This window comes from Bufo bufo, chromosome 2 (genome assembly GCF_905171765.1).
Source record: "Bufo bufo chromosome 2, aBufBuf1.1, whole genome shotgun sequence".
Taxonomy (NCBI): domain Eukaryota; kingdom Metazoa; phylum Chordata; class Amphibia; order Anura; family Bufonidae; genus Bufo; species Bufo bufo.
This window is the reverse complement of record NC_053390.1, coordinates 838,675,626-838,739,603: the sequence shown is the minus strand read 5'-3', so window position 1 is coordinate 838,739,603 and position 63,978 is coordinate 838,675,626. Positions and strand designations below refer to the sequence as shown.

The following is a 63,978-nucleotide window of genomic DNA, read 5'->3' as shown; positions in this document are numbered from 1 at the left end:
GCTTCTGTCATGGATCTGCAAAACGCTTCCATTAAAATAATACAACTGCCTGCATCATGAATGGATCCGGTTGTATTATGTCTTCTATAGCCACGATGGATCCGTCCTGACACACGATGTAAGTCAATGGGGACGGATCCACTTTCTCTGACACAATAGAAAACAGAGTTTAAGACTGATCCGTCATGGCTATAGTAGACATAATACAGCGTTTTTCTGTCCACAATGGGGATGCAACCAAACGGAACGGGGTGCATTTTGGAGCGTTCAGTTTTGTCCCCAATGACAATGAATGGGGACAAAACGGAAGCGTTTTCTTCCACTATTGATATCCTATGACGGATCTGAATAACGGAATTGAAAACGCGAATGTGAAAGTAGCCTTATCTGGACGATCATCTAATGGAATCCCAGAACCGCAGCTTTCAGTCCCAAATCAGATTCGTGCTACGACGTTACTGAATTTAAGATGGATAATAAACTGGAAAAAATCAGATCTGTCTATATCCCGAAAGAAAACATTCTTGGGAATGATTCTCGATTCAGAAATTCTTCCTCAGGAGAAGGTGGAAAACCCATTCAGAAGCCGGAGAAGGGTTAATAAGAAGATCCTCGGGCATAGGACATCCTGCATCCCGGCGCTTCTGTCATCGCAATTCATGCGATTCTCATCTTGTTTGTGTGGTGCCAAATCAATTAGAAGTATAAGTATGCGTACTCCATACTGCTTTCATAATGAGAAGTATAAGTATGCGTACTCCATACTGCTTTCATAATGAGAAGTATAAGTATGTGTACTCCATACTGCTCCCATAATAAGAAGTATAAGTATGTGTACTCCATACTGCTTCCATAATAAGAAGTATAAGTATGCGTACTCCATACTGCTTTCATAATGAGAAGTATAAGTATGCGTACTCCATACTGCTCCCATAATGAGAAGTATAAGTATGCGTACTCCATACTGCTCCCATAATGAGAAGTATAAGTATGCGTACTCCATACTGCTCCCATAATGAGAAGTATAAGTATGCGTACTCCATACTGCTTTCATAATGAGAAGTATAAGTATGCGTACTCCATACTGCTCCCATAATGAGAAGTATAAGTATGTGTACTCCATACTGCTCCCATAATAAGAAGTATAAGTATGCGTACTCCATACTGCTCCCATAATGAGAAGTATAAGTATGCGTACTCCATACTGCTTTCATAATGAGAAGTATAAGTATGCGTACTCCATACTGCTCCCATAATGAGAAGTATAAGTATGTGTACTCCATACTGCTCCCATAATGAGAAGTATAAGTATGCGTACTCCATACTGCTCCCATAATGAGAAGTATAAGTATGCGTACTCCATACTGCTCCCATAATGAGAAGTATAAGTATGCGTACTCCATACTGCTCCCATAATGAGAAGTATAAGTATGCGTACTCCATACTGCTCCCATAATGAGAAGTATAAGTATGTGTACTCCATACTGCTCCCATAATGAGAAGTATAAGTATGTGTACTCCATACTGCTTTCATAATGAGAAGTATAAGTATGCGTACTCCATACTGCTCCCATAATGAGAAGTATAAGTATGCGTACTCCATACTGCTCCCATAATGAGAAGTATAAGTATGCGTACTCCATACTGCTCCCATAATGAGAAGTATAAGTATGCGTACTCCATACTGCTCCCATAATGAGAAGTATAAGTATGTGTACTCCATACTGCTCCCATAATGAGAAGTATAAGTATGTGTACTCCATACTGCTTTCATAATGAGAAGTATAAGTATGCGTACTCCATACTGCTCCCATAATGAGAAGTATAAGTATGCGTACTCCATACTGCTCCCATAATGAGAAGTATAAGTATGCGTACTCCATACTGCTCCCATAATGAGAAGTATAAGTATGTGTACTCCATACTGCTCCCATAATGAGAAGTATAAGTATGTGTACTCCATACTGCTCCCATAATGAGAAGTATAAGTATGCGTACTCCATACTGCTCCCATAATGAGAAGTATAAGTATGTGTACTCCATACTGCTCCCATAATGAGAAGTATAAGTATGTGTACTCCATACTGCTCCCATAATGAGAAGTATAAGTATGTGTACTCCATACTGCTTTCATAATGAGAAGTATAAGTATGCATACTCCATACTGCTCCCATAATGAGAAGTATAAGTATGCGTACTCCATACTGCTCCCATAATGAGAAGTATAAGTATGTGTACTCCATACTGCTCCCATAATGAGAAGTATAAGTATGTGTACTCCATACTGCTTTCATAATGAGAAGTATAAGTATGCGTACTCCATACTGCTCCCATAATGAGAAGTATAAGTATGTGTACTCCATACTGCTCCCATAATGAGAAGTATAAGTATGCGTACTCCATACTGCTCCCATAATGAGAAGTATAAGTATGCGTACTCCATACTGCTCCCATAATGAGAAGTATAAGTATGCGTACTCCATACTGCTCCCATAATGAGAAGTATAAGTATGTGTACTCCATACTGCTCCCATAATGAGAAGTATAAGTATGCGTACTCCATACTGCTTTCATAATGAGAAGTATAAGTATGCGTACTCCATACTGCTCCCATAATGAGAAGTATAAGTATGCGTACTCCATACTGCTCCCATAATGAGAAGTATAAGTATGCGTACTCCATACTGCTCCCATAATGAGAAGTATAAGTATGCGTACTCCATACTGCTCCCATAATGAGAAGTATAAGTATGCGTACTCCATACTGCTCCCATAATGAGAAGTATAAGTATGTGTACTCCATACTGCTCCCATAATAAGAAGTATAAGTATGCGTACTCCATACTGCTTTCATAATGAGAAGTATAAGTATGCGTACTCCATACTGCTCCCATAATGAGAAGTATAAGTATGCGTACTCCATACTGCTCCCATAATGAGAAGTATAAGTATGCGTACTCCATACTGCTCCCATAATGAGAAGTATAAGTATGCGTACTCCATACTGCTCCCATAATGAGAAGTATAAGTATGTGTACTCCATACTGCTCCCATAATGAGAAGTATAAGTATGTGTACTCCATACTGCTTTCATAATGAGAAGTATAAGTATGTGTACTCCATACTGCTTTCATAATGAGAAGTATAAGTATGCGTACTCTATACTGCTTTCATAATGAGACCAGACATACAGTTGGTTTCATGAAAGCGTCTTCTCATCCCCCTGAGCCATGGTAGAAGAGAGAGCTTTATTCACATTACATTGACTTAAATAGCAGACATGACATCACAAAAGGGGTGTTCCTTAAGAAGAGACTATTGGCTCCTTAACCTGATAGGAGTGGCTTCAGCAACTTCAACTCTGAGTTCATAGGTAGATTCGAAAACTGCAACCTAATCCCCCCCCTCCCCTATTGACCACAATGCACATGTGGCTCATACATCTGGTTTGCAGCCATCTAGTGGACAAAAATGTGTACTACAGGACGTTCACATTATATATAGAGAGATAAATCCTATCTCTCATCGTTCCTGGACACTTCAGGATCTGGTTCTGAAGGTATGGAACAGACATACTTTGAGAAAAATGATCTAGATGCAATCTCTAAAGGTGAAGAGGTCTCTCAGTTGGTGGCAAATCAGAAGCCACCTTTGATCAGGCATAGAGTGGATTCAGGAGCCCTCTCATCTAATGACAACAGGTGCAAGGTTGGGGAGCTCATGTAGACCAAGTATCATTTCAGGGCTTTTGGAAGGATCTAATGAAGAGAGCATCGAGAATTGGGAGCAGTCTGGGAAGCAATAAAAGCCTCATAAAAGATAATATTCAAGACCCATTTGAAATTCTAATCGGACAACATGACAGAGGTCCTGCTCTCTCCACCCAGAGGATATCCCAACATATGTGGGTGCGTTTTCCATCAGATGGACCTCAGATCTATTTTTTGCTTACCCTCTTCTGGTGAACATTCTGCTCAAAGTGCTTCACAAAATAGAGAGAAAGCCAAAGGAATCCTAGGTGCCCCGTTCTGGCCCAGAAGAGCATGGTTCTCCTCTCCAGCTTTCGCATATTTCCAATCTAGTAATGCAGGGTAGGGTTTCACATCAAAATTTAAAAAACTTTATATCTAGGAGCCTGGATATAGAAGGTGTCGGCCTTCTGTGCACCAAGAACTTCCCCCCACGTTCTTGTAACTATCCTTAGGAGTGGATTTCCTACTATAGAGCCTCGACTCACTTTGAAGAGAGACTTTCTTTTTCTTTGCTTAGCATTCCCACAATTCTAGAATTTTTTCAGGAAGGACTGGACTTTGGGCTAAAACCCAGTATCATCAGAGTCCAATTGGCGGCCTTAAAGGGGTTGTCCCATGAAAAATATTCTAAAGTTTTCAAACCAGTACCTGGATCTGAATACTTTTAGAATTGCATGTAATTGAAAACTTTGTATGGCCACTGACGTATTCAATAAAATGGATCTGTACAGCGCCACCTGCTGTTTGTACTTTTTCTGAGAAGGCCGCACATGCTCAGTTTCATCCTTAAACTGCCTCCTGAGCTGTGATAGGTAGAGCATGGGCACGGCCCCTGAGCTGCAGCAGAAAGGACATGCCTCCTTAGCTGCAGCAGAAAGGACACGCCCCCTGAGCTGCCAGCTTGATATAAATCTAGCAGAGCAATGAATGAGGAGATCTCTGGATCCATGTGAGGTCCAGGGCTGGTTCTAGCTGTGTTAGAAAGAGACTGTCATGTCCTATGTGATGTCTGATGTTAATTTTTTACAATAATCATGGGAGAACCCCTTTAACCCTATGATTATAAGTTATCAGATAAAAAATTTATTTCAAGATTTCTTTTGGCGGCAGGCCGCTTTCATCCTAATATCCGCAACCAAGTGCGTGTGCGATGCTTTTTCACGGATGGTTGCTAAGAGATGTTGTTTGTAAAGATTCAGTTTTTTATCACACGCGTGAAAAACGCATCAAAACGCATTGCAGCGGCGCGGAAAAAACCTGGACCACTGAACGCAATCGCAGACAAAGCTGACGGAACTTGCTTGCACAATGGTGCGAGTTTCACCGAACGGATCCGTCGCGCTCGTGTGAACGGGGCCTTACTGCCCACAGAGGGGTATGTGAGCTCCAGGCTCTAGACACCGCTTTCCGTCTTTTGAAGATAGAATTATTTGTAGACTAGAACCCACTTTCGTATCCTCGGACCGTAGGTCCCAAGATATCATTATTCCCTCTTTCTGAGATGAGCCTTGGATGTCAGAAGAGCAGGTCTCATTTATCTACTAAGAACAGAATATCGGAGAAAGGATAAAAATATTTTCCTTCAGTTTTCGGGCCCTAATAAGGGTAAAAGAAGCAACGGGTTCCATGTCCAAAAGGTTATCAGAGACCATTGAAGAAGCCTACAGCGCTCAGGGTAGACGTCTCCTACAGGTATAAGGCTGACTCCACCTGGAGCATATCTTCAGCATCATTAGAAGACCTTTGTAGAGCTGCCCCCTGGAAATCCACTCACACGTGGCTCATCCCACCTCACAAAGTCAATGGTTTTTCCACCAAAGATCTGGCTTTTGGACATAAAGTCCTCCAGGCGGGCCCCCCCCCCTAATTGGAGACGACTAGGGGAAATGGTAATTACACTCACCGGTAATTGTATTTCCAGGAAGTCTCCACGATGGCCCCCCCCCCGTAAGTCCCTCCTAAAAAACTAAATTATATTTATATACAGTGCAGACCAAAAGTTTGGACACACCTTCTCATTCAAAGAGTTTTCTTCATTTTCATGACTATGAAGGCATCAAAACTATGAATTAACACATGTGGAATTATATACATAACAAACAAGTGTGAAACAACTGAAAATATGTCCTATTCTAGGTTCTTCAAAGTAGCCACCTTTTGCTTTGATTACTGCTTTGCACACTCTTGGCCTTCTCTTGATGAGCTTCAAGAGGTAGTCCCCTGAAATGGTTTTCACTTCACAGGTGTGCCCTGTCAGGTTTAATAAGTGGGATTTCTTGCCTTATAAATGGGGTTGGGACCATCAGTTGCGTTGAGGAGAAGTCAGGTGGATACACAGCTGATAGTCCTACTGAATAGACTGTTAGAATTTGTATTATGGCAAGAAAAAAGCAGCTAAGTAAAGAAAAACGAGTGGCCATCATTACTTTAAGAAATGAAGGTCGGTCAGTCAGCCGAAAAATTGGGAAAACTTTGAAAGTAAGGGCTATTTGACCATGAAGGAGAGTGATGGGGTGCTGCGCCAGATGACCTGGCCTCCACAGTCACCGGACCTGAACCCAATCGAGATGGTTTGGGGTGAGCTGGACCGCAGAGTGAAGGCAAAAGGGCCAACAAGTGCTAAGCATCTCTGGGAACTCCTTCAAGACTGTTGGAAGACCATTTCAGGGGACTACCTCTTGAAGCTCATCAAGAGAATGCCAAGAGTGTGCAAAGCAGTAATCAAAGCAAAAGGTGGCTACTTTGAAGAACCTAGAATATGACATATTTTCGGTTGTTTCACACTTGTTTGTTATGTATATAATTCCACATGTGTTAATTCATAGTTTTGATGCCTTCATAGTCATGAAAATAAAGAAAACTCTTTGAATGAGAAGGTGTGTCCAAACTTTTGGTCTGTACTGTATATCGTAGAGACTTCCAGGAAATTAAATTACCGGTAAACGTAATTAACGTTTTTACAGAAGGTTGTGGCTCCTGTTGGCCTCGGGCAGTGGGATGTACCAGACGGGCCCCTGGGGGTACTGGTTCTCACCAGTCAGGCAGTGGGATGTGCCAGATGGGCCCCTGGTTCTCACCAGTCGGATGTGCCAGATGAGCCCCTGTGGGCGCTGGTTTTGACCAGTCAGGCAGTGGGATGTGCCAGACGGGCCCCTGGGGGCACTGGTTTTCACCAGTCGGCCAGTTGGATGTACCAGACGGGCCCCTGGGGGGCGCTGGTTCTCACCAGTCAGGCAGTGGGATGTACCAGACGGGCCCCTGGGGGTGCTGGTTCTCACCAGTCAGGCAGTGGGATGTGCCAGATGGGCCCCTGGTTCTCACTAGTCGGATGTGCCAGATGAGCCCCTGGGGGCGCTGGTTCTGACCAGTCAGGCAGTAGAATGTGCCAGACGGGCCCCTGGGGGCACTGGTTTTCACCAGTCGGCCAGTTGGATGTACTAGACCGGCCCCTGGGGGTGCTGGTTTTCACCAGTTGGCCAGTTGGATGTGCCAGATGGGCCCCTGGGGGTGCTGGTTCTGACCAGTCAGGCAGTGGGATGGCCAGACAGGCCCCTGGGGGTGCTCACCAGTCGGGCAGTAGGATATGCAAGGTGGGCCCCGGTTTTCACCAGTCGGGCAGTGGGATGTGTCAGACAGGCCCCTGAGGGTACTGGTTTTCACCAGTTAGGCAGTGGGATGTGTCAGACGGACCCCTGAGGGCGCTGGTTTTCACCAGTCAGGCAGTGGGATGTGTCAGACGGGCCCTTGAGGGTACTAGTTTTCACCAGTTAGGCAGTGGGATGTGTCAGACGGACCCCTGGGGGTGCTGGTTCTCACCAGTCAGGCAGTGGGATGTGTCAGACGGGCCCTTGAGGGTACTAGTTCTCACCAGTCAGGCAGTGGGATGTGTCAGACGGACCCCTGAGGGTACTGGTTCTCACCAGTCAGGCAGTGGGATGTACCAGACGGACCCCTGAGGGTACTGGTTCTCACCAGTCAGGCAGTGGGATGTGTCAGACGGACCCCTGGGGGTGCTGGTTCTCACCAGTCAGGCAGTGGGATGTGTCAGACGGGCCCTTGAGGGTACTAGTTCTCACCAGTCAGGCAGTGGGATGTGTCAGACGGACCCCTGAGGGTACTGGTTCTCACCAGTCAGGCAGTGGGATGTGTCAGACGGACCCCTGAGGGTACTGGTTCTCACCAGTCAGGCAGTGGGATGTGTCAGACAGGCCCCTGGGGGCGCTGGTTCTACCAGTCAGGCAGTGGGATGTGTCAGACGGACCCCTGGGGGCGCTGGTTCTACCAGTCAGGCAGTGGGATGTGTCAGACGGACCCCTGGGGGTGCTGGTTCTCACCAGTCAGGCAGTGGGATGTGTCAGACGGACCCCTGGGGGTGCTGGTTCTCACCAGTCAGGCAGTGGGATGTGTCAGACGGACCCCTGGGGGTGCTGGTTCTCACCAGTCAGGCAGTGGGATGTGTCAGACGGACCCCTGAGGGTGCTGGTTCTCACCAGTCAGGCAGTGGGATGTGTCAGACGGACCCCTGAGGGTGCTGGTTCTCACCAGTCAGGCAGTGGGATGTGTCAGACGGACCCCTGGGGGTGCTGGTTCTCACCAGTCAGGCAGTGGGATGTGTCAGACGGACCCCTGAGGGTGCTGGTTCTCACCAGTCAGGCAGTGGGATGTGTCAGACGGACCCCTGGGGGTGCTGGTTCTCACCAGTCAGGCAGTGGGATGTGTCAGACGGACCCCTGAGGGTGCTGGTTCTCACCAGTCAGGCAGTGGGATGTGTCAGACGGACCCCTGAGGGTGCTGGTTCTCACCAGTCAGGCAGTGGGATGTGTCAGACGGACCCCTGAGGGTGCTGGTTCTCACCAGTCAGGCAGTGGGATGTGCCAGATGAGAACTAGTGCCCCTTAGTTGGGCAGGTAACTGGTGTCACTGCTGCAGAGGCCCTCCATGTGAGGAACTTAACCTAAAAATAAGCCAATCAGGACACCCTGGCTGTCATGTCCTCTGTTGGTTTCCTCCATTTCCTTTAAGTTGCTCATCATGAGGGTTACTGGGGCTTCCTCTGCAGCGGTGGTGGTGGTGCGGGGCCCGGGAGCCAGGCAGGTATATTCCCTGTGAGGGGCCCAGCACATGGGAGCGGGGGCTGTTTATGACATTGGACAAGCCCTTTAATATTACAGATGAGGATTACGTATCTTCCGTTCTCCACGATTACGTTTGGGATGAGCTGAAAGCTGTTATATTGCTCCGTTCTTCGAGGAGATCAGTGACGTTCCTATGATGTGGATTTCGGTGATCTTCCTCGTTTAGATGAGTTTCTTGGGCGCCTATAATGTCCAGCTTCAGTCATTTCTATTCCTCCCAATATAAAACTAGTGATAATAAGATATTAACCGTGAATTTACTGAGTATAAAATACCAGATACCAAAATGTCGCAGAATATACGGGGTAATTCAGCCAAGTGCCCGGACAACCTCCTGGATGCTCCTACTCTATCCAAGGGGGGATGGGATATAGAAATCGCTCCATTACTGCTCCGAATACCTGCAAGAAAAAGGTTAACTCGCACAAACCCACATAGTACCAGAATGAGATGATCAGTAACGTCCATCCCTTCAGCGGAGAGCTTGTATCTTCATCCACTGCTAGGAGCGCCCATTCATGGGTCTCTAGCCGAGGTTAGGACATCGGCTTCTCTGGGTGCCCCCGTTTCTATATTAGTGTCTCTCGGGCTCAGGTAGCAGATGATAATTCCCTTTGTCTCATTAAGGTGGCAGCGGACCATCACATTTTGGAAACGCTCAGGGCAGAAGTTGCTGTAAAAGAAATGCAGTCTGGGGAGGACATCTCGAGGGGCTGTGGTTGGGTATAAGCAGGTCTCTGCTCCGCTTATGAGATAAGTGCCGCGAAGAACATATATCCGCATTGAGGGACCCCCTGAACCTCAAGTCATTACATCTGGAGCAGTCATCTGATTCTGCTGAGCTCAGTGCTGATCCTCCTCCACTTCATTGTGAGCATCCAAAGCGCTGCAGTGAATTCCTCCATTGTACTTTCAATGTGGGAGGTTCCATCTCCAATTGTACAATATCCTTTTGCTGCGAAGGTGTTGGCGGTATCTTTGTGGATTGATTGCTTTATGCCCAGTGTGGATTCTGTGACTGGTGGACCCTGAGATCCCTGTGTGTGTTCAAGGCAAACTGCTGGTTGAATGCTTCGTGAAGGACAGCTGAGACGTGCCGGCTGAGGAGGTGGCTTCTATCTCCGCACTGCCCTGCTGTGAGATGTGGTCGCCATCTTGGTTCCTGCAGGGCACTGGTACCAAGGCTTCCATGTTGTTCGGCGGTGTTTCTTGCACTGTGGGGGCATAATTCAAGGCAGGTGGTGGATTCGGGATAAGCTTAGAGCCGCATTATTATCCAGCAGGGATCGGCGCTAACTCACCGATCGTCCTCTCACTTCCACATCCGGCCACCCCCCCACTCAATTAGAAGTTTGTAGTCTAAATTTTAGCTTTGCTCCTAGGACTTTCATTGGGGTGTACTCATTTGTGCAACATGGTCTTGAATGGATTTGTTAAATAAAATTACTTTTTTGTGTGCAAATTAACAAATCTTGTTTGCAATCAATGGCCCACGTTTGTGGGAGTATTTTGTAGTATGGTGCCCATAGAAAATGTGGATTCTGAAAGGACAAATCTGTTGGGGTGTACTCTGCTGAGCACTGTACATATAACACGCTACATGTGACACACAGGAGGCTCCACACACGGCACAACTTTATTGTAAGGAGAGTAACACACTAGATAAATCTGCATTACAACCAGTGCACAGGGGCTCTTCCTAAATTATATTCTATTACTGATTGGCCCATGGCGGTACCTCGAGTTCTGTGCATCCTGTCCACAGAGAGGTACCTTCATAGCAGGGCATTCTGCAGAACCAGTGCCCATAGAGGTACCTTCATAGCAGTGCATTCTGCAGATCCAGTGCCCATAGAGGTACCTTCATAGCAGTGCATTCTGCAGATCCAGTGCCCATAGAGGTACCTTCAGTACAGTCTGCAGATCCAGTGCCCATAGAGGTACCTTCATAGCAGTGCATTCTGCAGATCCAGTGCCCATAGAGGTACCTTCATAGCAGTGCATTCTGCAGATCCAGTGCCCATGGCGGTACCTTCAGTACAGTCTGCAGATCCAGTGCCCCTAGAGGTACCTTCAGTACAGTCTGCAGATCCAGTGCCCCTAGAGGTACCTTCAGTGCATTCTGCAGATCCAGTGCCCATAGAGGTACCTTCAGTACAGTCTGCAGATCTAGTGCCCATAGAGGTACCTTCATAGCAGGGCATTCTGCAGATCCAGTGCCCATAGAGGTACCTTCAGTACAGTCTGCAGATCCAGTGCCCATAGAGGTACCTTCATAGCAGTGCATTCTGCAGATCCAGTGCCCATGGCGGTACCTTCAGTACAGTCTGCAGATCCAGTGCCCATAGAGGTACCTTCAGTACATTCTGCAGATCCAGTGCCCATGGCGGTACCTTCAGTGCATTCTACAGATCCAGTGCCCATAGAGGTACCTTCATAGCAGTGCATTCTGCAGATCCAGTGCCCATAGAGGTACCTTCATAGCAGTGCATTCTGCAGATCCAGTGCCCATAGAGGTACCTTCAGTACAGTCTGCAGATCCAGTGCCCATAGAGGTACCTTCATAGCAGTGCATTCTGCAGATCCAGTGCCCATGGCGGTACCTTCAGTACAGTCTGCAGATCCAGTGCCCATAGAGGTACCTTCAGTACATTCTGCAGATCCAGTGCCCATGGCGGTACCTTCAGTGCATTCTACAGATCCAGTGCCCATAGAGGTACCTTCAGTGCATTCTGCAGATCCAGTGCCCATGGCGGTACCTTCAGTACAGTCTGCAGATCCAGTGCCCATAGAGGTACCTTCAGTGCATTCTGCAGATCCAGTGCCCATAGAGGTACCTTCATAGCAGTGTATTCTGCAGATCCAGTGCCCATAGAGGTACCTTCAGTGCATTCTGCAGATCCAGTGCCCATAGAGGTACCTTCATAGCAGTGCATTCTGCAGATCCAGTGCCCATAGAGGTACCTTCAGTGCATTCTACAGATCCAGTGCCCATGGCGGTACCTTCAGTGCATTCTGCAGATCCAGTGCCCCTAGAGGTACCTTCAGTGCATTCTACAGATCCAGTGCCCATAGAGGTACCTTCAGTGCATTCTACAGATCCAGTGCCCATAGAGGTACCTTCAGTGCATTCTACAGATCCAGTGCCCATAGAGGTACCTTCAGTGCATTCTACAGATCCAGTGCCCCTAGAGGTACCTTCATTTTGCACATCTCATGGCATTACCGTCAGTGTATTCTGTATATCCCATACCCCCAGTGCAGTACAGCCTGAAGATCCAGTGCCCATGGCGGTACCGTCAGTGTATTCTGTATATCCCATACCCCCAGTGCAGTAGTCTGCAGATCCAGTGCCCATGGCGGTACCGTCAGTGTATTCTGTATATCCCATACCCCCAGTGCAGTAGTCTGCAGATCCAGTGCCCATGACCTTTCCTTGAATATACTGCAGGCATCCCATACACACACTGGTACCTTCAGTGTGCTGCCCATAACCCGTGCCCATAGCGGTCCCCACATATTAGCTCTGGGGACAGGCGCATAGTAAAATCCAGTAAACATCAGTGATCTAGCTCTGTACAATGGTGAAGCACACACGTAAAGTAGGACGTAACACAACCACAGCGCAGCAAGGAGGTGCAGGAGGCTGCAGCCATTCCTCTCTGAGGATCATGAAGAAGCAGGGGTCGCTTTAGGAGTTGAGGTTGGCGATCACGGCCTGCGTGTAGTCCAGCGATGTCGCATATCCTCCCATGTCTGTTGTCCGCACCTGCAAGCAATAAATGTCAGGGCAATTCCACAGAGACACGGACAGGGGCATGTTCTATCACATAAACACTGGAAAATGGCTGCATGTTATGCTTCATATTGGCCACTAGATGTCAGCACAAGAGTCTGCACTAGTGAAACTTCATCAGCAGCAGGACGACGACGACAGCTCTACTGTCCTGTCTGAGCCAAGACAGGCAGCGTCACAAGACATGATGGGCAACCATCACAAGACAAGACGGGCAGCAATCACAAGACATGACATGCAGCCATCACAAGACAAGGCGGGCAGCCTTCACAAGACATGACGGGCAGCAATCACAAGACATGACATGCAGCCTTCACAAGACATGACGGGCAGCCTTCACAAGACATGACGGGCAGCCTTCACAAGACATGACGGGCAGCCTTCACAAGACATGACGGGCAGCCGTCACAAGACATGACGGGCAGCCGTCACAAGACATGACGGGCAGCCTTCACAAGACATGACGGGCAGCCGTCACAAGACATGACGGGCAGCAATCACAAGACATGACGGGCAGCCTTCACAAGACATGACGGGCAGCCTTCACAAGACATGACGGGCAGCCTTCACAAGACATGATGGGCAGCCTTCACAAGACATGACGGGCAGCCTTCACAAGACATGACGGGCAGCCTTCACAAGACATGACGGGCAGCCTTCACAAGACATGAGGGGCAGCAATCACAAGACATGACATGCAGCCTTCACAAGACATGACGGGCAGCCTTCACAAGACAAGACGGGCAGCCTTCACAAGACATGACGGGCAGCCGTCACAAGACAAGACGGGCAGCCATCACAAGACAAGACATGCAGCCATCACAAGACAAGACGGGCAGCCTTCACAAGACATGACGGGCAGCCTTCACAAGACAAGACGGGCAGCCTTCACAAGACATGACGGGCAGCCGTCACAAGACAAGACGGGCAGCCATCACAAGACAAGACATGCAGCCATCACAAGACAAGACGGGCAGCCTTCACAAGACATGACGGGCAGCCGTCACAAGACAAGACGGGCAGCCATCACAAGACAAGACATGCAGCCATCACAAGACAAGACGGGCAGCCTTCACAAGACATGACGGGCAGCCTTCACAAGACATGACATGATGGGCAGCCTTCACAAGACATGATGGGCAGCCTTCACAAGACATGACGGGCAGCCGTCACAAGACAAGACGGGCAGCCTTCACAAGACATGACATGCAGCCATCACAAAACAAGACGGGCAGCCTTCACAAGACATGACGGGCAGCCTTCACAAGACATGACATGATGGGCAGCCTTCACAAGACATGATGGGCAGCCGTCACAAGACATGACGGGCAGCCTTCACAAGACATGACGGGCAGCCTTCACAAGACATGACGGGCAGCCTTCACAAGACATGACGGGCAGCAATCACAAGACATGACATGCAGCCTTCACAAGACATGACGGGCAGCCTTCACAAGACATGACGGGCAGCCTTCACAAGACATGACGGGCAGCCGTCACAAGACATGACGGGCAGCCGTCACAAGACATGATGGGCAGCCTTCACAAGACATGACGGGCAGCCTTCACAAGACATGACGGGCAGCCTTCACAAGACATGACGGGCAGCCTTCACAAGACATGACGGGCAGCCTTCACAAGACATGACGGGCAGCAATCACAAGACATGACATGCAGCCTTCACAAGACATGACGGGCAGCCTTCACAAGACATGACGGGCAGCCTTCACAAGACATGACGGGCAGCCGTCACAAGACATGACGGGCAGCCGTCACAAGACATGATGGGCAGCCTTCACAAGACATGACATGCAGCCATCACAAGACACAAGACGGGCAGCCATCACAAGACAAGACGGGCAGCCTTCACAATGTGAGAAGAGCAACCATCACAAAACACGACAGGCAGCCTTCACGAGAAGACGAGCACCTTTCACATACAAGATGAGCAGCCTTCACATTAGAGCGGCCATAGACATAGGCGAGTGGAGAAAATCACAAAAGATTTCTTCCATTGCAAGTTTATACCCAGAACCTACAACTCTGCCCTTCATCGTCCAGTCACGTCGGTGTCACCTCCTGATCTCCTCACCACCTAACAATCCAGAATGTCCTCCACAGCTCTCACTCCTGGCCATACACAATAGATAAGAGGCTGACCACGGTCAATCATCAGGTGCACGATCACCTCGTACACATCTGACTCCACCTTGTCCACTGGTCGTTCAGACTGCCCATTACCTGCTCAAAGGCACCGTTCTTTCTGGGAATATTTCTTCCAACACAGTGACTTTATTCATATGATGTTACCGGCCAAATGAAATGATCATTCTTTGGTAAATTACACCCAATGAATGACCATTTTTGGTTGAAATTGGCTATTTTGTCAACTTTAGAGTAATGTGTATGGAGACCTAAAGTACGGGTTCTGGTCACAGATCTCAGTGATGGCGACCGGGACACATATTGTAAAGGTAAAACAGATAACATCCAGCATGACACTATCCCATTCTCCAAGAAACATAGATCTCCTTCTCTCCTGCACTTCATCTTTTTCACTCAGTCTTTGATCCAATAACAGACATCTCCCAACTCCTGTCTTCTTCTCACCCTCCTCCCTGCACTACTGATAATATTCCATCACACCTCCTCCAGTCCCGCTCCACAGCTCCTGTCTTCTTCTCACCCTCCTCCCTGCACTACTGATAATATTCCATCACACCTCCTCCAGTCCCTCTCCACAGCTCCTGTCTTCTTCTCACCTTCCTCCCTGCACTACTGATAATATTCCATCACACCTCCTCCAGTCCCGCTCCACAGCTCCTGTCTTCTTCTCACCCTCCTCCCTGCACTACTGATAATATTCCATCACACCTCCTCCAGTCCCTCTCCACAGCTCCTGTCTTCTTCTCACCCTCCTCCCTGCACTACTGATAATATTCCATCACACCTCCTCCAGTCCCTCTCCACAGCTCCTGTCTTCTTCTCACCCTCCTCCCTGCACTACTGATAATATTCCATCACACCTCCTCCAGTCCCTCTCCACAGCTCCTGTCTTCTTCTCACCCTCCTCCCTGCACTACTGATAATATTCCATCACACCTCCTCCAGTCCCTCTCCACAGCTCCTGTCTTCCTCTCACCCTCCTCCCTGCACTACTGATAATATTCCATCACACCTCCTCCAGTCCCTCTCCACAGCTCCTGTCTTCTTCTCACCCTCCTCCCTGCACTACTGATAATATTCCATCACACCTCCTCCAGTCCCTCTCCACAGCTCCTGTCTTCTTCTCACCCTCCTCCCTGCACTACTGATAATATTCCATCACACCTCCTCCAGTCCCGCTCCACAGCTCCTGTCTTCTTCTCACCCTCCTCCCTGCACTACTGAAAATATTCCATCACACCTCCTCCAGTCCCTCTCCACAGCTCCTGTCTTCTTCTCACCCTCCTCCCTGCACTACTGAAAATATTCCATCACACCTCCTCCAGTCCCTCTCCACAGCTCCTGTCTTCCTCTCACCCTCCTCCCTGCACTACTGATAATATTCCATCACACCTCCTCCAGTCCCTCTCCACAGCTCCTGTCTTCTTCTCACCCTCCTCCCTGCACTACTGATAATATTCCATCACACCTCCTCCAGTTCCTCTCCACAGCTCCTGTCTTCCTCTCACCCTCCTCCCTGCACTACTGATGATAATCCATCACACCTCCTCCAGTCCCTCTCCACAGCTCCTGTCTTCCTCTCACCCTCCTCCCTGCACTACTGATGATAATCCATCACACCTCCTCCAGTCCCTCTCCACAGCTCCTGTCTTCTTCTCACCCTCCTCCCTGCACTACTGATAATATTCCATCACACCTCCTCCAGTCCCGCTCCACAGCTCCTGTCTTCTTCTCACCCTCCTCCCTGCACTACTGATGATAATCCATCACACCTCCTCCAGTCCCTCTCCACAGCTCCTGTCTTCCTCTCACCCTCCTCCCTGCACTACTGATAATATTCCATCACACCTCCTCCAGTCCCTCTCCACAGCTCCTGTCTTCTTCTCACCCTCCTCCCTGCACTACTGATAATATTCCATCACACCTCCTCCAGTCCCTCTCCACAGCTCCTGTCTTCTTCTCACACTCCTCCCTGCACTACTGAAAATATTCCATCACTCCTCCTCCAGTCCCTCTCCACAGCTCCTGTCTTCCTCTCACCCTCCTCCCTGCACTACTGATGATAATCCATCACACCTCCTCCAGTCCCTCTCCACAGCTCCTGTCTTCCTCTCACCCTCCTCCCTGCACTACTGATAATATTCCATCACACCTCCTCCAGTCCCGCTCCACAGCTCCTGTCTTCTTCTCACCCTCCTCCCTGCACTACTGATGATATTCCATCACACCTCCTCCAGTCCCTCTCCACAGCTCCTGTCTTCTTCTCACCCTCCTCCCTGCACTACTGATAATATTCCATCACACCTCCTCCAGTCCCGCTCCACAGCTCCTGTCTTCTTCTCACCCTCCTCCCTGCACTACTGATAATATTCCATCACACCTCCTCCAGTCCCGCTCCACAGCTCCTGTCTTCTTCTCACCCTCCCCCCTGCACTACTGATAATATTCCATCACACCTCCTCCAGTCCCTCTCCACAGCTCCTGTCTTCTTCTCACCCTCCTCCCTGCACTACTGATAATATTCCATCACACCTCCTCCAGTCCCTCTCCACAGCTCCTGTCTTCTTCTCACCTTCCTCCCTGCACTACTGATAATATTCCATCACACCTCCTCCAGTCCCGCTCCACAGCTCCTGTCTTCTTCTCACCCTCCTCCCTGCACTACTGATAATATTCCATCACACCTCCTCCAGTCCCGCTCCACAGCTCCTGTCTTCTTCTCACCCTCCTCCCTGCACTACTGAAAATATTCCATCACACCTCCTCCAGTCCCTCTCCACAGCTCCTGTCTTCCTCTCACCCTCCTCCCTGCACTACTGATAATATTCCATCACACCTCCTCCAGTCCCTCTCCACAGCTCCTGTCTTCTTCTCACCCTCCTCCCTGCACTACTGATAATATTCCATCACACCTCCTCCAGTCCCTCTCCACAGCTCCTGTCTTCCTCTCACCCTCCTCCCTGCACTACTGATGATAATCCATCACACCTCCTCCAGTCCCTCTCCACAGCTCCTGTCTTCTTCTCACCCTCCTCCCTGCACTACTGATAATATTCCATCACACCTCCTCCAGTCCCTCTCCACAGCTCCTGTCTTCTTCTCCTCACCCTCCTCCCTGCACTACTGATAATATTCCATCACACCTCCTCCAGTCCCTCTCCACAGCTCCTGTCTTCCTCTCACCCTCCTCCCTGCACTACTGATGATAATCCATCACACCTCCTCCAGTCCCTCTCCACAGCTCCTGTCTTCCTCTCACCCTCTTCCCTGCACTACTGAAAATATTCCATCACACCTCCTCCAGTCCCTCTCCACAGCTCCTGTCTTCCTCTCACCCTCCTCCCTGCACTACTGATAATATTCCATCACACCTCCTCCAGTCCCTCTCCACAGCTCCTGTCTTCTTCTCACCCTCCTCCCTGCACTACTGATAATATTCCATCACACCTCCTCCAGTCCCGCTCCACAGCTCCTGTCTTCTTCTCACCCTCCTCCCTGCACTACTGATAATATTCCATCACACCTCCTCCAGTCCCTCTCCACAGCTCCTGTCTTCTTCTCACCCTCCTCCCTGCACTACTGATGATAATCCATCACACCTCCTCCAGTCCCTCTCCACAGCTCCTGTCTTCTTCTCACCCTCCTCCCTGCACTACTGATAATATTCCATCACACCTCCTCCAGTCCCGCTCCACAGCTCCTGTCTTCTTCTCACCCTCCTCCCTGCACTACTGATGATAATCCATCACACCTCCTCCAGTCCCTCTCCACAGCTCCTGTCTTCCTCTCACCCTCCTCCCTGCACTACTGAAAATATTCCATCACTCCTCCTCCAGTCCCTCTCCACAGCTCCTGTCTTCCTCTCACCCTCCTCCCTGCACTACTGATGATAATCCATCACACCTCCTCCAGTCCCTCTCCACAGCTCCTGTCTTCCTCTCACCCTCCTCCCTGCACTACTGATAATATTCCATCACACCTTCTCCAGTCCCTCTCCACAGCTCCTGTCTTCTTCTCACCCTCCTCCCTGCACTACTGATAATATTCCATCACACCTCCTCCAGTCCCGCTCCACAGCTCCTGTCTTCTTCTCACCCTCCTCCCTGCACTACTGATAATATTCCATCACACCTCCTCCAGTCCCTTTCCACAGCTCCTGTCTTCTTCTCACCTTCCTCCCTGCACTACTGATAATATTCCATCACACCTCCTCCAGTCCCGCTCCACAGCTCCTGTCTTCTTCTCACCCTCCTCCCTGCACTACTGATAATATTCCATCACACCTCCTCCAGTCCCGCTCCACAGCTCCTGTCTTCTTCTCACCCTCCTCCCTGCACTACTGAAAATATTCCATCACACCTCCTCCAGTCCCTCTCCACAGCTCCTGTCTTCCTCTCACCCTCCTCCCTGCACTACTGATGATAATCCATCACACCTCCTCCAGTCCCTCTCCACAGCTCCTGTCTTCCTCTCACCCTCCTCCCTGCACTACTGAAAATATTCCATCACACCTCCTCCAGTCCCTCTCCACAGCTCCTGTCTTCCTCTCACCCTCCTCCCTGCACTACTGATGATAATCCATCACACCTCCTCCAGTCCCTCTCCACAGCTCCTGTCTTCCTCTCACCCTCCTCCCTGCACTACTGATGATAATCCATCACACCTCCTCCAGTCCCTCTCCACAGCTCCTGTCTTCTTCTCACCCTCCTCCCTGCACTACTGATAATATTCCATCACACCTCCTCCAGTCCCGCTCCACAGCTCCTGTCTTCTTCTCACCCTCCTCCCTGCACTACTGATGATAATCCATCACACCTCCTCCAGTCCCTCTCCACAGCTCCTGTCTTCCTCTCACCCTCCTCCCTGCACTACTGAAAATATTCCATCACTCCTCCTCCAGTCCCTCTCCACAGCTCCTGTCTTCCTCTCACCCTCCTCCCTGCACTACTGATGATAATCCATCACACCTCCTCCAGTCCCTCTCCACAGCTCCTGTCTTCCTCTCACCCTCCTCCCTGCACTACTGATAATATTCCATCACACCTCCTCCAGTCCCGCTCCATAGCTCCTGTCTTCTTCTCACCCTCCTCCCTGCACTACTGATAATATTCCATCACACCTCCTCCAGTCCCTCTCCACAGCTCCTGTCTTCTTCTCACCCTCCTCCCTGCACTACTGATAATATTCCATCACACCTCCTCCAGTCCCGCTCCACAGCTCCTGTCTTCTTCTCACCCTCCTCCCTGCACTACTGATAATATTCCATCACACCTCCTCCAGTCCCTCTCCACAGCTCCTGTCTTCTTCTCACCCTCCTCCCTGCACTACTGATAATATTCCATCACACCTCCTCCAGTCCCTCTCCACAGCTCCTGTCTTCTTCTCACCTTCCTCCCTGCACTACTGATAATATTCCATCACACCTCCTCCAGTCCCGCTCCACAGCTCCTGTCTTCTTCTCACCCTCCTCCCTGCACTACTGATAATATTCCATCACACCTCCTCCAGTCCCTCTCCACAGCTCCTGTCTTCTTCTCACCCTCCTCCCTGCACTACTGATAATATTCCATCACACCTCCTCCAGTCCCTCTCCACAGCTCCTGTCTTCTTCTCACCTTCCTCCCTGCACTACTGATAATATTCCATCACACCTCCTCCAGTCCCGCTCCACAGCTCCTGTCTTCTTCTCACCCTCCTCCCTGCACTACTGATAATATTCCATCACACCTCCTCCAGTCCCGCTCCACAGCTCCTGTCTTCTTCTCACCCTCCTCCCTGCACTACTGAAAATATTCCATCACACCTCCTCCAGTCCCTCTCCACAGCTCCTGTCTTCCTCTCACCCTCCTCCCTGCACTACTGATGATAATCCATCACACCTCCTCCAGTCCCTCTCCACAGCTCCTGTCTTCTTCTCACCCTCCTCCCTGCACTACTGATAATATTCCATCACACCTCCTCCAGTCCCTCTCCACAGCTCCTGTCTTCCTCTCACCCTCCTCCCTGCACTACTGATGATAATCCATCACACCTCCTCCAGTCCCTCTCCACAGCTCCTGTCTTCCTCTCACCCTCCTCCCTGCACTACTGAAAATATTCCATCACACCTCCTCCAGTCCCTCTCCACAGCTCCTGTCTTCCTCTCACCCTCCTCCCTGCACTACTGATGATAATCCATCACACCTCCTCCAGTCCCTCTCCACAGCTCCTGTCTTCCTCTCACCCTCCTCCCTGCACTACTGATAATATTCCATCACACCTCCTCCAGTCCCTCTCCATAGCTCCTGTCTTCTACTCACCCTCCTCCCTGCACTACTGATAATATTCCATCACACCTCCTCCAGTCCCTCTCCACAGCTCCTGTCTTCTTCTCACCCTCCTCCCTGCACTACTGATAATATTCCATCACACCTCCTCCAGTCCCGCTCCACAGCTCCTGTCTTCTTCTCACCCTCCTCCCTGCACTACTGATAATATTCCATCACACCTCCTCCAGTCCCTCTCCACAGCTCCTGTCTTCTTCTCACCCTCCTCCCTGCACTACTGATAATATTCCATCACACCTCCTCCAGTCCCTCTCCACAGCTCCTGTCTTCTTCTCACCCTCCTCCCTGCACTACTGATAATATTCCATCACACCTCCTCCAGTCCCTCTCCACAGCTCCTGTCTTCTTCTCACCCTCCTCCCTGCACTACTGATAATATTCCATCACACCTCCTCCAGTCCCTCTCCACAGCTCCTGTCTTCTTCTCACCCTCCTCCCTGCACTACTGATAATATTCCATCACACCTCCTCTAGTCCCGCTCCACAGCTCCTGTCTTCTTCTCACCCTCCTCCCTGCACTACTGATAATATTCCATCACACCTCCTCCAGTCCCTCTCCACAGCTCCTGTCTTCTTGCCCTACTACCTACACTACTGACCCTATTCCCTAAAACCTCATCCAGTCCCTCTCTTCTCTCCCTACTACCTGCACTAGTGACCCTTTCCCTGACACCTCCTTAAATCCCTCCCCACACCCAATTACCTACACTACTGACCCTATTCCCTGACACTTCCTCCAGTCCCTCTCCTCGGCTCCTCTCCCTACTGACCCTATTCCCTGACACCTCCTCCAGGCTCCTCTCCCTACTGACCCTATTCCCTGACACCTCCTCCAGTCCCTCTCCACAGCTCCTCTCCCTACTGACCCTATTCCCTGACACCTCCTCCAGGTCCCATCTTCTCACCCAATTACCTACACTACTGACCCTATTCCCTGACACCTCATCCAGTCCCTCTCCACAGCTTCCCTCTTCCTCACCCAATTACCTACACTACTGACCCTATTCCCTGACACCTCATCCAGTCCCTCTCCACAGCTCCTCTCCCTACTGACCCTATTCCCCGACACCTCTTCCAGGTCCCTCTCCACAGCTCCCCTCTTCTCACCTAATTCCCTACACTACTGACCCTATTCCCGAACACCTCATCCAGTCTCTCTCCCTACTGACCCTATTCCCTGACACCTCCTCCAGTCCCTCTCCACAGCTCCTGTCTTCTTCTCACCCTCCTCCCTGCACTACTGATAATATTCCATCACACCTCCTCCAGTCCCTCTCCACAGCTCCTGTCTTCTTCTCACCCTCCTCCCTGCACTACTGATAATATTCCATCACACCTCCTCCAGTCCCGCTCCACAGCTCCTGTCTTCTTCTCACCCTCCTCCCTGCACTACTGATAATATTCCATCACACCTCCTCCAGTCCCTCTCCACAGCTCCTGTCTTCTTGCCCTACTACCTACACTACTGACCCTATTCCCTGACACCTCATCCAGTCCCTCTCTTCTCTCCCTACTACCTGCACTAGTGACCCTTTCCCTGACACCTCCTTAAATCCCTCCCCACACCCAATTACCTACACTACTGACCCTATTCCCTGACACCTCATCCAGTCCCTCTCTTCTCTCCCTACTACCTGCACTAGTGACCCTTTCCCTGACACCTCCTTAAATCCCTCCCCACACCCAATTACCTACACTACTGACCCTATTCCCTGACACTTCCTCCAGTCCCTCTCCTCGGCTCCTCTCCCTACTGACCCTATTCCCTGACACCTCCTCCAGTCCCTCTCCACAGCTCCTCTCCCTACTGACCCTATTCCCTGACACCTCCTCCAGGTCCCATCTTCTCACCCAATTACCTACACTACTGACCCTATTCCCTGACACCTCATCCAGTCCCTCTCCACAGCTTCCCTCTTCCTCACCCAATTACCTACACTACTGACCCTATTCCCTGACACCTCATCCAGTCCCTCTCCACAGCTCCTCTCCCTACTGACCCTATTCCCTGACACCTCCTCCAGGCTCCTCTCCCTAATGACCCTATTCCCTAACACCTCCTCCAGTCCCTCTCCACAGCTCCTCTCCCTACTGACCCTATTCCCCAACACCTCCTCCAGGTCCCTCTCCACAGCTCCCCTCTTCTCACCTAATTCCCTACACTACTGACCCTATTCCCGAACACCTCATCCAGTCCCTCTCCCTACTGACCCTATTCCGTGACACCTCCTCCAGTCCCTCTCCACAGCTCCTCTCCCTACTGACCCTATTCCCTGACACCTCCTCCAGTCCCTCTCCACAGCTTCCCTCTTCCTCACCCAATTACCTACACTACTAACCCTATTCCCTAACACCTCATCCAGTCCCTCTCCACAGCTCCTCTCCCTACTGACCCTATTCCCTGACACCTCCTCCAGTCCCTCTCCACAGCTTCCCTCTTCCTCACCCAATTACCTACACTACTAACCCTATTCCCTAACACCTCATCCAGTCCCTCTCCACAGCTCCTCTCCCTACTGACCCTATTCCCTGACACCTCCTCCAGTCCCTCTCCACAGCTCCTCTCCCTACTGACCCTATTCCCTGACACCTCCTCCAGTCCCTCTCCACAGCTCCTCTCCCTACTGACCCTATTCCTTGACACCTCCTCCAGTCCCTCTCCACAGTCCCCATCTTCTCACCCAACTACCTACACTACTGACCCTATTCCCTCACACCTCATTCAGTTCCCTCTCCCTGACACATCCTCCAATACCTCTTCTCCACAGCTCACCTCTTCTAACCCAACTACTGACTCTATTCCCTCACACCTCCTCTAGTCTCTCTCCATCTTCACTTCAACCTACTACCTGCACTACTGACCCTTTTCCCTTACACATCCTCAGGTCCCTCTCCTGGCTCTGCTTTTCTTCTCGCCCTACTACCTGCACTACAGACCCTATTCCCTCACACATCCTCTTCTTCTCACCCTACTGGCCCCATTCCCTCACACACCCCCAGCCCCTTCACCCTACTTACTACCAGCACTACTGATCCTATTTTCTCATCTCGTTCTAGTTTCTCTCTTCGTACCCTAATACCTGCACTACTGACCCTACTCCATTACACCTCCTCTGGTCCCTCTCCTGGCTCTGCTTATCTTCTCACCCTACAGACCCTATTCCCTCACACCTCCTCGTCCCTCTCCTGACTACTCTTCTTCTCACCCTACTGGCCACATTCCCTCACACCTCCCCCAGCCCCTTCTTCTCTTCACCCTACTACCTGCACTACTGATCCTATTTTCTCATCCAGTCTGTTCTGTCTCGCTCTTTGTACCCTACTACCTGCTCTACTTGCTCCATTCCCTCATAATTCCTTCAGTCTCTTCTTTTCCCCCTACCTCTCACCTGTGACCCTATTCTGTCACACTTTGTTCAGTCCCCCCCCCCCCCCCCCCACTCTTCTCACCCTAACTACTTGCACTACTGGCCCTATTCCCTCACTTCTCATCCAGTCTCTCCATGGTTCCTTCTCTTCTCACCCTACAACCTGAACTAGTCACTCTTTTCCGGACACCTCCTTCCATCCCTGTCCACAGCTCCCCTCTCCTCACCCAACTACCTACACCACTGACCCTTTTTTCTCTGACAACTCACCCAGTCCCGCTCCAGGCTCCTCTCCCTACTGACATCACGCCTCCTGCAGTCCCTATCCTGGCTCTGCTTTTCTTCTTGCCCTACTGACCCTATTCCATCACCCTACTACCTGTCCTACTGATTCTATCCCCTCAGTCTCTCTCTCTCCACCCTACAACTGATCTTATTTCCTCACACAGTCTGTCTCCTTGTTTCCCTCTTCTTACTCTACTATCGGCCCTACTGGAGCCATTCCCTCACACCTCCTTCAGTCTCTTCTTCCCACCAGTGACCCTATTCTGTCACACTTTGTTCAGTCTCTCCCCCCTAGCTCCTCTCTTGTTCTCACCCTATTCCCTTACCTAGTCTCTTCACGGTCCCTCTCTTTTTCTCACCCTGCACTAGTGACCATATGCCTTCACACCACCTCCGGTCCTTCTCCACAGCTCCGCTCCTTCTCACCCTACCCACAGTAGTGACCCTATTCCCTCACACCACCTCCGGTCCTTCTCCACAGCTCCGCTCCTTCTCACCCTACCCACAGTAGTGACCCTATTCCCTCACACCACCTCCGGTCCTTCTCCACAGCTCCGCTCCTTCTCACCCTACCCACAGTAGTGACCCTATTCCCTCACACCACCTCCGGTCCTTCTCCACAGCTCCGCTCCTTCTCACCCTACCCACAGTAATGACCCTATGCCCTCACACCACCTCCGGTCCTTCTCCACAGCTCCGCTTCTTCTCACCCTACCCACAGTAGTGACCCTATTCCCTCACACCACCTCCGGTCCTTCTCCACAGCTCCGCTCCTTCTCACCCTACCCACAGTAATGACCCTATGCCCTCACACCACCTCCGGTCCTTCTCACCCTACCCACAGTAGTGACCCTATTCCCTCACACCACCTCCGGTCCTTCTCCACAGCTCCGCTCCTTCTCACCCTACCCACAGTAATGACCCTATGCCCTCACACCACCTCCGGTCCTTCTCCACAGCTCCGCTTCTTCTCACCCTACCCACAGCAGTGACCCTATGCCCTCACACCACCTCCGGTCCTTCTCCACAGCTCCGCTTCTTCTCACCCTACCCACAGCAGTGACCCTATGCCCTCACACCACCTCCGGTCCTTCTCCACAGCTCCGCTCCTTCTCACCCTACCCACAGTAGTGACCCTATTCCCTCCCACCCCGTCCAGGTATACTTGGTATTCAGAAGAGAGGGTCCACTAATGGTTCCAGACAACCAGAAAACCCTACTTATGGCTGAAGATTGTTGTCATGTGGCTAGTACTGATGAGCATCTTCTGTTTAGCCAGCTGTGTGCTGTCGAAACAGCCATCCTTCGGGAAAGAACCTTCCAGAGCTCTGAAGTTCTGTCACCATTAGGCATTTTGTCATCTCTCGGACAGGAGATCTTCTCCTCTGATTGCTCAGATATACCCGATGTCCAGCCAGGGAGTAGTCCTGGTGGTTCCAAATGAACAATGAAGGTTCCTCAAGATGTTCTACATAGATGTGGAGGTCTGCAGAAAATCCAACTTCATGCTTTTTGGTTGTATTTGCACTGTCTATTCTGGACCTCTTATAAGCTAAGGGCCAGCCTCTCTCAATCTTCCTGTAGATCAGGGCTAGGAAACCTCCGGCACTGCGGCTGTTGCAAAACCACAACTCCCAGCATGCATACGAGCTCTGCTCTTAGAACTCCCATATAAGTGAATGGGGCATGCTGGGAACTGTAGTTTCACAACAGATGGAGTGCCAAAGGATGCTGACCCCTGCTGTAGACAGTGGCGTGCTTCCCCACAGGTGACCCCCATCCTGTCCCCCCCACAGGTGACCCCCCACCTTCCCCACAAGCCTCAAGATAATTAATAAAAACTGAAAGCATTTCAGATGAACTGTGTCACAGCAAAGGTGTGAAGACTTATGAAAATAGTCATCACATTTACATCAATAACTGACTGTTCACACAGGATTATACAACCAGACCAAAGCAGGACGGTACAGCTCAGAGTACACCTTCAGATACGCACTTTATCCCGCCTGCAGGCGATTCGCACGGTAATGAACACACGTGACAATGATCCCTCTGTCCGTTTAATACTCGTCCAGGGTGACTCAAACATACACAGCGCCATCTAATAAATATCAATCTGTACATCTTATCAGGGTAGAAAAATATCATATGGAAAAGGCCCATCCCCCGCCGTCACAACATGGAGGGGGGCAGTGTACCACCAGGGTATATACACATGGACTGGTCAGGGTCTAGTACGCGTAGCGAGCATGCAAGTGGTCAATGATGGCCTTGATGAAGTCGGTGGTGGTGGAGTAGCCTCCCATGTCTCGCGTTCTGACCTAAAGGACGAGGCAATAGTGACAACACACAGGAAAGAAAAAGCAAAAATAGTAAAAAACAAAAAAAAACTGCAAATGAAAAATGTCATGAAAGACGAAAGCGAAGGAAAACACAAGAAACATCTGTGCAAGTACAGTATGCGTCATCTCCTCACCGTGCCCTGCACAATCCTACATCATCTCCTCACCGCATCCTGTACAATCCTACATCGTCTCCTCTTCTCACCGCATCATGCACAATCCTACATCATCTCCTCTCCTCGTCCTGCACAATCCTACGTCGTCTCCTCACCGCATCCTGTACAATCCTACATCGTCTCCTCTCCTCGTCCTGTACAATCCTACATCGTCTCCTCTCCTCGTCCTGTACAATCCTACATCGTCTCCTCTTCTCACCGCATCCTGTACAATCCTACACCGTCTCCTCACCGCATCCTGTACAATCCTACACCGTCTCCTCACCGCATCCTGCACAATCCTACATCATCTCCTCTCCTCGTCCTGCACAATCCTACGTCGTCTCCTCACCGCATCCTGTACAATCCTACATCGTCTCCTCACCGCATCCTGTACAATCCTACATCGTCTCCTCACCGCATCCTGTACAATCCTACATCGTCTCCTCACCGCATCCTGTACAATCCTACACCGTCTCCTCACCGCATCATGCACAATCCTACATCATCTCCTCTCCTCGTCCTGTACAATCCTACGTCGTCTCCTCACCGCATCCTGTACAATCCTACATCGTCTCCTCACCGCATCCTGTACAATCCTACATCGTCTCCTCACCGCATCCTGTACAATCCTACATCGTCTCCTCACCGCATCCTGTACAATCCTACGTCGTCTCCTCACCGCATCCTGTACAATCCTACACCGTCTCCTCTTCTCACCGCATCCTGCACAATCCTACGTCGACTCCTCACTGCATCCTGTACAATCCTACGTCGTCTCCTCACTGCATCCTGCACAATCCTACGTCGTCTCCTCACCGCATCCTGTACAATCCTACATCGTCTCCTCACTGCATCCTGTACAATCCTACGCCATCTCCTCAACGCATCCTGTACAGTCCTACATCATCTCCTCTTCTCACCGCATCCTACATCGTCTCCTCACCGCATCCTGTACAATCCTACATCATCTCCTCTTCTCACTGCATCCTGCACAATCCTACGTCGTCTCCTCACCGCATCCTGTACAATCCTACATCGTCTCCTCACCCTGTACAATCCTACGTCGTCTCCTCACCCTGTACAATTCTACATCATCTCCTCACCGCATCCTGTACAATCCTGCGCCGTCTCCTCACCGCATCCTGTACAATCCTACATCATCTCCTCTTCTCACAGCATCCTGTACAATCCTACGTCGTCTCCTCACCGCATCCTGTACAATCCTACACCGTCTCCTCTTCTCACCGCATCCTGCACAATCCTACGTCGACTCCTTACCGCATCCTGCACAATCCTACGTCGTCTCCTCACCGCATCCTGTACAATCCTACGTCGTCTCCTCACCGCATCCTGCACAATCCTACGTCGTCTCCTCACCGCATCCTGTACAATCCTACATCGTCTCCTCACCGCATCCTGTACAATCCTACATCGTCTCCTCACCCTGTACAATCCTACGTTGTCTCCTCACCCTGTACAATTCTACATCGTCTCCTCACCGCATCCTGTACAATCCTACGTCGTCTCCTCACTGCATCCTGCACAATCCTACGTCGTCTCCTCACCGCATCCTGTACAATCCTACATCGTCTCCTCACTGCATCCTGTACAATCCTACATCGTCTCCTCACCCTGTACAATCCTACGTCGTCTCCTCACCCTGTACAATTCTACATCGTCTCCTCACCGCATCCTGTACAATCCTACGTCGTCTCCTCACTGCATCCTGCACAATCCTACGTCGTCTCCTCACCGCATCCTGTACAATCCTACGTCGTCTCCTCACTGCATCCTGCACAATCCTACGTCGTCTCCTCACCGCATCCTGTACAATCCTACGTCGTCTCCTCACCGCATCCTGTACAATCCTACATCGTCTCCTCACCCTGTACAATCCTACATCGTCTCCTCACCCTGTACAATCCTACGTCGTCTCCTCACCCTGTACAATCCTACATCGTCTCCTCACCGCATCCTGTACAATCCTACGCCGTCTCCTCAACGCATCCTGTACAGTCCTACATTATCTTCTCTTCTCACCGCATCCTACATCGTCTCCTCACCGCATCCTGTACAATCCTATATCATCTCCTCTTCTCACTGCATCCTGCACAATCCTACGTCGTCTCCTCACCGCATCCTGTACAATCCTACATCGTCTCCTCACCCTGTACAATTCTACATCATCTCCTCACCGCATCCTGTACAATCCTGCGCCGTCTCCTCACCGCATCCTGTACAATCCTACATCATCTCCTCTTCTCACCGCATCCTGTACAATCCTACGTCATCTTTACACCGTGCCCTGCACAATCCTACATCATCTCCTCTTCTCACCGCATCCTGGACAATCCTACATCATCTCCTCTTCTCACCGCATCCTGTACAATCCTACGTCGTCTCCTCACCGCATCCTGTACAATCCTACGTCGTCTCCTCACCGCATCCTGTACAATCCTACTTCATCTTCTCTTCGCATCCTGTACAATCCTACGTCGTCTCCTCACCGCATCCTGTACAATCCTACGTCGTCTCCTCACCGCATCCTGTACAATCCTACGTCGTCTCCTCACCGCATCCTGTACAATCCTGCGTCGTCTCCTCACCGCATCCTGTACAATCCTACGTCGTCTCCTCACCGCATCCTGTACAATCCTGCGTCGTCTCCTCACCGCATCCTGTACAATCCTACGTCGTCTCCTCACCGCATCCTGTACAATCCTACGTCGTCTCCTCACCGCATCCTGTACAATCCTACGTCGTCTCCTCACCGCATCCTGTACAATCCTACGTCGTCTCCTCACCGCATCCTGTACAATCCTACGTCGTCTCCTCACCGCATCCTGTACAATCCTACGTCGTCTCCTCACCGCATCCTGTACAATCCTACGTCGTCTCCTCACCGCATCCTGTACAATCCTACGTCGTCTCCTCTCCTCGTCCTGTACAATCCTACGTCGTCTCCTCTCCTCGTCCTGTACAATCCTACGTCGTCTCCTCTCCTCGTCCTGTACAATCCTACGTCGTCTCCTCTCCTCGTCCTGTACAATCCTACGTCGTCTCCTCTCCTCGTCCTGTACAATCCTACATCGTCTCCTCTCCTCGTCCTGTACAATCCTACATCGTCTCCTCTCCTCGTCCTGTACAATTCTACATCGTCTCCTCACCGCATCCTGTACAATCCTACGTCGTCTCCTCTCCTCGTCCTGTACAATTCTACATCGTCTCCTCTCCTCACCCTGTACAATCCTACATCGTCTCCTCTCCTCGTCCTGTACAATCCTACATCGTCTCCTCTCCTCGTCCTGTACAATCCTACATCGTCTCCTCTCCTCGTCCTGTACAATCCTACATCGTCTCCTCTCCTCGTCCTGTACAATTCTACATCGTCTCCTCTCCTCGTCCTGTACAATCCTACATCGTCTCCTCTCCTCGTCCTGTACAATCCTACATCGTCTCCTCTCCTCGTCCTGTACAATCCTACATCGTCTCCTCTCCTCGTCCTGTACAATTCTACATCGTCTCCTCTCCTCACCCTGTACAATCCTACATCGTCTCCTCTCCTCACCCTGTACAGTTATAGCGTCCCCTGAGGGGCTACTGAAAGCTTCACCATCCAACCTGGAGACAGTAGTCTGTGTACAGATTGTGTCTCATTCACATTTTTTCGAGTGCTTGTGCAGCAGCTGCCTGACACCAGTTATACATCTATTACACTTCCAGAGCCTTGTTATATCAGACACCAACGTCCCACAGATGAGACAGCACAAACTGGACAGGGGATGGGAGAATGGCTTGCAGCTCCAGTAGGGACTGGAGCAGGGGTGTCAATACTGTGTTAAGCACCTATGACACAAGAGCAGAGGAGGAGCATGTGCCGCAAACCACAGAGGATTGTGGGTAAAGCGTTAGTAGTGTTATACGGTGAAGTGCCGCTCCGCCATTAGGATGGAAGACGACTGACCGCCATATAAAGCTGAGGAGCTGATTACTCCAGTCACAACCAAATCTGCAGGTGCTCGCCTATCTCCTGCTGGTTCCTCCCTGCTGCAGTACATTGTGGGAGATGTAGTATACACCATACCACCCAGAATGCAGTGCATGATGGGAGCTCAGCTGGTGGGCGGAGTCAACATCATATAGAGGCGGAGCAAAGAAGTTCTCCTCACCTTTCCCTGCTTGATCACCTTCTTCACGGCGTCAGAGATCAGATTGGAGTGATACTCGAGGCTGGAAGAGAAGACCTGTTAAGAGGAGGGTCCGCCTGCCTGTGGGGGGCGCCATCGCCCGTCACAACCCACCACTTACTTCAGGTGGCGCAGCATGTTGGTGGCAGTCAGCAGCATGGCGGTCGGGTTGGCAATGTTTCTGCCTACGGCCTGGGCAAAGGGATGACGGGCACCCTGCGAGGAGGTGGCACAGTCAGCAGTGTGATAAAGGACAGGTCGTCAGTGTAAGGTCACCCCGCCGCACTTACCGTCTCAAACACTGCGTACTCTGCGCTGTAGCTCTCCCCTGGGACCACGCCCGCTCCGCCGACCAGCCCCGCCGCCAGGTTATCTATGATGTTGCCGTACAGGTTTGGCATCACCAGCACATCGAACTGGTAAGGGTTCTGCACCAGCTGCGGGAGGAAGAGACAAGATAGACTCCGCCCACTGCCAGACAACACAGCAAGCCCCTCCCAGTCTAGGGTCACCAGAGTTAACATACATGGAATCAACTCCTCCCTCCACTGAGCGACACACAGCCCCTCCCACTACAAGGCGGGATATGGGGGTGTGGCCAGCAGTGGCTCCACCCTCACCTGCATGCAGCAGTTGTCGATGATCATCGTCTCAAACTGGATTCTGGGATACAACTCCGCCACCTCCTGACAGCACTGCAGGAACAGGCCGTCCCCCAGCTTCCTGCAGGGCGAGAGGGCGGCAAGGGGTTAAACCACACGTGGATCGTCTGCTCGGGTCTACCCTCTATAGACTGGGCGGACACGCGGATCGTCTGCTCGGGTCTACCCTCTATAGACTGGGCGGACACGTGGATCGTCTGCTCGGGTCTACCCTCTATAGACTGGGCGGACACGTGGATCGTCTGCTCGGGTCTACCCCCTATAGACTGGGTGGACACGTGGATCGTCTGCTCGGGTCTACCCTCTATAGACTGGGCGGACACGTGGATCGCCTGCTCGGGTCTACCCTCTATAGACTGGGCGGACACGTGGATCGTCTGCTCAGGTCTGGTATGTACAGGCACAAGTGGATCGTCTGCTCGGGTCTACCCTCTATAGACTGGGCAGACACGTGGATCGTCTGCTCGGGTCTACCCCCTATAGACTGGGTGAACACGTGGATCGTCTGCTCGGGTCTACCCTCTATAGACTGGGCAGACACGTGGATCGTCTGCTCGGGTCTACCCCCTATAGACTGGGCAAACACGTGGATCGTCTGCTCGGGTCTACCCTCTATAGACTGGGCGGACACGTGGATCGTCTGCTCGGGTCTACCCTCTATAGACTGGTGGACACGTGGATCGTCTGCTCGGGTCTACCCTCTATAGACTGGGCGGACACGCGGATCGTCTGCTCAGGTCTACCCCTATAGACTGGGCAGACACGTGGATCGTCTGCTCGGGTCTACCCTCTATAGACTGGGCGGACACGTGGATCGTCTGCTCAGGTCTGGTATGTACAGGCACAAGTGGATCGTCTGCTCGGGTCTACCCTCTATAGACTGGGCAGACACGTGGATTGTCTGCTCGGGTCTACCCTCTATAGACTGGGCGGACACGCGGATCGTCTGCTCGGGTCTACCCTCTATAGACTGGGCGGACACGCGGATCGTCTGCTCGGGTCTACCCTCTATAGACTGGGCGGACACGTGGATCGTCTGCTCGGATCTACCCTCTATAGACTGGGCGGACACGTGGATCGTCTGCTCGGGTCTACCCCCTATAGACTGGGTGGACACGTGGATCGTCTGCTCGGGTCTACCCTCTATAGACTGGGCGGACACGTGGATCGTCTGCTCAGGTCTGGTATGTACAGGCACAAGTGGATCGTCTGCTCGGGTCTACCCTCTATAGACTGGGCAGACACGTGGATCGTCTGCTCGGGTCTACCCCCTATAGACTGGGCGAACACGTGGATCGTCTGCTCGGGTCTACCCTCTATAGACTGGGCAGACACGTGGATCGTCTGCTCGGGTCTACCCTCTATAGACTGGGCGGACACGTGGATCGTCTGCTCAGGTCTGGTATGTACAGGCACAAGTGGATCGTCTGCTCGGGTCTACCCTCTATAGACTGGGCAGACACGTGGATCGTCTGCTCGGGTCTACCCTCTATAGACTGGGCGGACACGCGGATCGTCTGCTCGGGTCTACCCTCTATAGACTGGGCGGACACGCGGATCGTCTGCTCGGGTCTACCCTCTATAGACTGGGCGGACACGTGGATCGTCTGCTCGGGTCTACCCTCTATAGACTGTGCGGACACGTGGATCGTCTGCTCGGGTCTACCCTCTATAGACTGGGCGGACACGCGGATCGTCTGCTCGGGTCTACCCTCTATAGACTGGGCGGACACGCGGATCGTCTGCTCGGGTCTACCCTCTATAGACTGGGCGGACACGCGGATCGTCTGCTCGGGTCTACCCTCTATAGACTGGGCGAACACGTGGATCGTCTGCTCGGGTCTACCCCCTATAGACTGTGCGGACACGTGGATCGTCTGCTCGGGTCTACCCCCTATAGACTGGGCAGACACATGGATCGTCTGCTCGGGTCTACCCCCTATAGACTGGGCAGACACGTGGATCGTCTGCTCGGGTCTACCCTCTATAGACTGGTGGACACGTGGATCGTCTGCTCGGGTCTACCCTCTATAGACTGGTGGACACGTGGATCGTCTGCTCGGGTCTACCCTCTATAGACTGGGCGGACACGCGGATCGTCTGCTCGGGTCTACCCTCTATAGACTGGGCGGACACGTGGATCGTCTGGTCAGGTCTAGTCTGTACAGGCACACGTGGATCGTCTGCTCGGGTCTACCCCCTATAGACTGGGCAGACACATGGATCGTCTGCTCGGGTCTACCCTCTATAGACTGGGCGAACACGTGGATCGTCTGCTCGGGTCTACCCCCTATAGACTGTGCGGACACGTGGATCGTCTGGTCAGGTCTAGTCTGTACAGGCACACGTGGATCGTCTGCTCGGGTCTGTCACTCACATGATGTTGGCCTTGTGCACGGCTGTGACCTTGGAACGCCCTTTCTTTGTCGCATAATCAAAGGCGAACTTGGCGATTCTGTTGGATTTCTCTCGGGTGATGATCTTCAGACACGCGATGACCCCACTGACGCTCTGTGGAAAATCACTGCGATCAATTACCTGCCCTGCACTCGCGCCCCAGGAGCTGTACTCCCCCTTACATCACCCACCTCGCGCCCCAGGAGCTGTACTCCCCCTCACATCGCCCACCTCGCGCCCCCGGAGCTGTACTCCCCCTCACATCGCCCACCTCGCGCCCCAGGAGCTGTACTCCCCCTCACATCACCCACCTCGCGCCCCAGGAGCTGTACTCCCCCTCACAAGACACACCTCGCGCCCCAGGAGCTGTACTCCCCCTCACATCACCCACCTCACGCCCCAGGAGCTGTACTCCCCCTCACATCACCCACCTCACGCCCCAGGAGCTGTACTCCCCCTCACATCGCCCACCTCGCGCCCCAGGAGCTGTACTCCCCCTCACATCACCCACCTCGCGCCCCAGGAGCTGTACTCCCCCTTACATCACCTACCTCATGCTCCAGGGAGCTGTACTCCCCCTCACATCGCCCACCTCGCGCCCCAGGAGCTGTACTCCCCCTCACATCACCCACCTCGCGCCCCAGGAGCTGTACTCCCCCTTACATCACCTACCTCACGCTCCAGGGAGCTGTACTCCCCCTTACATCACCCACCTCACGCCCCAGGAGCTGTACTCCCCCTCACATCACCCACCTCACGCCCCAGGAGCTGTACTCCCCCTCACATCACCCACCTCACGCCCCAGGAGCTGTACTCCCCCTCACATCACCCACCTCGCGCCCCAGGAGCTGTACTCCCCCTCACATCACCCACCTCGCGCCCCAGGAGCTGTACTCCCCCTCACATCACCCACCTCGCGCCCCAGGAGCTGTACTCCCCCTCACATCACCCACCTCGCGCCCCAGGAGCTGTACTCCCCCTCACATCACCTACCTCATGCCCCAGGAGCTGTACTCCCCCTCACATCACCTACCTCATGCTCCAGGGAGCTGTACTCGCCCTCCGTCTGCTCCCGGATGATCACCAGGTCCAGGTTGTTGTGCCGGGTCTTGTATCCGGGCAGACTGCTAACGTGAACCACGTTGGCGAACAGATCCAGCTTCCTCCTGTGAGGCGGACGGGTACAGCGGGTTATTAGAAGCTGCCCCCCTCCCCCGTCTACTACCCCCCCACCCTGATGGCGGCCAGTCATGGACTGGAGACTACAACCCTCAGAGTCCACAACATGCTCTATCCGACCTGCCACTACATGGCCCCCGGGGGACAGTACACTCTGCAGCGCCACCTAGTGGTGGATCATCTGCTGTCCATCAGACAGATAATGGCCGACACACTGTGACAGAGCACCAGCTCCCAGCAGTCACACATACCTCAGCCGCATCTCGTATGACGCCAGTTCGCCCTTATACTCCATAGGGGTGTGGATCTTACCTGGAAGGCAAAAAGGGCGTTAGACTGAATGATGGGGGGGGCATCCCCGGCACAGACCGCGCACCGGAGGGGGGCATCCCCGGCACAGACCGCGCACCGGAGGGGGGCATCCCCGGCACAGACCGCGCACCGGAGGGGGGCATCCCCGGCACAGACCGCGCACCGGAGGGGGGCATCCCCGGCACAGACCGCGCACCGGAGGGGGGCATCCCCGGCACAGACCGCGCACCGGAGGGGGAGGGGCATCCTCCAGTGAACAATCCTAGAATTACCCTTGATGGCGACTCTGTTTGCCTGCATGGAGGCCAGCACCTCGTCCAGCCTCTCAGGAGACGCCATGTTCTGCACCTCACTCAGGTGAAACTCATCAAACTCCACCGGGACGTCGGCCGCCTGCACAAGAGCAACGGGTCAGGGAGGAGTCACACAGCGAGGGGAGGAGTCACAGAGGGAGATAAGGGAAAGAGGAGGAGCCAGAGGGGGAGGAGTCACAGAGGGGGGTACGGGAAGGAGGAGGAGTCACAGAGGGGGATAGGCGGGATCACCTTGAACACTTCCTTCACAGAGTGCATGAGCTCGGGCCCCACACCGTCTCCGGGGATCATGGTGACATGGAAGGCTCCCTCCGACTTCACAGGCTCCACCTACAGAGAGCAGTCATGTGATTACAGGTCCTGCCTCCCCTACAGAAAATCAATCCATGTGATTACAGGCCCCAGACCTGGCTCAGTCTCACCTGGGTGTGCGCAGCCTGCAGAACGGGGGCCGACGACACGGATCTGATGAGCGGAGTCCACCGGGGAAGGCGTCCCTGAAACTAACAAGAGGCCATTACTATATATCCACATGGAGTCTCCCGAGTGAAATCCAACAGTCCCCCCCCCCATGTACATGGTTTCTCCCGCCGTACCTGTCCAGCGCGAATAATTTGCCTCAGCGCCGCCATGATGACATCTGTCGTGCTCCGGAACCTGACACGACTTCCGGTCACGTGACCGAACGCGTCTCTGACTGACAGTTTGACCTTATTTCCTGTTGGGCTGAGAAGGTTGTAGGAACGTCACATCCTCCACGTGACCGGCCTGTCCTGTGGGCGGAGCCAAACTGCTGAATGTGAGGGAATTACATCTAAGCGACCGATCAGTACTGGTGACGTCATAGTCTGCACCGATCAGTACTGGTGACGTCATAGTCTGCACCGATCAGTACTGGTGACGTCATAGTCTGCACCGATCAGTACTGGTGATGTCATAGTCTGCTCCGATCAGTACTGGTGATGTCATAGTCTGCACCGATCAGTACTGGTGACGTCATAGTCTGCACCGATCAGTACTGGTGATGTCATAGTCTGCACCGATCAGTACTGGTGATGTCATAGTCTGCACCGATCAGTACTGGTGACGTCATAGTCTGCACCGATCAGTACTGGTGACGTCATAGTCTGCACCGATCAGTACTGGTGATGTCATAGTCTGCACCGATCAGTACTGGTGATGTCATAGTCTGCACCGATCAGTACTGGTGATGTCATAGTCTGCACCGATCAGTACTGGTGACGTCATAGTCTGCACCGATCAGTACTGGTGATGTCATAGTCTGCTCCGATCAGTACTGGTGACGTCATAGTCTGCACCGATCAGTACTGGTGACGTCATAGTCTGCACCGATCAGTACTGGTGACGTCATAGTCTGCTCCGATCAGTACTGGTGATGTCATAGTCTGCACCGATCAGTACTGGTGACGTCATAGTCTGCACCGATCAGTACTGGTGATGTCATAGTCTGCTCCGATCAGTACTGGTGACGTCATAGTCTGCACCGATCAGTACTGGTGACGTCATAGTCTGCACCGATCAGTACTGGTGACGTCATAGTCTGCACCGATCAGTACTGGTGACGTCATAGTCTGCTCCGATCAGTACTGGTGATGTCATAGTCTGCTCCGATCAGTACTGGTGACGTCATAGTCTGCTCCGATCAGTACTGGTGACGTCATAGTCTGCACCGATCAGTACTGGTGATGTCATAGTCTGCTCCGATCAGTACTGGTGATGTCATAGTCTGCTCCGATCAGTACTGGTGACGTCATAGTCTGCACCGATCAGTACTGGTGACGTCATAGTCTGCACCGATCAGTACTGGTGATGTCATAGTCTGCTCCGATCAGTACTGGTGACGTCATAGTCTGCACCGATCAGTACTGGTGATGTCATAGTCTGCTCCGATCAGTACTGGTGATGTCATAGTCTGCTCCGATCAGTACTGGTGACGTCATAGTCTGCACCGATCAGTACTGGTGATGTCATAGTCTGCTCCGATCAGTACTGGTGATGTCATAGTCTGCACCGATCAGTACTGGTGATGTCATAGTCTGCACCGATCAGTACTGGTGATGTCATAGTCTGCTCCGATCAGTACTGGTGATGTCATAGTCTGCACCGATCAGTACTGGTGACGTCATAGTCTGCACCGATCAGTACTGGTGACGTCATAGTCTGCTCCGATCAGTACTGGTGATGTCATAGTCTGCACCGATCAGTACTGGTGACGTCATAGTCTGCACCGATCAGTACTGGTGACGTCATAGTCTGCACCGATCAGTACTGGTGATGTCATAGTCTGCACCGATCAGTACTGGTGACGTCATAGTCTGCACCGATCAGTACTGGTGACGTCATAGTCTGCACCGATCAGAACTGGTGACGTCATAGTCTGCACCGATCAGTACTGGTGACGTCATAGTCTGCACCGATCAGTACTGGTGACGTCATAGTCTGCACCGATCAGTACTGGTGACGTCATAGTCTGCACCGATCAGTACTGGTGACGTCATAGTCTGCACCGATCAGTACTGGTGACGTCATAGTCTGCACCGATCAGTACTGGTGATGTCATAGTCTGCACCGATCAGAACTGGTGACGTCATAGTCTGCACCGATCAGTACTGGTGATGTCATAGTCTGCTCCGATCAGTACTGGTGACGTCATAGTCTGCACCGATCAGTACTGGTGACGTCATAGTCTGCACCGATCAGTACTGGTGATGTCATAGTCTGCACCGATCAGTACTGGTGACGTCATAGTCTGCACCGATCAGTACTGGTGACGTCATAGTCTGCACCGATCAGTACTGGTGACGTCATAGTCTGCACCGATCAGTACTGGTGATGTCATAGTCTGCTCCGATCAGTACTGGTGATGTCATAGTCTGCTCCGATCAGTACTGGTGATGTCATAGTCTGCTCCGATCAGTACTGGTGACGTCATAGTCTGCACCGATCAGTACTGGTGATGTCATAGTCTGCTCCGATCAGTACTGGTGACGTCATAGTCTGCACCGATCAGTACAGGTGACGGCATAGTCTGCACCGATCAGTACTGGTGACGTCATAGTCTGCACCGATCAGTACTGGTGACGTCATAGTCTGCACCGATCAGTACTGGTGACGTCATAGTCTGCACCGATCAGTACTGGTGACGTCATAGTCTGCTCCGATCAGTACTGGTGACGTCATAGTCTGCTCCGATCAGTACTGGTGACGTCATAGTCTGCACCGATCAGTACTGGTGACGTCATAGTCTGCACCGATCAGTACTGGTGACGTCATAGTCTGCACCGATCAGTACTGGTGACGTCATAGTCTGCACCGATCAGAACTGGTGATGTCATAGTCTGCTCCGATCAGTACTGGTGACGTCATAGTCTGCACCGATCAGTACTGGTGACGTCATAGTCTGCACCGATCAGTACTGGTGATGTCATAGTCTGCTCCGATCAGTACTGGTGACGTCATAGTCTGCACCGATCAGTACTGGTGATGTCATAGTCTGCACCGATCAGTACTGGTGATGTCATAGTCTGCACCGATCAGTACTGGTGATGTCATAGTCTGCACCGATCAGTACTGGTGATGTCATAGTCTGCTCCGATCAGTACTGGTGATGTCATAGTCTGCTCCGATCAGTACTGGTGACGTCATAGTCTGCACCGATCAGTACTGGTGATGTCATAGTCTGCACCGATCAGTACTGGTGACGTCATAGTCTGCACCGATCAGTACTGGTGACGTCATAGTCTGCACCGATCAGTACTGGTGACGTCATAGTCTGCTCAGATCAGTACTGGTGACGTCATAGTCTGCTCAGATCAGTACTGGTGACGTCATAGTCTGCACCGATCAGTACTGGTGACGTCATAGTCTGCACCGATCAGTACTGGTGATGTCATAGTCTGCACCGATCAGTACTGGTGACGTCATAGTCTGCACCGATCAGTACTGGTGATGTCATAGTCTGCTCCGATCAGTACTGGTGACGTCATAGTCTGCACCGATCAGTACTGGTGACGTCATAGTCTGCACCGATCAGTACTGGTGATGTCATAGTCTGCACCGATCAGTACTGGTGATGTCATAGTCTGCACCGATCAGTACTGGTGACGTCATAGTCTGCTCCGATCAGTACTGGTGACGTCATAGTCTGCACCGATCAGTACTGGTGACGTCATAGTCTGCACCGATCAGTACTGGTGATGTCATAGTCTGCACCGATCAGTACTGGTGACGTCATAGTCTGCACCGATCAGTACTGGTGACGTCATAGTCTGCACCGATCAGTACTGGTGACGTCATAGTCTGCTCCGATCAGTACTGGTGACGTCATAGTCTGCACCGATCAGTACTGGTGACGTCATAGTCTGCACCGATCAGTACTGGTGATGTCATAGTCTGCTCAGATCAGTACTGGTGACGTCATAGTCTGCACCGATCAGTACTGGTGACGTCATAGTCTGCACCGATCAGTACTGGTGACGTCATAGTCTGCACCGATCAGTACTGGTGACGTCATAGTCTGCACCGATCAGTACTGGTGATGTCATAGTCTGCTCCGATCAGTACTGGTGATGTCATAGTCTGCAGTGATCAGTACTGGTGATGTCATAGTCTGCACCGATCAGTACTGGTGACGTCATAGTCTGCACCGATCAGTACTGGTGACGTCATAGTCTGCACCGATCAGTACTGGTGACGTCATAGTCTGCACCGATCAGTACTGGTGATGTCATAGTCTGCACCGATCAGTACTGGTGACGTCATAGTCTGCACCGATCAGTACTGGTGACGTCATAGTCTGCACCGATCAGTACTGGTGACGTCATAGTCTGCACCGATCAGTACTGGTGATGTCATAGTCTGCACCGATCAGTACTGGTGACGTCATAGTCTGCACCGATCAGTACTGGTGACGTCATAGTCTGCACCGATCAGTACTGGTGATGTCATAGTCTGCTCCGATCAGTACTGGTGATGTCATAGTCTGCTCCGATCAGTACTGGTGATGTCATAGTCTGCTCCGATCAGTACTGGTGATGTCATAGTCTGCACCGATCAGTACTGGTGACGTCATAGTCTGCACCGATCAGTACTGGTGACGTCATAGTCTGCACCGATCAGTACTGGTGACGTCATAGTCTGCACCGATCAGTACTGGTGATGTCATAGTCTGCACCGATCAGTACTGGTGACGTCATAGTCTGCACCGATCAGTACTGGTGACGTCATAGTCTGCACCGATCAGTACTGGTGACGTCATAGTCTGCACCGATCAGTACTGGTGATGTCATAGTCTGCACCGATCAGTACTGGTGATGTCATAGTCTGCACCGATCAGTACTGGTGACGTCATAGTCTGCACTGATCAGTACTGGTGACGTCATAGTCTGCACCGATCAGTACTGGTGACGTCATAGTCTGCACCGATCAGTACTGGTGATGTCATAGTCTGCTCCGATCAGTACTGGTGACGTCATAGTCTGCAGTGATCAGTACTGGTGACGTCATAGTCTGCACCGATCAGTACTGGTGATGTCATAGTCTGCACCGATCAGTACTGGTGATGTCATAGTCTTCAGTGATCAGTACTGGTGATGTCATAGTCTGCACCGATCAGTACTGGTGACGTCATAGTCTGCACCGATCAGTACTGGTGACGTCATAGTCTGCACCGATCAGTACTGGTGATGTCATAGTCTGCTCCGATCAGTACTGGTGATGTCATAGTCTGCACCGATCAGTACTGGTGACGTCATAGTCTGCACCGATCAGTACTGGTGATGTCATAGTCTGCACCGATCAGTACTGGTGACGTCATAGTCTGCACAGATCAGTACTGGTGACGTCATAGTCTGCTCCGATCAGTACTGGTGATGTCATAGTCTGCACAGATCAGTACTGGTGATGTCATAGTCTGCACCGATCAGTACTGGTGACGTCATAGTCTGCACCGATCAGTACTGGTGACGTCATAGTCTGCACCGATCAGTACTGGTGATGTCATAGTCTGCTCCGATCAGTACTGGTGACGTCATAGTCTGCACCGATCAGTACTGGTGATGTCATAGTCTGCACCGATCAGAACTGGTGACGTCATAGTCTGCACCGATCAGTACTGGTGATGTCATAGTCTGCTCCGATCAGTACTGGTGACGTCATAGTCTGCACCGATCAGTACTGGTGACGTCATAGTCTGCACCGATCAGTACTGGTGATGTCATAGTCTGCACCGATCAGTACTGGTGACGTCATAGTCTGCACCGATCAGTACTGGTGACGTCATAGTCTGCACCGATCAGTACTGGTGACGTCATAGTCTGCACCGATCAGTACTGGTGATGTCATAGTCTGCTCCGATCAGTACTGGTGATGTCATAGTCTGCTCCGATCAGTACTGGTGATGTCATAGTCTGCTCCGATCAGTACTGGTGACGTCATAGTCTGCACCGATCAGTACTGGTGATGTCATAGTCTGCTCCGATCAGTACTGGTGACGTCATAGTCTGCACCGATCAGTACAGGTGACGGCATAGTCTGCACCGATCAGTACTGGTGACGTCATAGTCTGCACCGATCAGTACTGGTGACGTCATAGTCTGCACCGATCAGTACTGGTGACGTCATAGTCTGCACCGATCAGTACTGGTGACGTCATAGTCTGCTCCGATCAGTACTGGTGACGTCATAGTCTGCTCCGATCAGTACTGGTGACGTCATAGTCTGCACCGATCAGTACTGGTGACGTCATAGTCTGCACCGATCAGTACTGGTGACGTCATAGTCTGCACCGATCAGTACTGGTGACGTCATAGTCTGCACCGATCAGAACTGGTGATGTCATAGTCTGCTCCGATCAGTACTGGTGACGTCATAGTCTGCACCGATCAGTACTGGTGACGTCATAGTCTGCACCGATCAGTACTGGTGATGTCATAGTCTGCTCCGATCAGTACTGGTGACGTCATAGTCTGCACCGATCAGTACTGGTGATGTCATAGTCTGCACCGATCAGTACTGGTGATGTCATAGTCTGCACCGATCAGTACTGGTGATGTCATAGTCTGCACCGATCAGTACTGGTGATGTCATAGTCTGCTCCGATCAGTACTGGTGATGTCATAGTCTGCTCCGATCAGTACTGGTGACGTCATAGTCTGCACCGATCAGTACTGGTGACGTCATAGTCTGCACCGATCAGTACTGGTGACGTCATAGTCTGCTCAGATCAGTACTGGTGACGTCATAGTCTGCTCAGATCAGTACTGGTGACGTCATAGTCTGCACCGATCAGTACTGGTGACGTCATAGTCTGCACCGATCAGTACTGGTGATGTCATAGTCTGCACCGATCAGTACTGGTGACGTCATAGTCTGCACCGATCAGTACTGGTGATGTCATAGTCTGCTCCGATCAGTACTGGTGACGTCATAGTCTGCACCGATCAGTACTGGTGACGTCATAGTCTGCACCGATCAGTACTGGTGATGTCATAGTCTGCACCGATCAGTACTGGTGATGTCATAGTCTGCACCGATCAGTACTGGTGACGTCATAGTCTGCTCCGATCAGTACTGGTGACGTCATAGTCTGCACCGATCAGTACTGGTGACGTCATAGTCTGCACCGATCAGTACTGGTGATGTCATAGTCTGCACCGATCAGTACTGGTGACGTCATAGTCTGCACCGATCAGTACTGGTGACGTCATAGTCTGCACCGATCAGTACTGGTGACGTCATAGTCTGCTCCGATCAGTACTGGTGACGTCATAGTCTGCACCGATCAGTACTGGTGACGTCATAGTCTGCACCGATCAGTACTGGTGATGTCATAGTCTGCTCAGATCAGTACTGGTGACGTCATAGTCTGCACCGATCAGTACTGGTGACGTCATAGTCTGCACCGATCAGTACTGGTGATGTCATAGTCTGCACCGATCAGTACTGGTGACGTCATAGTCTGCACCGATCAGTACTGGTGATGTCATAGTCTGCTCCGATCAGTACTGGTGATGTCATAGTCTGCAGTGATCAGTACTGGTGATGTCATAGTCTGCACCGATCAGTACTGGTGACGTCATAGTCTGCACCGATCAGTACTGGTGACGTCATAGTCTGCACCGATCAGTACTGGTGACGTCATAGTCTGCACCGATCAGTACTGGTGATGTCATAGTCTGCACCGATCAGTACTGGTGACGTCATAGTCTGCACCGATCAGTACTGGTGACGTCATAGTCTGCACCGATCAGTACTGGTGACGTCATAGTCTGCACCGATCAGTACTGGTGATGTCATAGTCTGCACCGATCAGTACTGGTGACGTCATAGTCTGCACCGATCAGTACTGGTGACGTCATAGTCTGCACCGATCAGTACTGGTGATGTCATAGTCTGCTCCGATCAGTACTGGTGATGTCATAGTCTGCTCCGATCAGTACTGGTGATGTCATAGTCTGCTCCGATCAGTACTGGTGATGTCATAGTCTGCACCGATCAGTACTGGTGACGTCATAGTCTGCACCGATCAGTACTGGTGACGTCATAGTCTGCACCGATCAGTACTGGTGACGTCATAGTCTGCACCGATCAGTACTGGTGATGTCATAGTCTGCACCGATCAGTACTGGTGACGTCATAGTCTGCACCGATCAGTACTGGTGACGTCATAGTCTGCACCGATCAGTACTGGTGACGTCATAGTCTGCACCGATCAGTACTGGTGATGTCATAGTCTGCACCGATCAGTACTGGTGATGTCATAGTCTGCACCGATCAGTACTGGTGATGTCATAGTCTGCTCCGATCAGTACTGGTGACGTCATAGTCTGCTCCGATCAGTACTGGTGACGTCATAGTCTGCTCCGATCAGTACTGGTGATGTCATAGTCTGCTCCGATCAGTACTGGTGACGTCATAGTCTGCACTGATCAGTACTGGTGACGTCATAGTCTGCACCGATCAGTACTGGTGACGTCATAGTCTGCACCGATCAGTACTGGTGATGTCATAGTCTGCTCCGATCAGTACTGGTGACGTCATAGTCTGCAGTGATCAGTACTGGTGACGTCATAGTCTGCACCGATCAGTACTGGTGATGTCATAGTCTGCACCGATCAGTACTGGTGATGTCATAGTCTTCAGTGATCAGTACTGGTGATGTCATAGTCTGCACCGATCAGTACTGGTGACGTCATAGTCTGCACCGATCAGTACTGGTGACGTCATAGTCTGCACCGATCAGTACTGGTGATGTCATAGTCTGCTCCGATCAGTACTGGTGATGTCATAGTCTGCACCGATCAGTACTGGTGACGTCATAGTCTGCACCGATCAGTACTGGTGATGTCATAGTCTGCACCGATCAGTACTGGTGACGTCATAGTCTGCACAGATCAGTACTGGTGACGTCATAGTCTGCTCCGATCAGTACTGGTGATGTCATAGTCTGCACAGATCAGTACTGGTGATGTCATAGTCTGCACCGATCAGTACTGGTGACGTCATAGTCTGCACCGATCAGTACTGGTGACGTCATAGTCTGCACCGATCAGTACTGGTGATGTCATAGTCTGCTCCGATCAGTACTGGTGATGTCATAGTCTGCACCGATCAGTACTGGTGACGTCATAGTCTGCAGTGATCAGTTCTGGTGACGTCATATTCTGCTCCGATCAGTACTGGTGATGTCATAGTCTGCACAGATCAGTACTGGTGATGTCATAGTCTGCACCGATCAGTACTGGTGATGTCATAGTCTGCACCGATCAGTACTGGTGACGTCATAGTCTGCACCGATCAGTACTGGTGATGTCATAGTCTGCTCCGATCAGTACTGGTGATGTCATAGTCTGCACCGATCAGTACTGGTGACGTCATAGTCTGCACCGATCAGTACTGGTGACGTCATAGTCTGCACCGATCAGTACTGGTGACGTCATAGTCTGCACCGATCAGTACTGGTGACGTCATAGTCTGCACCGATCAGTACTGGTGATGTCATAGTCTGCACCGATCAGTACTGGTGATGTCATAGTCTGCACCGATCAGTACTGGTGATGTCATAGTCTGCTCCGATCAGTACTGGTGACGTCATAGTCTGCACCGATCAGTACTGGTGACGTCATAGTCTGCACCGATCAGTACTGGTGATGTCATAGTCTGCACCGTTCAGTACTGGTGACGTCATAGTCTGCACCGATCAGTACTGGTGACGTCATAGTCTGCACCGATCAGTACTGGTGACGTCATAGTCTGCACCGATCAGTACTGGTGACGTCATAGTCTGCACCGATCAGTACTGGTGACGTCATAGTCTGCACCGATCAGTACTGGTGATGTCATAGTCTGCACCGATCAGTACTGGTGATGTCATAGTCTGCACCGATCAGTACTGGTGATGTCATAGTATGCACCGATCAGTACTGGTGTGAGGGATGAGAATCCATTTTGTATGAGTATTTCCTCCATCTCGTTGTCACATGTAATGGGGAGGGGATAACACCAGAATACACATAGATGGAAATAGACCAGAGTCTAGGCCTGTCAAGGTATATCTTTTATATAAAATATATATAAAATATAAATATTTTATATAAAAAAATAAAATGTGAATAAAATATGGAAATCAGTCAGGAAATCCACTAGGCGGACATAAAACGCCTTTTCTTTTATCTTGAGACTCTAAATTTAATTTATGCAATTAATGAAAACAAAAGGGCAACGAATTATGCAAAATATATATAATAATTTATTTATAAATGAGTAAAAATCCAATATAAAACCCACATAAGATCAATGGATAGACAAATTGACGCAGTACCAACAAACCACCACTAGATGGTGGTGTAACCCACTATCACTTTCTCACCAGCACAGAATTATTTACCGTTACATATGATAAGATATAAATGCTATATCTTTATCAAACAGACCAATAATTAATACATCAAGAGAAGTTCAGGATTTTCTGTTTACCAACAGGTTATAACAAGACAAACTACAGATTAATACAAGAACAATAAATGTTGCCCCTTGACTCTGTCTCAGCCTATGACAATCAAAAATATAAATGGTATTAATATGATATTATATCCCACTCAGCAATCAGACTATGGAAATATAATTTCCCAGAGTTCTTCCTCCACTCAGACAATGTCTAATCTCCCATTAGCAATATGCATCTTTGCTAAGAGGACAACTAGCATTAGGGAGGTGATTAACACTATACGTTCCCACAGTATGGGGACTCTTGACTATACGCTGAGAGGAATATCTTATTAATATCACAAGCAAAAAGTATAACATACGTTACCAAGTGGAGGATGGGCAGAGTTTCGGATGGGACCAGTTCTCAGGATTCTCTCGTGGTCAAAATATAATTCAAGTTTCTTTTGATATCCTTTCTTATGATCTGATGGTTTTTCTGATGGTTTTGATCCCCTCCATGTTCCTCTCCAGCAATACTTATCCTCCCTGATCTCTTACGTTACCACCTCCTGGATTAAGATCTCCCAATCAACTGAGGAGGGTGTAACGTATGTTAATACTACTATGATGTAATCTTAACCCTTGATATGCTGGAGAAAACAAGTTATAAAATAATATAATATCGTCCATCTACCTCTAGATGGCACTGTTGTACCACATAATAATTTCAACATTAATTCTAAATACCTAATAATGACCTTAACATGACCTTATCAACCTCTCGAATATACACTCACCTAAAGAATTATTGGGAACACCTGTTCTATTTCTCATTGATGCAATTATCTAGTCAACCAATCACATGGCAGTTGCTTCGATGCATTTAGGGGGGTGCTCCTGGTCAAGACAATCTCCTGAACTCCAAACTAAATGTCAGAATGGGAAAGAAAGGGGATTTAAGCCATTTTGAGCGTGGCATGGCTGTTGGTACCAGACGGGCCGGTCTGAGTATCTCACAATCTGCTCAGTTACTGGGATTTTCACGCACAACCATTTCTAGGGTTTACAAAGAATGGTGTGAAAAGGGAAAAACATCCAGTATGCGGCCGTCCTGTGGGCGAAAATGCCTTGTGGATGCTGGAGGTCAGAGGAGAATGGGCCGACTGATTCAAGCTGATAGAAGAGCAACGTTGGCTGAAATAACCACTCGTTACAACCGAGGTCTGCAGCAAAGCATTTGTGAAGCCACAACACGCACAACCTTGAGGCGGATGGGCTACAACAGCAGAAGACCCCACCGGGTACCACTCATCTCCACTACAAATAGGAAAAAGAGGCTACAATTTGCACAAGCTCACCAAAATTGGACTGTTGAAGACTGGAAAAATGTTGCCTGTTCTGATGAGTCTCGATTTCTGTTGAGACATTCAAATGGTAGAGTCCGAATTTGGGGTAAACAGAATGAGAACATGTCTCCATCCTCTGATGGCTACTTCCAGCAGGATAATGCACCATGTCACAAAGCTCCAATCATCTCACATTGGTTTCTTGAACATGACAATGAGGTCACTGGACTAAAATGGCCCCACAGTCACCAGATCTCAACCCAATAGAGCATCTTTGGGATGTGGTGGAACGGGAGCTTCGTGCCCTGGATGTGCATCCCTCAAATCTCCATCAACTGCAAGATGCTATCCTATCAATATGGGCCAACATTTCTAAAGAATGTTATCAGCACCTTGTGGAATCAATGCCACGTAGAATTAAGGCAGTTCTGAAGGCAAAAGGGGGTCCAACACCGTATTAAGTATGGGGGCACTAATAATTCTTTAGGTGAGTGTACATCAGTATTAAGGCCTCATGCACACAACAGTATTTTTTCACGGTCCGCAAAACGGGGTTCCGTTGTTCCGTGATCCGTTTCCATTTTTGTTTCCGTGTGTCTTCCGTGATTTTTGGAGGATCACCAGACATGAAGGAAAGTAAAAAAAAAAGTCGTTTTGGTGTCCGCCTGGCCGTGCGGAGCCAAACGGATCCGTCCTGACTTACAATGCAAGTCCATGGGGACGGATCCGTTTGACGTTGACACAATATGGAGCAATTGTAAACGGATCCGTCCCCCATTGACTTTCAATGTAAAGTCAGGAGTCCCTATTTATATACCATCGGAGTTTTCTCCAATCCGATCGTATATTTTAACTTGAAGCGTCCCCATCACCATGGGAACGCCTCTATGTTAGAATATACCATCGGATTTGAGTTAGATCGTCAAAACTCAGATCCGACAGTATATTCTAACACAGAGGCGTTCCCATAGTGATGAGGACGCTTCAAGTTAGAATATACTAAGAACTGTGTACATGACTGCTGCCTGGCAGCAACCGATCTCTTACAGGGGGCTGTGATCAGCACAATTAACCCCTCAAGTGCTGTAAGAGATCAGGTGCTGCCAGGCAGCAGGGGCCAGACCCCCCCCAGTATTAAATTCATTGGGGGCCAGTGCGGCCCCCCTCCCTCCCCTGTATTAAATTCATTGGTGGCCAGTGAGGACCCCCCTCCCTCCCTCCCCTGTATTTTATTCATTGGTGGCCAGTGCGGCCCCCCCTCCCTCCCCTGTATTAAATTCATTGGTGGCCAGTGAGGCCCCCCTCCCTCCCCTGTATTAAATTCATTGGTGGCCAGTGCGGCCCCCCCTAATTAAAATGACCCCCCCCCCCCATTATTGGTGGCAGCGGAGAGTTCTGATCGGAGCCCCAGTTTAATCGCTGGCGCTCCGATCGGTTACCATGGAAACCAGGACGCTACTGCAGTCCTGGCTGCCATGGTTACTTAGCAATTTTAGAAGCATTATACTTACCTGCGCTGTCTGTTACCAGCCGGGCGCTCCTACTGGTAAGTGACAGGTCTGTACGGCGCATTGCTTATAGCACAGACCTGTCACTTACCAGTAGGAGGAGCGCCCGGCTGGTCACAGACAGCGCAGGTAAGTATAATGCTTCTAAAATTGCTAAGTAACCATGGCAGCCAGGACTGCAATAGCGTCCTGGTTGCCTTGGTAACCGATCGGAGCCTGAGTGATTAAACTGGTACTCCGATCGCAACTCTCCGCTGCCACCAATGATGGGGGGAGGATTTTAATTGGGGGGGGGGGAGGGGAGGCCGCACTGGCCACCAATGAATTAAATACAGGGGAGGGAGGGGGGCCCGCACTGGCCACCAATGAATTAAATACAGGGGAGGGCCGCGCTGGCCACCAATGAATTAAATACTGGTGAGAGAGGGAGGGGGGGTAGAATATAATAAGAACTGTGTACATAACTGCTGCCTGACAGCACCCGATCTCTTACAGGGGGCTATGATATTCACAATTAACCCCTCAGGTGCGGCACCTGAGGGGTTAATTGTGCGGATCACAGATCCCTGTAAGAGATCGGGTGCTGCCAGGCAGCAGGGGGCAGTTATATACACAGTTCTTAGTATATTCTAACTTAAAGCGTCCCCATCACTATGGGAACGCCTCTGTGTTAGAATATACTGTCGGATCTGAGTTTTCACGATGTGAAAACTCATATCTGAAAAAGCACACAACAATCACACAACAATCTTGTGTGCATCCGTGTTTTTTTCACGGACCCATTGACTTGAATGGGTCCGCGAACCGTTGTCCGTCAAAAAAATAGGACAGGTCATATTTTTTTGACGGACAGGAAACGCGAATGAACAACGGTGCATTTTCCGCGTTTTCAACGGACCCATTGAAAGTCAATGGGTCCGCAGAAAATGACGGAAAACGGAACAACGGACACGGATGCACATAACGGTCGTGTGCATGAGCCCTAAGGGTTTCTTCCTGACACTTTAATTACCCCTAATCTAGACATGTTGGAGTCACCATCTCCTACTGTCTTCTTAGGGACAGTGGACAATGGTTTCTTTTACTTGACATCCGGGTTCATTAACTTGCCCACATGGCTGGCTAATAATATTCAGCTCTCCTCATGAAACCCAATTAGTAGGAAGACAACTTCAATACTTTCTAAACCTTAAAAAGTCTATATGGTCAGTGGGATACACACGGCATAAAATATATATTCTAAATTATATATATATATACACTGCTCAAAAAAATAAAGGGAACACTTAAACAACACAATGTAACTCCAAGTCAATCAGACTTCTGTGAAATCAAACTGTCCACTTAGGAAGCAACACTGAGTGACAATCAATTTCACATGCTGTTGTGCAAATGGGATAGACAACAGGTGGAAATTATAGGCAATTAGCAAGACACCCCCAATAAAGGAGTGGTTCTGCAGGTGGTGACCACTTCTCAGTTCCTATGCTTCCTGGCTGATGTTTTGGTCACTTTTGAATGCTGGCGGTGCTTTCACTCTAGTGGTAACATGAGACGGAGTCTACAACCCACACAAGTGGCTCAGGTAGTGCAGCTTATCCAGGATGGCACATCAATGCGAGCTGTGGCAAGAAGGTTTGCTGTGTCTGTCAGCGTAGTGTCCAGAGCATGGAGGCGCTAACAGGAGACAGGCCAGTACATCAGGAGACGTGGAGGAGGCCGTAGAAGGGCAACAACCCAGCAGCAGGACCGCTACCTCCGCCTTTGTGCAAGGAGGAACAGGAGGAGCACTTCCAGAGCCCTGCAAAATGACCTCCAGCAGGCCACAAATGTGCATGTGTCTGCTCAAACGGTCAGAAACACTCCATGAGGGTGATATGAGGGCCCGACGTCCACAGGTGGGGGTTGTGCTTACAGCCCAACACCGTGCAGGATGTATGGCATTTGCCAGAGAACACCAAGATGGGCAAATTCGCCACTGGCGCCCTGTGCTCTTCACAGATGAAAGCAGGTTCACACTGAGCACATGTGACAGACGTGACAGAGTCTGGAGACGCCGTGGAGAACGTTCTGCGGCCTGCAACATCCTGCAGCATGAACGGTTTGGCATTAGGTCAGAAATGGTGTGGGGTGGCATTTCTTTGGAGGGCCGCACAGCCCTCCATGTGCTCGCCAAAGGTAGCCTGACTGCCATTAGGTACCGAGATGAGATCCTCAGACCCTTTGTGAGACCATATGCTGGTGCATTTGGCCCTGGGTTCCTCCTAATGCAAGACAATGCTAGACCTCATGTGGCTGGAGTGTGTCAGCAGTTCCTGCAAGACGAAGGCATTGATGCTATGGACTGGCCCGCCCGCTCCCCAGACCTGAATCCAATTGAGCACATCTGGGACATCATGTCTCGCTCTATCCACCAACGTCACGTTGCACCACAGACTGTCCAGGAGTTGGCAGATGCTTTAGTCCAGGTCTGGGAGGAGATCCCTCAGGAGACCGTCTGCCACCTCATCAGGAGCATGCACAGGCGTTGTAGGGAGGTCATACAGGCACGTGGAGGCCACACACACTACTGAGCCTCATTTTGACTTGTTTTAAGGTCATTACATCAAAGTTGGATCAGCCTGTAGTGTGTTTTTCCACTTTAATTTTGAGTGTGACTCCAAATCCAGACCTCCATGGGTTGAAAAATTTAATTTCCATTTTTTTTTTTGTGTGATTTTGTTGTCAGCACATTCAACTATGTAAAGAACAAAGTATTTCAGAAGAATATTTAATTCAGATCTAGGATGTGTTATTTTTGTGTTCCCTTTATTTTTTTGAGCAGTGTATATATATATATATATCGACACACTGTTATACACTGCTCAAAAAAATAAAGGGAACACTTAAACAACACAATGTAACTCCAAGTCAATCACACTTCTGTGAAATCAAACTTTCCACTTAGGAACCAACACTGAGTGACAATCAATTTCACATGCTGTTGTGCAAATGGGATAGACAACAGGTGGAAATTATAGGCAATTAGCAAGACACCCCCAATAAAGGAGTGGTTCTGCAGGTGGTGACCACAGATTACTTCTCAGTTCCTATGCTTCCTGGCTGATGTTTTGGTCACTTTTGAATGCTGGCGGTGCTTTCACTCTAGTGGTAGCATGAGACGGAGTCTACAACCCACACAAGTGGCTCAGGTAGTGCAGCTGATCCAGGATGGCACATCAATGCGAGCTGTGGCAAGAAGGTTTGCTGTGTCTGTCAGCGTAGTGTCCAGAGCATGGAGGCGCTACCAGGAGACAGGCCAGTACATCAGGAGACATGGAGGAGGCCGTAGGAGGGCAACAACCCAGCAGCAGGACCGCTACCTCCGCCTTTGTGCAAGGAGGAACAGGAGGAGCACTGTCAGAGCACTGCAAAATGACCTCCAGCAGGCCACAAATGTGCATGTGTCTGCTCAAACGGTCAGAAACAGACTCCATGAGGGTGATACGAGGGCCCGACGTCCACAGGTGGGGGTTGTGCTTACAGCCCAACACCGTGCAGGACATTTGGTATTTGCCAGAGAACACCAAGATTGGCATATTCGCCACTGGCACCCTATGCTCTTCACAGATGAAAGCAGGTTCACACTGAGCACATGTGACAGACGTGACAGAGTCTGGAGACGCCGTGGAGAACGTTCTGCTGTCTGCAACATCCTCCAGCATGACCGGTTTGGCATTGGATCAGTAATGGTGTGGGGTGGCATTTCTTTGGAGGGCCGCACAGCCCTCCATGTGCTCGCCAGAGGTAGCCTGACTGCCATTAGGTACCGAGATGAGATCCTCAGACCCTTTGTGAGACCATATGCTGGTGCGGTTGGCCCTGGGTTCCTCCTAATGCAAGACAATGCTAGACCTCATGTGGCTGTAGTGTGTCAGCAGTTCCTGCAAGATGAAGACATTGATGCTATGGACTGGCCCGCCCGTTCCCCAGACCTGAATCCAATTGAGCACATCTGGGACATCATGTCTCGCTCTATCCACCAACGTCACGTTGCACCACAGACTGTCCAGGAGTTGGCAGATGCTTTAGTCCAGGTCTGGGAGGAGATCCCTCAGGAGACCGTCCGCCACCTCATCAGGAGCATGCACAGGCGTTGTAGGAAGGTCATACAGGCATGTGCAGGCCACACACACTACTGAGCCTCATTTTGACTTGTTTTAAGGACATTACATCAAAGTTGGATCAGCCTGTAGTGTGTTTTTCCACTTTAATTTTGAGTGTGACTCCAAATCCAGACCTCCATGGGTTGAAAAATTTGATTTCCATTTTTTTATATTTGTGTAATTTTGTTGTCAGCACATTCAACTATGTAAAGAACAAAGTATTTCAGAAGAATTTTTAATAAATTCAGATCTAGGATGTGTTATTTTTGTGTTCCCTTTATTTTTTTGAGCAGTGTACATAGATTACATATTATATAAGTCATTGGTTAAGATATGTTGCAAATTTAAATATACCGCACAGGAATATATAGAATATAATTATGAAGACATGAATGGGACATTCACACACCCAATGTTTCTATAAGGCCGACTTCCCTAATTACTTTGTAATGAAGTAAAATAATACATTGCTATTCAAATGGTTCTCTCTCACAGACACATGTCTGTAGGACCCATCATAGCATTAACAGATATACCGCATCTGCTCATAATCATTTTAAGAGACAATACACTCTATGTCCCTACAAACATTTTACCCAAACTGAACTCAGCATAACCTCATCTCGGCCTGTTTCAACCTATAGAAAAGATTTTAGACTCTGGTTCAGTCTGTGATTACACTTAAAGGCAATGAGCATTGATATTTAGACTAAAATATCTTCAGATAAGACTGTACCCTTATGAAAATGCACGACAAATCCCCCTTCATTCCAAAATGTTCCATAAAGTGTGAATATATTTGGAATGTTCAAAAGGGCTTTTCATATGTCTTCTTCATGGATCACGGTTTGTAGACCTTGTCTGTGGTGTTTTAACCATAGTTTACCTAAAGTCTTTTTGAATAATCTTATCCAACGCACTGTTTTGGATGGTCAGCAAACTCAACCATTCCATAGATCCTGCAAAACAGGATATAAGTTCGATGAATGTTTGTTTTGGTCTCTATCTCCGCATGAATGTTTATTAAGTTACTTTTCAGTGAACCAATCTCCAGTTCCAATGTTTTAATGGAGATGGAATTGGCAACTGTTACACCTGTGGCAATAACAGCGCCCACTACGCTAAAGATTTTAGCGGCAACGTTGGCAGAAATAAGTCTTGGTCTTTGACTTGTAGAAAACTGCTCTCTGGTCAAGGTCTTTCTCGCTTGTTTCAGGATCTGCGTAATCCGTTCTTGGGAATATCCGATGTGCGTCTGGTACCAGGTTTGGATCTCCGGTGACAGGATCTCGGACACGTTGAATTGTTTTTCGATGAAGACGCGTGGATCCAGGCTGATGTAAATCTTCTGGGACAAAATCCTCTTGTTTGTCAGAATGAACCCCGCGGTGGCCCGGACGAAGGACCTGGCACAACAATGGGCTCGGCGTGGAACTCTTTCCCCAAGATCAGGATGACATAGATGATGGCAATCATCTTAGTCGGCATCTTGCGCCTAAAATATTGTATGACAAATATGAGTACATACATCTTTCATTTTTATCCTGCAAGAAAAGGAGGTTAATGCTATCATATATTTTTGATTGGCATAGGTTCTTTTCTTGAACAGGGTAAGTTCCTTGTTTTAGAGATTAGTTAAGAGATGTTTAGTTATAGAGGAAACACACGTGAGGATGGGTTAGTACACGTTTGTTCATACAATACCAATCCTAATTCCCATCTTTAGCTGGAACTGTAAAATCTCTTCACCTCTCCTCCTCAGACTCCTTCTATCTCTCGAAGTCGTGAGCTAGGACGACAAACACGTAATTGATTAATGTGCACCCATTTTTCCACAAATTCATCCCCCTTAGGGATTTTTTATCTTGTATACCACTGGTGACAACTTTTCAATAATGACATAAGGTCCATTCCATGAAGGTAAGAATTTTCTCTCCTTCACTTGATCCCGAGCGAAGTTATAGAGCTAAACCTGATCGGAAATTTGATACTCCTTCTGAGTAGTTTTCAGATCGTAGTATGTTTTAGCATTCACTGCGGCTTTCTCTATATTCTTCTGGGCAAATGCAAAAGCATGCTGAAGGTGCTTGCGTAAATTTTCCACATATTGATGGGATGTTGTAGCATTTATCAAATTATGATCTGTTGTCCGGTATAATAAATGCTGGGGTAACACCATCTTCCTTCCTGTGATCATCTCGAAGGGAGAAAGTTTGGTTGCTGCGCTTGGGGTGGCCCTGATGGCCATGAGGACCAACGGCAACTAGACGTCCCAGTCTTTACCGGATTCATTGACAAACTTTTTTAGAATATTCACAATGGATTGGTTGTAACGCTCCACTCCACCACTAGAGGCTGGCCAATAAGCTATATGCAGCTTCCTTTTTACCCCCAGTATCTCCCACATCTTTGTCATCACTTCACTAGTAAAATGACTTCCACGATCGGACTCAATGCGTTGGGGAAGACCAAACCTGGAGAATATGTGGTTAATGAGCAGAGATGCACATACGCTTGAACTGCATGTTTTGCAAGGTAAACATTCCACCCATTTTGTGAACAAACAAGTTACGGTTAACATGTATCTGTTGCCTTTTGATGATGTGGTTACTGGTCCAATGAAGTCAATTTGGATGTCTGACCATGGCATGGACATCCCCCTTTTCATCAGCGGTGCCCGATGAGTGGGTCCTTGTGGCTGGAATTGAGGGCATATTAGACATCGTTGACAATATGTTTGCACGTCTTGTAACATATGTGGCCAATAAGCGTAGTCCCGTAACAACTCGTACGTCAACTTCTCACCTCGATGTCCAGCTGTTGGGGCATCAAGGGCATGTTGTAACATCAGACCTCGATACGATGCGGGTTCTACCCATTGCGTGATACCGTTCTTCGAGGTCCTAATTAACAATCCATCCTGTAATGAGAATTGAGACTTACCCTTCATCAAAATCCGTAACTCCTCCTTACCATCTTCCATATTTATGGGACAATTCTGTGGATCCTCAACATGGTCATAAAAGATACCAATAACTGGATCCCCCTTTTGGCTCGCAATGAGATCCTCACTAGGGGAATCTTGGCTCCATTGCAACACATTAGCTTCAGTTCCCTTTTGGACCTGACTCCTTGTCGTTGCGTCCACTTGGATAGTTCCCATGAGGTCATCAACGTCAAAGGCTTCTCCGTCAATGGCTGCTTGCTTGGCGAGGGAATCTTCTAGATCATTCCCTTCCTTATCCATACCTGGATACTTTGAATGACCCTTCACCTTTTTCCAGTAAATTGTAAGACTGTGGGTAATAACCATCTCGTCGATTTTGCAAAACATCTTACCATGCTTGACTGGCTTGTTGTTGCTTCTCATCATGTCGGATCTTTTCCATCCGGGGAAATATTCCACAAAGCTATTTCGAACATAATCAGAATCTGTGATTATGACAAACTCTTTAATATCATATTCAATAGCCATTTGTTCAGCTTTGTACACGGCAGCAAGTTCTGCGACTTGGCTGCTTTTGGGACCGATTTTGTAACCGATGGACACATCCGGGAATATATTATTCCACACGATTCCAACACCTGTAACCAGCATACGCTCATTTCCCACATCTGTATGGAAAGAACAGCCGTCTACATACACACATGGTAATGATTTGCAGTACTCCTCTTCGTAAGATTTATATGGGGATGATGATTGTTCCTCCAGGAAGTCATTCTCCTGTGACTCACCTTTACGTTCCGTATTGGTACAATCATGGAGTTCAGCTAATCCTTGAGCAACTGGGTTCTTATTATTTTGTTTATACCTGATCTCCAACGGCCATCCCATTAAGGACATCGTCCAGGCGGTTATCCTGCTATTTGACAGGTTTCCATCCCTTATCTGATCACTCTGCAAGTATTGCAGCGGTTGGTATGCAGTCTCCACAATGATCCTTTCACCTTGGATAAAACTTCTGAAATATTGTAAAGCCCACACAGTTGACAGAAAGGCTTTCTCACAGCTATTGAATTTTACCTCTACTGGTGACAAGGATTTGCTTGCATAGGCAATGATTTTGTTCCGGTTTTCCTGTTTTTGGAAAAGGACTGCACTCATGCTTTTGTCAGTGAAACCTGTTTCCACGAAGAAAGGTTTTCCACCTTTTGGATAGGCAAGGCATGGAGCCTGGACAAGTTGGGCCTTGAGTTCATTCACAGCTTGCTCATGACGCTCACTCCATTCCCATTTTACTCCTTCAGTAACTGCAAAAGAGGTTTTGTAATTTCGGCATAATTATCTATAAACTTACGTGAATAGTTTATCATGCCCAAGAATGATCTCAACTCCTTGAGATTTGTAGGTGACTTGGTATTGATCACTGCTTCCACCTTCTTCTTCTGTGGGTTGATTCCATCAGCAGTGATTTCGTGACCTAGGAAATTAACCTTGGCACGACACCATTGAGCCTTCTGAAAAGAAAGTTTCACACCTGCTTTCCTCAGGTACATGCCTCAGTTCGACAATGTGTTCCTCAAAAGTCATACTTTTGATTAGGATGTCCTCCACATAGGATAAGGTACCTCGTTCAGTGGCATCAGGCATTGCCTTATGCATGAACACAGCAAATTCATGGCCCTCATTTATGTACCCGAAGGGTAATCGGGTCCATGCATATTGTTGCTTTCCAAATGTAAAGGCCAGTTTGTACTGATCCCTCTCATCAACTTTAATCGTCCAGTATCCTTGTGCACAGTCAAGGGCGGTGAAAACTTTTGATCCTTGAATTTGTGCCAAACATTGGTCAATATATGGCACGGGCCATCCGGACATGTAAACACGTTTGTTTAATTGTCTTAGGTCCGAGCAGAGACTAAATTGACCATTGGGTTTGAGGACTCCAATTATAGGATGGTTGAACGAGCTATGTATTGGACGGATAATGCCCCTCCTCTCCAGGTTCTTAACGATTTCCGATAGTGACTCGTAAGCCGCCAGTGGAAGTTGGTATTGTTTGACAAAGACAGGGGGTGCATCGGGATCTGTCTGGATTCTTGCAACATGTATGTCTGTTTCTCCACAGTCATAAGAATCCTTGGCGAACATGTCCTGGAACTCTGTGAAGAGCTCTTTTAGCTGTTGACGCTCTGACTCATCGGAGCATGCATCAGCTATAGAGACTTGTTCTTCCACCCGCTCCTGAAATTCTGTAAAGATTTCAGGCTGACTTAACTCGTAAGCTTCTTCAAGCTCACTGGTTAAGTCATTCTGGGTGTAGCGTATCCTTTCCTTGTTGGCAGGACTCGTACTCCTTTTCATCGATCTCATGGTTGAAAACCAATGATGACTCTTTGATGTGGCATGTACCTTCTTCAGAGCTGAAAGGATAAAACATTGTTCTACTACCTGTTCTTCCGTCAGGTATTCATCAGGAATAAGTCCAATAACATCATTTTGGAATCCAAAAGTGTAGTATTCTGAATCCATAGCTAAACCAATTATGGTGTCCTTTTGCAAAGATACGCTATGGGGAACCATATTATGGACTACCATCTGTAATGGAACCTGATGGACGTTTATCATGGGCGTAGGCTTTACCTTTAGGCCGAGTTGTTGCATCCGGTTGGATAAACAGATCAAGGCATCTGCATTCTTCAGTTTCTGTCCCTTCTTTACTTTAATGGGGAGAAGAAATGGTTTGCATCCTTCAGGGATTTCAACCTCTTCAGCAACCTCAATACCTACGGCATAGGGCATCTGTTGTCCCCCTCTCAAGGCTTGCTCTACATCCTCGAATCCCTCTGGGTGTCCTGGTAATCTGGACCATAAGGTCTTATTCACCAGATCAATCTGCACAACAAATCAGTGTAGAAGGTCGTTACCTATATACATTTGGTATCGTGGTCCATTTATCACGATGAAAACGTGTTCCGTGGTCTTATTTCCTAGGGAGATAGACAAAAGACATCTTGCAACCACATTATGACTCTGGGAATTTCCATCCAGATCATGAACCCATTGTTCCTGTGGAGAGAAACTTTTAATCATTTTAGGATTGGTGACCTGTTTTAACAGTCCTAAGCTTATGTAGCTGGCTTCGGATTTCAGATCCAATTTGGCATATTTCACCCGGGATATATTGTTCACCTGTATGGGAATCAATAAATTGTCATTGACCCTTTCAATCCGTACCATGGATTGAGTATGTTTGGTCAGGTCCGCGACTTTGTGATTTCCTCCTTCAAGAGAAATAGTTAATACATCATCATCCAAGGTTACCTTTTCGATTCTGTCCCTCTGGATGGTAATGATGTGAACGGCACCGTTGACAGCTTCCTCGGGCTTACCATTGTTTAGGATTGTGACATCCGGCGTTTCATTGTTCCTGAAATGAACTTCAATCGAGTTAGGCCTCTCTTCAATCACGTGACAACTGCGTTGTGTTTGTGCATTGCAAGAAAATTCATAGGCAATGGGTGTCTTCACCTGAGTCCAGACTGCTTCATTAATGAAGTCTATTATGGTACTTAACCTTTTCATAAGGTCAATTCCTATGATCAGCCGATCATATGGAAGATCCACAATCAATGTGGGGTGTCTAATGGTCTTTTTGACAATTCTAAATGTCAACCATGATGTACCTTTTACCTGTAAATTCCAATAGTCTGCTGACTATAATTTCCTGTTTCTGGTCCTATAATTAAAATATAACTTTTATTTTCCTTTTATTAAACACTATGTTCCACACAAAAAACACTTATTAAAATGTATATGGAGGGCTTGGACCTGTGGGCTCAGTGTCTGTATTAATCTGAATGATCAGGAGGACTTTACTCTTTCACACAAGGATCACACACAGGCCAATTGTATCTAACCTGTGTGATTACACTTTAGTGCCTGTAGGTCTCGCCCGACACCAGGCATATGATCAGTTATGCCGCACTTTGTTACTGAATGTTGCGTCCTAGGCTCTGCCTTGATTGTAATGTCCCTCACTGACCATTCCTAAGAATCTATACTATTCATATATTTCTAATCTGACCCTCAGGAGGGTTCGGCGTCTGCAGATCGCCTTTCCCTAAGCCATTCTCAGCCCTGCCATCATTATTAAAACGTTAAAGACACAGCTCCCCCAACATGTTTCACCGCACCGGTGGCGTCTTCAGGGGAATGGAGCTACTATCAACACGAGTGCTTCCTATCTCCAAGTCTTTATATCAGTGGGGTGGGTTTCATTTGGAAGTCACCTATCACATTGCAATCTCGTGTTGATTGATGTCCGCTAGCGGCCAATCACATATTTACTTTCGGGTGAAATTCTGCGCTTGCGTCCAATGTCTATTGATTTTTCAGGGTATGTTCTACGCATGCGTCTTGTGTTTGAAAAACTTTTTTTCGTCGGCAAAGTTTGTACGCATGCGTTAAGAGATAGACTCATCTATGTGCGCATGCTCAGGGACTTCGATTTTCTTATTTCTCAGTTACCTCCCCCTATCTTCTGCGCCTGCGTCCGGTGTTTAGACTTTTTCCACCAGCAATTTTGTGCGCATGCGTTGGGAGATAGATTTAGAGGCGCATACTCAGGGACTTTGATTTTCTTTTTTTCTCCATGTCCTCTGCGCTTGCGTCTGGTGTTGGGAAACTTTTTCCACCAGCAGGTTTGTACGCATGCGTTAGGAGATTATTACCAGCTTTTGTATCCCCAAGCTAGAGGCACGTAGTCAGGGACTTTGATTATCTCCTCATTTCTCCAATTCTTCCCTGTGTCCTCTACGCTTTACACTCAGCGAGTTTTTTTGGGGGGTATAGAATCGAGTGATTCCATCACTATCATCGATAAAGGGGTGTCCGGACTTGGAATTATTGTCCTCTTCTCCGTATACCGCGCATGTGTGAGTGCTCATATTCAGATTTCTCTGCGTATCACTTATAAGGCGCCTATATTGGCACTTTTGATATTTGTAGAGCTTTGTTTCAGTATCTACTGTCCTACAGTGCACGCAATAATAATAATATTTTCTCTTTCCTCTGGTACCGTGTATATGCCAGGACTCCAAATCAGAAGACCCCAAGATCGACAGTCCAGATGCGCTCCATGGCAATGGTCCATACCCCACATGGTAGACCTTTGGAATCACAAGGTATTCTTATATAGATGAATATCTTAGTCTCTGGAATCAGTTGTCATATATCCATAGTTGTTATGGTTTTTCGCATATACAGAAACTGAGAGATTTTTTGCTGGTTTTTATATAGATGTTCAGAGTCAGTTTTTGCCTACATTTACCCCCAGACTTTTAAGGAAGTCTATATTACCCATAATTCTTTTTTTATTTTTTGTAAATATCAGGATACACCTCTTGAATTTTCCCTTTAATATGTGATGGCCTATGTTTTTCCTGGACAATTCTTAATTTAACTAATTTTTATATTTATTGTAGTCATTTTGCTTCAACGTGTCATAGAGAGAAGAATACGTAGTATGTATTTTCCATAGAGGTCACTGACCTCTCTTACGTTTGTTTATAGTTTTTATTCTCAAAGCAGGGTATCCTATAAATGCTGTGTATGTGAAATCCTCATTCAGACCAACCGGGCTCATTGTATTGAGTCATTGAATCCATCTTGCTTCATTCTGCAAAAGTATTTTGTCAAGATTGCCTCCCCTAGGGCCCATGGTTAGTTTCTCTATGCCCCAAAAACATAGTACTGATTTTTTATTCCCATGTATATATTTTATGTGTCTTGCAATGGGTGTATCTTTCTCCGTTTCTATTGAGCTTAGATGTCCCGATATCCGACGTCTCAATTCCTGAGTGGATTTACCCACATACAACCTGGGGCAAGGACATGATGCTATATATACCACTCCTTGGGTTTTGCATGTGATCAGTTGTCTGATCTCATACTCCCTCTTATCAGCAGGATTAGTAAATGTTTTAATTCGTGGGACATACTTGCAAAAGGAGCAATCTCCACACGGTGATGACCCTCGATATTTTTCTCTATTTAAAATATTATCTGTACCTTTCTCCTTTAGGTAGCTATGCACCAATTGATCCTTCAGGTTGGGACCTCTTCTGTACGTTACGCTTGGATTGCTGGTAAGTACTGATCTCAAATCACTATCTGTCTGTATTATGTACCCAGTGGCGTAGCGTGGGTTTCCAGCACCCGGGGCAAGCCATTTATTGCGCCCCCCCCTCCCAACCTGTGGACACGCCCCTTTTACAGATAATGTAGCAGTCCTATGTAACACCACAGATAACATGGTGGTAACTCTCTAAGTACAGATGATTTAGTAGATGGGTATAAGGCCCCAGAATTCAGAACACACACAGTGTGACCTGAAGTCTGGGGCCAGGATGTGGCAGGGTGGGCCAAATTCTCAATCCACCCCCCAACCCTACCGTGAAACAGATATGTGTTTGGACATTACATACATCACTACAAAATATACAGTATAATACAGCACCACATACCTCATCCATCCAGTGACATCTCCTCAGCGTCTTCATTCGGAGATAAGACCGCCATGACACCTTCTTTCAGCCGCGTCTCATCTCTGCAGAGTTTTATTATTATTAGTTATTATTATATATAATGGCCCCCTCTGTATAATATATAATGGCTCCCTCTGTATTATTATTATTATATATAATGACCC

The 63,978-nt window shown here is 49.4% G+C and overlaps 1 protein-coding gene and 1 long non-coding RNA gene across 4 annotated transcripts; both read right to left on the bottom strand.

The window, feature by feature from the left end:
- Positions 1–10,972: 10,972 nt before the first annotated feature.
- LOC120990562 lies at positions 10,973–11,461 on the bottom strand. The gene is made up of 3 exons (XR_005776449.1): positions 11,447–11,461; positions 11,320–11,407; positions 10,973–11,036 (listed from the first exon to the last, which is right to left on the bottom strand). It is a non-coding gene; the product is annotated as an uncharacterized LOC120990562 (long non-coding RNA).
- Positions 11,462–12,541: 1,080 nt separating this feature from the next.
- IDH3B (isocitrate dehydrogenase (NAD(+)) 3 non-catalytic subunit beta) lies at positions 12,542–37,056 on the bottom strand. 3 transcript variants are annotated; one of them, XM_040419447.1, is made up of 13 exons: positions 36,976–37,056; positions 36,802–36,882; positions 36,611–36,709; positions 36,338–36,458; positions 36,005–36,065; positions 35,608–35,740; positions 34,555–34,688; positions 32,136–32,238; positions 31,806–31,952; positions 31,637–31,731; positions 31,498–31,558; positions 27,027–27,149; positions 12,542–12,656 (listed from the first exon to the last, which is right to left on the bottom strand). In XM_040419447.1, exons 1-12 carry the CDS (start codon positions 37,009–37,011, stop codon positions 27,060–27,062), a joined length of 1,161 nt encoding a protein of 386 aa, XP_040275381.1. In that variant the 5' UTR covers positions 37,012–37,056; the 3' UTR covers positions 12,542–12,656; positions 27,027–27,059. The 3 variants fall into 3 exon arrangements, with proteins under 3 accessions (XP_040275381.1, XP_040275383.1, XP_040275382.1); XM_040419449.1 differs by lacking the exon at positions 27,027–27,149; XM_040419448.1 differs by lacking the exon at positions 12,542–12,656 and having other exon boundaries at positions 26,871–27,149.
- Between the last annotated feature and the right edge of the window lie 26,922 nt (positions 37,057–63,978).

What these genes read in the sequence shown, in the direction of transcription:
- IDH3B (XM_040419447.1), bottom strand. Translation starts at nt 37,011, where the DNA reads ATGGCGGCGCTGAGGCAAATTATTCGCGCTGGACAG. An exon ending in TGCAGGCTGCGCACACCCAG is followed by an intron (nt 36,710 to 36,801) that starts GTGAGACTGAGC and finishes TGCTCTCTGTAG; the next exon opens with GTGGAGCCTGTGAAGTCGGA. An exon ending in TCGACAACTGCTGCATGCAG is followed by an intron (nt 31,953 to 32,135) that starts GTGAGGGTGGAG and finishes TTCCTCCCGCAG; the next exon opens with CTGGTGCAGAACCCTTACCA.